Source organism: Streptopelia decaocto (genome assembly GCF_964273445.1).
Source record: "Streptopelia decaocto genome assembly, chromosome: 1".
In the NCBI taxonomy this organism is placed as follows: domain Eukaryota; kingdom Metazoa; phylum Chordata; class Aves; order Columbiformes; family Columbidae; genus Streptopelia; species Streptopelia decaocto.
In genome coordinates this window covers 83,407,031-83,465,196 of record NC_138663.1, presented here as the reverse complement: position 1 = coordinate 83,465,196, position 58,166 = coordinate 83,407,031, and the positions used below count along the sequence as shown (strand labels likewise).

At 45.5% G+C, this 58,166-nt stretch overlaps 2 protein-coding genes across 2 annotated transcripts; both read right to left on the bottom strand.

Moving 5' to 3' along the window:
* Positions 1–5,817: 5,817 nt before the first annotated feature.
* On the bottom strand, positions 5,818–12,142 carry LOC309435385 (homeobox protein NANOG-like; the record flags this gene model as incomplete). The annotated part of the gene is made up of 4 exons (XM_082043566.1): positions 5,818–6,180; positions 6,637–6,726; positions 7,972–8,246; positions 11,962–12,142. The coding sequence occupies 4 exons, from the start codon at positions 12,140–12,142 to the stop codon at positions 5,818–5,820; spliced, it is 909 nt and encodes a 302-aa protein (XP_081899692.1).
* Positions 12,143–34,703: 22,561 nt separating this feature from the next.
* On the bottom strand, positions 34,704–46,652 carry LOC309435384 (solute carrier family 2, facilitated glucose transporter member 3). The gene is made up of 10 exons (XM_082043565.1): positions 46,514–46,652; positions 43,317–43,412; positions 41,818–41,978; positions 41,282–41,522; positions 40,962–41,124; positions 40,187–40,374; positions 38,918–39,022; positions 38,398–38,499; positions 37,954–38,157; positions 34,704–37,439 (listed from the first exon to the last, which is right to left on the bottom strand). Exons 1-10 carry the CDS (start codon positions 46,526–46,528, stop codon positions 37,224–37,226), a joined length of 1,491 nt encoding a protein of 496 aa, XP_081899691.1. The 5' UTR covers positions 46,529–46,652; the 3' UTR covers positions 34,704–37,223.
* Between the last annotated feature and the right edge of the window lie 11,514 nt (positions 46,653–58,166).

The following is a 58,166-nucleotide window of genomic DNA, read 5'->3' as shown; positions in this document are numbered from 1 at the left end:
TGTCCCAATCTGTAAACTGCAGCAGCGGGTAGCCCTGAGCACCATTGTCGCAAGTGTGAGGAGTGGCTGTGTGTAGCCATTTTCAGAGAGGTGAGAACAGTCTGCTTATCTGTACATGATGGTCCCCTAGCACTTCATAAACACAGCACTGCTACAGTGCAGCTTTCTCTGGGGTAGAGGCAGGTAGTTAGGTAAAAGATTTTGTTATTGTAAACATCAGTTTAATGTCACTTATCCTGGAAACTGGATGTTAGGGATGGGGAATCCTGTTGGGTCCCAGCAGAGTTGTCATCCAAGGGACTAGAGCAGGATGGCTCTCCACTCTCTTGTCTAATCTCAGTTTTAAGAGTACAAGCTAGTAGGATTTTTGTCTCTTGCTGAATCATCCTTTTCCAGTGTGAAGAATCTGGAAGTCAGCTCCAATCTGTGTAAAACTGACATTTTTATTTTTTGGGAGGCTTTTTGGGGTGTTTTTTACAAGATATGAAACTGCAGAGTTCAATTGGCCACTGCCCAGGAATACAAAATGGCAGGAGTTGGCCAGAGTAAATGAGATGGTAAAAGCATATATATTCATGTGGTAGAGTGTGGGGTTTTTGTTTGTTTGTTTGTTTTTGTGGTTAGCACACATTTTTACTGCAGCCCTGTCTTCAAATATCTGCCCAAGGGTTGTATGTCATAGTTAAACTTTCACTGCAAAGGAGACATTTGTTGTTGTTTCAGAATAATTTTTCTTGAAGTCTGTTTTCTTGCAGTCATCTCAAGAATGTTCAATGTTAATGTGCATGTTCTCTTTTTATACTTTTTTTCTGCTTAATGTTTTTAAAAACTTGTTTGAATTGAAAATAAATTGGTTTATTTTAATGTTGCAGCAGTGTCACCAGCTTGCATTGGAACAGCCTGCTACAAGAATAGTTATTTTGCACAGGTTATACCAGCAGTACTGAGGAAAGGAGGAAAAGAGGTAACCCTACTGTGTTTCTTCCAGAAGTAGGTTCAAGTAACTGTTTAAAAGGAGTAGGTCACAGAAGTCCATCAGCCTTGTTTTCAACATGCAGTTGTGTTGCCTAGTGCAGGTGAGGGGCGCTTCAGGGGCCGGCAACTGGACTGTGCATCAGCAGCCACTGTTTTAGAGATCCAATGAACCTCTTTCTGCTCAGTGAGCTTTGGTTCATCAGAGCCTTGCTTCCCTTATGTATTGTTCAATTTGAACACCTGTGCAACTTGCATGCAGCCAAGGGCTGCAAGGGTCCATGGAGACCAGCACTAGTGAAATAAGGCAGCTGTCTGTGCTCAACAACTGATCCTATTGCTGTGTTGGCAGAGCCAAGCTCCTGTTAATAGCCACAGTTTAAACCAGCAAAAATGATCTGTTTGGCTTCAATTTCAGGTTCCTTAAACTACAGTATACCACCAAAGCTTTTCATCTTTCTGAAAGTGATAGTTCAATAGATACTCTGAGCACAACTAGCTAAACTGACAGATGACTGCCCAGGCTCAAACTGCCACAGGTCCTTTGCTGACCAGAACCTGCTTGAGTGGGTGCCAAAGCATGTCTGCTTTCCTTTGCAATACTGTAATGCTCTGCTTCCTAGGGTGAGGTAGAATATGTGCTGGAAGGAGGAGGAGTAGATGTTTGAGCCTGTAGAGGAGAAAGAAAGCTTGAGTTGTCCATGTGTGTGTTGCCAACCTTCAACAGTAGAAAAATGTAAACCTGGCCTGGAAGAGGGGGGAATACCACATTCACAGAGTTTCTTGTATTGCAAAATGGAAATCCATTCTCATCCTGACTTGTCTCATGTCCCAACATCAGTTTGGATGAATTCTAGGTAATGATCTAGTAGTAGTGTTAGTTTCAACAATTCATGTGAAAAAAAAAACATGGCTGAACCATATATCAATACTGAAAACTTGCCCTCTGGCTTTAAAATTAGCAGCTTCTAGGTGGTGTTGTTTTTTTTTGTTTGTTTGTTTGGTCTGGTTTTGTTTTTAAGATGAAAACTTGAGCTCTAAATAAATACACAAAGTGTGCAGGTCTTTGCAGAATGATTGCAGAGCATGCTTGCTACAGATTACACATGTTGCTCGGATGTGTTTCTCTTCTATGTTTCTGACACAAGGAGGTAGCCAGAGCTTTGTTGGTAGATGTCCTCCTGCAGAAACAGATCGTTGTGAAAATAGCCCTGGGACTGAGGTGGCTTGCTCTGCATGCTGCAGTTTGTGTTTTTTGTGCATTTCCTGTGGGACCATTCTGCAAAAATTGAGTGTTTCTTCATGGGTGTGCTATTCCCCGAGTTGCATGGAGGTTTGACAAGCATATGTAGTTGTAGAGCTGGAGGGAACATGCAGAGTGGCTATTGTTGGAATTTCAGTGCGTGGGCCAGAAAGGACTGCTAGTATATCATGTAGGGTTTCTAGAAGCTGTGAAATTAAGTAGGACTCTGCTTTTCCACAGAACTGGAGATACCCTTTGTTACCTTGATATGCCTGAGCCAGTTCACCATATGAAACAACTGCACAGGTGATTGCAGCACTACTACCAAAAAGGTGGAGTTGCAACTAATCCCATCAAACTCATACTTCCTGAAGTTCTACCAGAACTACCGGTTCCTTGGAGGAAGTAAGTGAATGTCAGCAAAAGCCCCTTCTGTTGAGATATATTACATCTGTTAGGACTGCTGCTTCTGGTGACTTTGCTGTGTAACGGTGATTTCTGCACACTGCAAACATGATTCACCTTGCCAGCAAACCTTTTTAGGATCTAGCTGTATGTTCATATGGAGCTCTTCATATGTATTATAGCTTGTGGGAATACACTGCACTTTTACAGTGTCAACACTCCAGTTTGTCTACACTGCAGATGTAGCTCCAGTGGTACAGACAATTCCACCCAATCGCAGGACAGGGTTTATTCTCTAGTTTACTGTGTTCCAGCTTTTCCTGTACCATAGGCAAAATACCAAGCAAGCAGACTGATGCAAGCAACCTCATTCCTTGCTCTCTGTGCCAATGTGACCAGCAGTGATGTTTTGTAAGCTATGCATTTCTTCTGAGTGGCCCATGAACAAGGGCTCACAGCCCTGGTCATCTCTCCAGTGCAGATAAAAGTAATGGTATTTAACAGGCTCTTCCCTACAGACATGTGTAAAGATTTTGTTTAGTTATCTGACTATGCTGCATGACTCAAATGCTGAGCTAACAGGGTTTGGAAATTTTCAGTAAAGCATTGCCACATATCTTTTGCTTGGCTCATCATCAGTGGCCAGCAGCATCTTGGCTGATATTGAGCAGTCAAGAGGCATGAAGGACTCAAAGTCATGGTCTTAGGGAAGAAAAAAAAAAAAAAAGTGTTTTCCTGTGAGGGACATTATCTTCATGTTGTCCAAAGTTTTTGAAGAGCACCTTCAGGTCATATCTGACTTTCTTTCATAATCAGGCTATAATTAATTTCTCACATTTAATTGAAATAATGTGCTCACAGACAGGGTGTGTCTCAAGCAGCTGGGCTGTGCCTGAATCATTAAATCTTTTATCAGTTACAACTGCTGCCTTGGCTGAGGCCCAAGATGCATCCAAGTGATTGCTCGATAGGAGGGAAAGACCAGAAGAGAAAGCAAGTCCTCGGTAGTCCTCTCTGGCTGGCAGTGGCTGGGGGGCTGCCTGTAACAGGAGCTACATTCCTGCTGTTGTTACAGAGCACTGGGACTTCAGCTCCTGATACAGCAGACATCAATGAACTCCCTTCCTGGAAGCTGCTTAGTTGCCTGTTTGAATTGCTGCAGGCTTTAGTTTCCAGAACCACTTGTGGCAACAAACTGGCTTTGAATGATGGCTTCTGAAAAAAATTATGGGTCTCTTGAGGAAACTGCAAGATTTGGCAGTGTTTGTTAGCATGGCTTTGCTGAATATCAATACTAGGGAGATCACAACTGTTGCTCTTATAACCAGCATCCTTCTGCAAGCCAGTCCCAGAGGCTTCACACCAAGATTCTGCCTGTCCTAATGCATCCCCGAAGGAAAAGGGCACAACTGGTGACTCCTTTTCCAGGGAATTATTAATGAGGATCAGTCACAACCTCAACTTTTTCACCTGCAGCAGCCTTTGGTGGGGTGGTATGGAAAGGTTCCAGGTGATATTCAGGTTAGTAGCAGCATTGTTGGTTCCAAAGGAGCTGAAAAAACTCCTCCTGCTCACGTGAAAGCCCTGATAATTGCTGCTATTGTACTCCACCTTGAGATATTTCCCAGCACCTTTCAGTTAAGCTAACTCAATCGATCCCCACCCCTCTGGTGGTGCAGTGGTTGCAAGAACATGTCTTTCCCAAGCTCAGGCACTTGCATAGGATGTCTGTTCAGGCTGCACATTAAAATGGATCTCAAAACCTGTATAATTTAGAAATTTGCCAGGCCTTATTTTTCCCCAAATCATTCTGATCATACAGTTTACAACACAGCTCTATAAACAGTGTAGCTGAACAATAAAAATGTCAAAGAGTGGCTGCATGAGGGAGTGGGGGTGGGAACAAACAGCTGTGAGGCACAGGGACATAAACCATTTTTGCAAATAGAAGACTGTGCCTCTTAATGTGCCAGCTGAAGACATAAATTGCCTCAATTTTTTGCTCGTTTTTTTTAACCATGACAGCTACATCATTGCATTAAGATAGAGTCATTGTCATTATCATAAAGCGACAGAAAACCTGTGACTCTGGGAGCTCTGTTATTAGATATACTTTGATACACACATCTGTTTTTAGACACATAGAACCTTACATTGTATTCAGTTTAGAAATTATGGTACCTCCATATTTTAACAACTCCTAGTATTAAATATTGCCGAGTAGGGCAAATTCTTAAGGTGGGTGGTAGTTACCTTGTCCTTTGACTCTAGATATCTGACATTGCCAAGAGTAATGAAGCTGATCCATTAATAACACAGGAAAATCTATGTTCATCATTTCAGAGTCAAATCAGTAACAGCAATGGCGTACAATTGCTATGGCTATTTATGGTCCGCCTGGATTTCATACTGCAATACTCTATTACAGTGGAAAAAAAAGATACCGAAAAATACATAATCCACCTTAAAAAATATTTTATTTGCCAGATTGAATGCACTGTTTGGTTTTCTTAAGGGGAGGCAGAGAAAGATACAGAGCAGAACAAGGGGCTTGCTTATCATTTTGATGTTTACAAGATCATCTTACCAGCCTTTCTGCAAACTACTTGTCACATATGCCTTCACTAGACACTTCATCAATTCTATACCTTGTGGCTGACCTACAGAACTGATGATCTAACCATCAGATGGATGCCTGGCATGTGACAGTAACTTCTCCATCTTCAGTGAAAAGTATGTGACCTGCACCTTTCCATACAGCCTATGGCTTTGTGTGTTATGTATATACAGCTGTACAGTGATTTGTATAAATGGGATTCCCAAAGGAATCTGTGCCTCCTCTGAGACAAAATAATTCAGAAGATCCAGGGGATAATCTAGATAGCCAGATCTTGGGTCTTACTATAAGGGAACTTGAGTGTCTGTGCCAATAAAGAAAGGGATGTGTGTGTGCATGTGTAAGGGCATATGAATGATGTTCAGCTTCCTCTCAGGCTCTGCACGCCCCTGTATGTTCATATATGGGCAAACAGGTATATCTGCACGTCTGTGTGTCTGTGCTTGCAGGCACGTATGGGGATGTCAAAACAAGTTGTAGCTACATGATGCCCCCAAGCTGCAGGGCACATGAATAACAAAGGGAGAGATGAGAATAAGATTTGATTCCTAGGTGCTTAAGTACCCGGCATCCACAGTGCTTAGGAATGATAGAGATGGTGGCCAGCAGGGGCTGGGAAAGGAGCCCCCATGGTGGTCGAGTGGTGAAAGTCACAGGTGTCACCTGTCTTTGTGCTGGAATATTCCACATTTCCAGGACAGCTGTGGTAAAAGTCTACTTTGTGCTGGGCAATGAAGCCCACTGTCTGCTGGCTGCTGCAGGTGCCCCCACCTTTGCCAAAGACTCCTCCATCCTCGCCGGTCACAATTGTGTAAGTGTTCTGCCCTGCTCCGTAGTGCTGGTGAGATGGAGGCATGGTTTGGATGTTGCTGGCTGTGGTGATTGGGTAGACCTCATGGAATTTGGGGTGCCCATCCAGGTAAGTACCTGGCTGGAAGCCACTCTGAAAGGTAAAGACAGTGAGTCAGACACATAGCTTCTCCACTGGTACCCACAGGCGTGACACATACTAGGGCTCTGTCCCTTCACACTTTGTGTTTTCTCTTGATCAGCAGCAATAGCTTGGGAGGGCAAGAAGAACTATCCCCATAGCTCAGGGGTGGATACACAGTCATATATATATATATGTGTGTGTGTGTGTACATATATATATATATATATATATGCATATAATGTGAGGAAACCAGCTTTTCTCTGGAAGCGTTTCAGTGGCATAGCAAGCCCAGTGGTAGGCTACCTACAGAACACGGAGAGTTGTGTGAAGTCTCTGCCTCTGTGCTGAACAAAGGCAGGGTATGCTGATACTTGTACACTTAAGTTGCCCCTGTGGAGGAAAGACATCACAGGACTGAACTGCCCAGATAGAAGGACCACGCTGACTCATGTTCTATGTTCTTACTTCTGTGAGCCACTGAGCCCGTTCAGTCCACAGACTTTGCTTCTGGCACCTTTTCAGCTTCATCCTCCTGTTCTGGAACCAAGTCTTCACCTGGGTGGGGAAGGGAGAGCAGAGAAAACATCAGCAAAGGAGAGGGAGGAGCAAATGTTATCAGATTCACAAGAATGACCAGATGACATAGATATATAAGCAGCAGCAGATAAAGCTCTCTAAGAGCTCCTTGGGGTTGTTGCCAAGGGGAGGTGTCTGTCTAGTAGCCTCAGCAGGTGGCTAGTTCATCTGCATGGTGGGGGGAGGGAGCCGCATTATGTCCACAGAACAGTTATACCTGTGAAAAATTGACTCATTTCAATCACGAAGACGAATGACTGGTGCAAATGAGACCCACACAGGTCTCTACAAACCCTCTGCACTACAGGCAAATTTCTAAGACACTGTTGCTGCACACTTGAAAGTAGAGAAGGGAGAGGTTTGCTCCTTGTAACCAGCAGTTCCCAAATTCAAAACTCCTTGCTGGGCTGAATTCCAGAGCCTTTTCCCCCCAGGCCTGTGTCTGCTGTCCCACCAGCTTGTCCCTGACAGAACCAGTTCAGTGCATGCATGCACGTGTGCACCTAAAATGCATATACAACATTTTTAGTCCCAGGGCATCCCAGGGCATCCAGACCATCATATCCAGCTCTGATATCCAAATTCCAGGCAGATTTTGGAATGGTAACTGCAAGCACTTGAGCCCCGTTCCCCAGCCCCCTCTGCTTTAGGAAGGCATCATTTGAACCAGCACCAGTTCACTACACACTACCTGGAGGTCAGCAGCACCACTGAAAGGCTGCAATGTATGAACGTAGAAGTACCCACATGGAGTGGAGAGCAGGTGTCAAACAGACAAGCCATGCTGAGTGTGCATCAGTATTAGATATTGGACAAGGTCAGCACTGGGAAATACTAGCAATAACTTTCAGCATGTTGCAGCCCCGGCAATCGGAGAACTGATGCATGCCAGCGTTTCTGTGAAGCTCCCCAGTGCATGGAAAAAATCTGTGAAGTGCTGTCAAGCCCAGGATAAAAGCTGTTTGTAGCAAACTATGTGTTCATCACTGTGTTTGCAATTCTATTACAAGTGTACCCTTAACTGGAGAGGCCCCAAGGAGGTACCACTGCCACTCCTGTCCCCCAGAAGTGCTTCTGACCTCTGGGCATGAATAGTCAGGACAGCAACTGTTAGCTGGCACCTTTGCTTCTACTTTCTGCTGGAGACTCATCTTTCCATCCTGCCTTAGGTGACCATTCAGCTGCTGTGACAGATATACCATGGGTCAAAATCTCTATCTCTACCTGCTTGTAGGTGAGTCCCAGGGCAGCAGCAAGCTCCCGGATCTGCTGAGGGCTGAGGTACTTCTGGCTCTGGAACCGCTGATGCAGGGTTTGCAGCTGCTCCTTGGAGAAAGCTGTGCGGTTCTTGGCCTTCCTCACCCCCTCCATTCCATCTTCTCTGCCCTTCTGAGACTTAGCTGTAAGCTGTGGGGATGAGGTTGCCGAATGTGGACTCGTGGCTGAATCTGGTGTGAACTGGCTGAAATTCCCAGAACTGGACGAAGCTGGGGCTACTTCTAGAAATAAAAAGACAATGAGAGAAGGTATACAAGACATAATGCACAGCTGTGTGGATATGAGCATGCTCCCTGCCTGCTATAGAGCTCCTTGCCAAACAGGCAGGGAGTTTCTTGATGCAAAGGCCTGTGTCACCCTCCTTCCTTCATGGATCTGTGAGCACAGACAAGCCCACTGACAGCGAGCAGCTTCCCAGCTCAGCCTTCTGGGATGCCCATGGTTCCTTTTCACCAGATAGAAAAGTCAAAGCAGGGAGGGGAGAATGGTTACACATTGGCTCACAGCGTTACTATCCTCCTCCAAAATGCCCCGGTGATATTTCAGCTTCAGTATGGTGTAAAGAGGCCTGGTCATGACTGCAAGCATAGTTTTGAATTGGTGACTAGGATCCTCAGAACTGCCTGCCTGCCAATCTCAAGGCACTTGATAGACAGTGGCAAAGTGACTACCAACCAGAGTGTATGGTGGGGCAGAGCAGTCTGCTTACAATGATGGGGCAGCAGATGGAGAGCATCAGCCAGGCCTTGGATATATGCTCACTCCTGTTTGCCCATGGCTCTCACCACAGGCCATCTGTCTTGCTTTCAGCTGGGATAGAGTTAATTTTCTTCCTGGTACCTGGTATAGTACTTGTGGTTTGGATTTAGTATGAGAAGAATATTGATAATACACTGATGTTTTGGTTGTTGCTAAGCAATGTTTATACCAAGTCAAGGTCTTTTCAATTATGAAGCTGGAGATGCACAAGAAGATGGGAGCGGGCACAACCAGGACCAAACTGACTGAAGGGATATTCTATACCGTATGATGTCACACTCAGTATATAAACTAGGGGAAAGTTAGCTGGGGGACTGCTGCTCAGGAACTGGCTGGGTGTCAGTTAATGAGTGGTGAGCATTGTGCACCACTTGTTTTGTATCTATATATCTACATCTATGAATTTACTGTTACTATTAGTATTATTATCCCTGTCTGAACTATTAAACTGTCTTTATCTTAACCCATGAGGTTTACCTTTTTTCCAATTCTCTCCCTGCTCCTACTGAGGTAGCAGGGGAGTGAACTAATGGCTGCGTATGGTGTTTATCTGCCTGCCATGTTAAATGACAACACCATCCCACTGCTGGAAACACATATATAGATGAAGGGACCTATTTGGCTGAGAGGGGCTTCTGGCAAGACACAAACAAAGGAGATAAATTTGACACAGAAGTGGGGAGTGAGAGAGGAAAGGTAGATTCGTGGGATAGTTGAGAAGATACAATAATTCTGTACCAGGGAAACAGAGGACAAAATTAAAGTGTGCAGATGAAAGTGTCCAAGACCCTTGTCACTTGTCCTGGTACATGTCTTAAGGGGTTTCTGTTGAGGACAAAGTTGAGATAAAGATCTAAAGGAAAAACTTCCTAAGCAATCTGGGCTACTAGTCCAGACAAAAGGGGCCAAGATGCAAAGTCATTCAGGCTGCCTGAATAGGAAAATGCTAACAAGAGAAGTTACCCCAGCACCTCTCTGTCAGTTGCCTTTTTTCTGGGATCTGTGAGAGGCTGAGACCTTCTCAGGCCAGCCCTGACTGGAAGGGCTGTGATGCCAGTCTCCCTTCTTCCCCATAACTGCAACGATAAATCTGTCAATCCCTCCTCCCTCCAGCTACTCTTCCGCAAACCCTTCTGCATGGTCTATCTCCTCTCCTCCTACTGACATTTCAGGAGAGGGGAGGTGCGGTGAATAGGGCAGTGCCATTTTCTGACTGCTGAGCCCAGTCAACAGCTCCGAATCTCCTTCCTAGTCACCCTCAGAGCTGTGACTCCGAAGCTCACTGAGACACCCTCCTCAACCTCCCAAATGTATATTACACACAAAGTACTGACGCCTTCCTGAGGAATGGTGTCCCCATCCATCCTACCAAACCCTTCCTTCTGTCCTAAACTGAGATGCTTAATAAGCAAACACTCCAAAGCCTTGAGGTGTTGCTGGGCCTCAGAAAGGTGGCCATGTCTGCGGTATCTTTTCCGTGTTACCCTCCTGTCCTTGACACTTCCTGACAGAGGCATACCTGTCTTTGTGGTGCCTGTCACTCTAGGGTTGCCTGCTCTTTTAGGCCTGTTCTTGGCTATTTCATATTCCCTAGACTATTATAATTACCCAGAGCATGGGCTGTGTGAAGAGGCAGGTGTGTAGTGGGGCAGGTTTCTGGTGCTGGCAAGCAGGACCATGAGAATTACAAATGGGATTCTGCCTACGAGGAGGAATGAGTTGTCAACAGAAGAGGTGCAAAGTCCTGAGGTGTTATGTGCAGGGGCGTGCAGAGCCTGAGAGGAAGCTGGACATCTGTGACCTGAAAGCATAGCAAGATAAAATTTTGTGGGGGATCACAGGATGCTCGGCTCCTGCAGGCTGCGCAGTAAAAACCTTATAGGTAGGAAATTAGCATGTTGAGAATGTGGGCTTGGAAAACAGGAAAGTCTTCTGTTAGAGAGGAACCACAACAAGACACCACACAGCTAAAAGTCCCACATATTCCTGCTCATCCTGTCATCCCAAAGCCGCATGTAATTTACCACCTGCAGGTCAAGCTCAAGACACAGGGATTCTCCCTCCCATGAAAAGAGAGTGAAGGAAAGAGGAAGCAAGAAATACAAACAGCAGTGCAGCAGACATAAACGTGAAAACCCAAGACAGACCAAATCCCACAAACGTTTGTCATCTGTAGGCCTTTGCTTCCATGACTGGGCTCTCTCTGTAAAGAGAGGCAGCAGAAGAGTGTTTGAAGATGGGTTTTAAGTCTATATACCAGGCTCACTGGAGGCACGAATGAGTCAATCTGCCTGCTGTCTTTGTGGAGCAGGCAGCGTGCAGAGAACCTAAGCCTTTCTCCAGACTACATGTCAAGTAGCCACATGCTAAATAGCCACCAGACACTTTGGCTGAGTTTCTGACAGCTTGAAACTGGCACTCCAAAAGCTTGCTCTCCTCCCACCCATTAACCTTACAAGAGCATTAACTACCCTGCTGGCCATACAATGGGGCTGGGCAAAACCTGCTTTCATCAGCTATTCTATTGCCACTTACTGGAGTGGGAGAGGAATGGCAGGAACAGAAAATGCCACTGCGGTGGGACCTGGGACTTTCTCGCAAACAGGTAAAGGCAAGGCAAAAAGAACATGGAAATGAGAGGGAAATAGTGAGAGGAAAATGTCAAATTAAAAGAAGCAGCGAGTAACAAAGCTGGATTTAAAGGGAACAGATTTACCACCACAGTGTGCATGCCTTGGCTCAAGTTTAATGAACACACAAAGGGCATGAAGACTTTGTAAGGGGTAAGGGATGCTATGAGTAGAATTACCTTCAGGATTTATTTCTCTCTATAACACAAAGACAGCATTTGACTAAAAGGAGGCCCAGACATTCCTGCCGAGAACAATGAACTTCCATGAGACCATGTTGTCACATTGCCCTTTAGCCTGGAGCACAGACGTGCCAGTGCCTGGACTATGCAGGCTCTGTTCAGGTTTAGGAAACTGAAGAAAAGTAGCATGGAAAGGCGGTGTGACTGCCCAAGGTCACCCATCCTTCTTTACCACCATGTCACACTTTGTCCAGCTCACACATCAGCAAAACAGTCAGGGAGAGAGAAAAATTTGCTCGAGGTGGCTGGCCTGGAACCACGGATATCCTGGGGATCAGCTCTAGAACTTAGCTGAAAGACCTTACCTGCTGTTTGCCTCTTCCTTCCTGCCTCTGGAGACTGACTGACACTGGTGGCTCCAGCTGGCCCAGTCGAAGTGGGGGCATGTCCTGCCTCTGCAGCCGAGTTCCAGTAAAACTCCAGGTACCCCATAACAGGCCCACCAGGGTAAGCCTGGTAGGGGGGCAGAGCCAAGTGTGCACACATGTGGAACAGATGAAGAGCGGGTTCCACCACCTTCTATTAGATGTCACCTTGACTTGAGGGGTTAAGGTAGCTCTTAAGTGTAGACAGGCAGTTACCTTTATAGCTGGTTATACCCTGCCCGGGACTGCAATATTCACCATCCTCTGCTCCTCGAAGCTCTTTGTCATGTTAAAGAGCCTGATTGGTGGGGTGGGGACAAGAGCAGGGTGGAGTGGGGGAGAGAAAGCCACACATGGCATCCAGGCTAAAACATGTCCCCTCTGAATTCTTCCCATTCTACAGGTTCCTCAGTCATACCTGATCAGGGCTCTGATCAAGAGCTCCAGGAAACCTCCTCCCACTTGCTTCTTTAGGCCTAGCTCAAATTGCCGTCACAAAATAATCCTGTGAGCACAGATGTCCTGTAGAAGACAGCTGTTCACTGCACTGGGAGAAAAATCCCAAACAATCTCCACCACATGGGAGTGGACGGGAGGGAGATTGGATGCTGAGCTGCTCAGTACCAGTACCGTGCTGGGCAAACCCAAGCCCTGGCTCCAGGTTACAGGGAGGGTTCTGAGACCTTTGCTTCTTGGCTTGTGTCTCATTGGAACCCCCAGAAGACCCACACACACATGCACACACACACCCTCCTGACCTAGCAGCACTTCCCACACTCTTAGTGCAGAGGTCAGAGATGGATTAAGGGTGAAAAACAAGCAAGGATCAGACGTGGGGTTAGAATCTACATTTTTCTTTAAACTGAAAGGAGTTTCTTTCACGCTGGCACTTGAGGGAGCTAGCTGAAAATGTGTCTGTCTCATCTTCCACATGTCTCTGTCAGAGCAAACTCAGAAACACTGGACAAAGCCACATCCAACACCAGATCTCATTTTGCAGAGCAGACACAGAAATCTCAACTGGCTGGTCTACAGAGGTGCAATCAACACAGGCATTTTCACTGTGGAGGTTGGAAAAGATTTAGTGTGGGTGAGATCCACACCCAACAGATTTGCTCCCTCATGGTCTTTCAAAGGCACATCCTTTCATTTATGTAGTCTTGGCTGTGGCCTTTGCCAGGCTGTTGCAGGCTGGTTGGAATAAAGAAAATGAGGAATTTACTTTAAGCTGATATTTGCTGACATACGGCCACCCCAAGTGGGGCAGGCACCCGCAGAGCTGTTCACTAAATAACTATAGGTGAGTGAGCCACATAACTCAGCTATGAGGCTGCAGGGTGGTCTGCTTTATGGGCTTGCTCCAATCCCTTTCCCTTCAGAGGTTTTGCTCTGCCTGTGTTTAGGAAGATTTTATTACTTTCATCTCAAAAAACATTGCGAGTTTCTAGGTAATGTCTATATTTCTCAATGGACAGGCCCATTTTTAATGGACAGGTCCCAGAGTTAATTCAAATATTTCTTGTTGGAATCAGCCCTGCCTTGGCACAAGGGCATATTTATCCCTCATGTCAGAAGCTTAGAGCTGAGGGTGTAGATCTACAGAAATGTAAAATGATTAAACCTAGACTGTCCCTGCAACCCTCTGTGCCTCTTTGCTCCACAGATGTTTGTTGCTGCCTTCTTCCCAAGCCTGCGCTAGCACCCAGTACCTGCCCAACAGGCCAAAGAGTGGAACCTGCTTGCTGTGAGAGTATTCTGGTATCAGCAGAGAGAAGAAACAGACAGCTGGAGGTGAGCAAGACCATAGAAAATGGGATTTAGGTCAGTTTGAAAGGATGTGGAACACCAGTTCTACCAGCACTTCTGCTGCTGCTGTGTGTGTCTCATGGCAGATTACTAGTCCCAGCTTCCCTGTCTATAGAGTGAGGGCAAATTGGGAGCCTTCTGAGATTCTTGCATGGGAAACAAAAAGGAACTGTATGACTGGCCTGTGGGTTAACCTGAAAATCAAAGGCAACTGCTCCTGAGACATCATGGGCAAACCATTCAACTCACTTGCCACATCACAGCATGATTCTTCTGCCTTCGGATCATCCACTTTTCCATGAGGTGCAGACTGGAGGGAACTAAGGGCCTAGCTAAGGACTCCTTAACTTGGCATCATTGTATTATGTTTGCTGTTTGCATTAAACACTTTTCTGTGCCTACAAACTGCAGGGACTGACCTCTATGCACAAGAAATGCAGCTTTAAATATGAAATTAACTTGGAAAACTAAAAGCAAAAAAGGGTTTTTGAGTACATCTACCCTGATAGAAGCCCAAGAACATCCTGAATATGGCAATTACTCTGCAACAGTGTCTACATGGTGGGTTTGGCTCATGCCTCACATCATTTCAGAGTTGCAGTGCCACAAGAGTTCACATCGTTGTCCCTCATATCTGCCCTTAGGCCCTAGATGATTAAGTAAAGGAGAGACACTAATGACATGAGCTGCAGAGAGTTTGGGACACTGCTGGGCAGCGCCAGTGCCAACAAAGAGAATGTCTTACACTCCTTTTTAATGTCTGGCCTGTTACTTTATGTTGGTGTTCAAATTTTCATGGCCTTAGGTGCAGTCAGAAAAAAAAAACAAGTTAGCAGACCTGAAGGACATCAACTTATCTTCTAAAACTGTTTAATCTGAAGATCTGGCAGAAAATCTGGCATGGGTGCTGGCATGGGTGGCAGTGGGTATTTGTGTACTTGTTGGGAGTTTCACTGGCTGAGCACTTTGCACTTGATCTCCATGATTTCAGCTGCTTCTGAAGATATCTGGGATCTTTCCTGAAAAGTGCCCAGAGGCCATAATAAACTAGCATAGCCAACTGCACTACAAAATCTCAGAGGGCAGAAGCCAGGGAGGAAGGGTGGTGTCACCCCTGGGAGCAGACCACCCGCCTGACTGGACCAGTGAGTGGGGCAGCACAGAGGGAGTCACCTCCCCAGGGGTGGGAGGGGGACCAAGAGACAGAGGAGCTGAAGGAACATCAAGGCCTCACTCCCCTCGTTTCAGAGCAGCACCACCTCTCAGGGAGCACCTTACCACCCTTGTGCAGCACAACCTGTGGTGCAGGCAACAGCTCCCTAAAACCAGCATTGCAGGCAGGCAGCTGACAGATGTAGCTTGGCATCGAACAGAGACGGACCCTGGCTGGTTTGGTAACGTTATTCCAAGTTGGGCCCAAATACTCCCTATTATCTCACAATGATCTCCATGAAAGCCTTCCCAGGCTGATGCTCTTCATTCAGAGGGCTTTCTTGTATCTTAAACAACCTTTATCTGCTCTTCTGCACCATGAAGCTGAAAGCACATGCCAATAAAAAAGGGCATGTTAGGCATGTTAGTAACATGATCTCTCATCAACAGCTAAGTCCTTTTCTTTCTCTGAGATGGCACCGAACTCTGGAATAGTCACAGCAATGAAACAGTTGCCTGTAAATGCCTAGGTTTCCTCCATAAAGGCAGTGAGTTAGGAAGACTTGTAGTTAGAGAGACCAGGAGGAAAGAGGAAAAGTCCTCATTCTCTGTTCTCATGCCCTCCGTGATGTGGTTGTAGCTTATGCTGACTTGCACAAGGTACCCACAAAGCAGTGAACACAGGTGCTACTGACAGGGTGACTCTAGTGACATGGAAGGCAGGAGAGGCTGAAAAAACAACCTTGAAAACTGGGATTATGGACATCATTCAGAATATGCTTAAGCAGAGCAGAAGATTAAGAACATACTCATGGAAGTGGTTTCTGTATTAGGTCCTCCTTTCACTGGCACAATCCATACAGTAGTGACAACCTGATTTTCGTGCCTAACAATGTTTGGTCACTGCCCAAATGTCTTCTCCACCTTTCACAGGTGACCTCGGCAAAATTATCCTTCCGGGAAACAGCTTTTCTTTTTTTTTTTTTTCTTTTTTTAATTCTGCTTTTTACCAGGATTTTAGGTAATAAATTATCTTTTGGATCTCTTCATTTGTCAGTTGCTGCTCTTTTACACTAAAAGAGGAATCGGACAGGGTCAAATGGGAAAGCTCGGATCTGTATAAAGACACTGGACAGGCCTGACTCTGAGGTGTCTGTGTTCAGGCGAAATGTCCCATGACAGCTAACATGCTAACAAGTCTTGATGTGTACAGCATGGACGTAACAGCACAAAAACTGGAAGTTGAAGCTGACAGCATCCTGAATAGACTTAGATGCTCAGTCACAGCTTGAGACCTTGTGGCTCACCTCTTCTTGGTGTAGGTCTGCCCAACAGACTCTTCAGTGAAGATACAGCCAATGCCATCAACAGGAGCTGTGGCAGTTTGGGCTGCAACAGTTTAGAAGTCCTTGTGGCTACCGCTATAGCAGGAAAACACCAACTTTCTTGGAGGCTTAGCCTCAACAGACCCCGTTCAGAGGGGGTGTGGGGATTACCTCTCCCAAGAGGGACCTGCACCAGCTGAGCACCTGGCAACTCTGGAGGCTTTCTGGGTCAAACAGTCTTTTTTCTGTGACTAGTAAAAATGGCAAATAATAATTTTTTCTGGCCAAGGTGACTTTTTAAAAAGGTATGCCTTTCAGTCCCATTTCCACAAAACAGTAAGTTAAGACTCCTAAGAGCTGGAAGATATGAGGGGAGCTATGGTTACACCTATGTTAAAAAGACTGGGGCTAGGAAGTCTGCAAACTTTAAATAACATTCATCAGTATTTCCTAGCTGTCTTCCATTTTTCCTTCTGTAAATGTAATTTAGGAGTCAGCTTCCCGTGTGAAGTGGTTTTGGTTCATCAAGGAAGGGAACAGTCTGCAGAGGCAACTTCTTCTAAATTATTCAGAGTAACAAAAACACAACTTAGTTTGCTGTGCAAAATATTTTTGCAGAAGGTAAAAGTGAAAATCCGTGCCACGCCCGCACATATATATATATACATGCATATGTTTAAATCCTTCCCCTCTGTCTTCTTCTCTCTCACACTCTTTTTTTTTTTTTTTTTTTTTTAATCTGCTCAGTGACAAAAATGGAAGTGCAAAGAAATGAATGAGCTTAAATTCCAACAAAGCAGTTTAAGGCAAGCTGTTGATCATTATCATGAGATGGACTTTTTTGCTCATATATCCTTCCTGAAGTCCTTCACACAGTGAGGCCCTCTAAGAGAAATGCAATTTGACCCTGATGCTAAAAGGAAGGTGAAATTTGAAAGAAAAGAACTCTGCTAGCATTGCCAGCACTCTCACAGTCTCCTGGGTCTCACCTTTAGGATTTTACTTCCCTGGTCTGCTAAAAAAATGTGATCAGTGTAGGCAGAAAATAAGATCCCGAACAGTGTCACCAGGTCTACCACTTTTAGCCCCATTCCAGCATCTCTTGAAATGTAGTGGATAATTCTTCCGCTCTCACCCATCCTTCAAAAAGCTTTTTTTCAGTCCACCTTCTGTCTCTTTATTTCATATTTAAAAGGCATCTGTGGTTACTGAACAAAGTAATTTCTCTGGCTATGTGGCTACGAATTTATGGACAGTGTGCAAGTACAGCAAATGCTTAGCAAGCCCGCTGCTGCTGTGTGTTTTCCACTTCCCAAAGTGCCTGTCCATATGGCTCAAGATGGGCTTTCCATGTTCCTTTCATGGTTTTCACTCATCCTGCTTCATGACCAGTGCATGGTCAGTGCAAAAGCATCCTAAAGAAATCGTGAAAGGGTCCTCAATATTTTGTGAGCATGTGGCATGCAAGTAGAGGATGAACTGGCAGGGCAATCTGCCCACAGAACAAGGCAGGAGGAAAAGGAAACTGTTGGGACACCTCTGCAGGGCTATGAGATACAAAGAGAGTAGATGATGGGTTTTGGCAGATGGAAGAAATTTAGAGGTTTCTCAGATGCATTAAATGCAGACAAAGGCTGTCTTAAGTGGCTTACAGGCTCTGGAACATCAAATCTTACAGACTCTTTGACATATCTAAGACTGGGAGAAGAATGCAGTATGCTCCTTTTCCAGTCACCAGCTCTGGTATCTGGGATTCCACCAGCCCAAATGTGCCAGGAATTAAGTCTCCCCAGACAAACAGCGATAACAGCAGAGCTCTGATCAAGGGACTGATATCAAAGAAGCAAATCTCTCAGCCCCAGTGATGAATCATCAGAGCAGTTTATTCCAATCTCTTCTCCTCCTTTCAAGTATCAGGTTCAATTGCAGCAACAGAAACACAAAAGGCTTCGTCATTCTAGGTGCTGCAAAGACAGGGAAAACACAAGCAGGAGGAATGGAATTCACAGGTGATACAAGTCTGGGAGGGTGTTGCAAATACCACAGAGAACAAAGAAGTAATGCAAAAGGCACCTATCTATCTTGCTTGGGCAGGGGGGGAAGAAGGAAAGATGTGGGCTAGTCATGCACCTGGGGAGAATGAATCCCAAAGGCAAGTAATCAAAGGCAGATGTCTAGAAAGCACAGCATGGGGAAAAAAAAAAAAAAAAAAAAAAAAAAGGAGGAGAGGGCAGGCAAAAGAGTTGGACATTTGCCAGCTGAGGTATACCAAGTTCAAGCAACAGCAATACTATTTTTCTGGCATGCAAGCATGTGACAAAGATCTATATAATCTCATTTTCATGGATGGGGAAACTGAGGCACCACATGGGCTCAGTAAAGGGCCTGTTATTGTGTGGCACAAACCACACTTTGGCTAGGCAGAAACACCAGGTTGTCAATGTAGAAAAGTTTTGGTTAAGAGCTAAGGGGCAGTACTGTGCACAGTTACAGTGAGATTTTGAAAAGAAGGTTACATTCTGGTTTGTGTGCTCTGCAAAATAAGTGGGATGAGGAGAAGAGGGAGGCCCGAGGGAGGAGCAGCAAGCACAGGAATGTTATAAAATGCAGGTTCTCTCTGCTAAATGAGTATCAAACTAGAATGGCAGCATCTCATCTTCTCTGCTTCTCAGCAATCTGTGGATCTAATCTCTACTTACATGTAGGGGGAGATCTGTCTTGTCTGAAGGCATTCCCACTGCCAGCTCCACTCATGGTGCCCTTCCCACAAAGCAGGTGAAGACAGGTGGAAAGGGCTGAACTGACAGACACAATGCCAGAGTTGTGGCTTTCATGAAAGTAAGTAAGGTTGTGTGTCACTTCAGCTGTTCACAATCACCTCACCCGTGTACCAGCCCACTCTGTAACAGAGACAAGCCAGAGAGCCAAGAGTGGTTTGCTTCTCTGCCTCATCGCCATCAGTTACAGTTCTGTTGGGTGATCCTCAAGCAGGCTTTACTGTGGCATCAGTCACATCATTGCTGGATCTTAATAAATAATGTTGTTAATGGGTCTGGTTCCCCCATGAACTAACACCGCTCTGCAGGGCAAACAGAAGTGAGGCCATCAACTCTGTAGAAAAAAAAACGTTGCTCTCTGAAGCCTGTAGCCACAGAAGTGCTGCTGAGCTATAATATGTTTTGGGCTGTGGTTGGGGGGACAGGAGAAGGGGGAAGTGGGAGGGAAGGAGTTGCATGTTTTGTGGACTGGTGGCATGACATTCATGTTTCAGAGCAGTCCTGTGTTCTGCCATGTCAAAATTTACTTCTATGAGCTATCAGTTGCTCCAAAAAATTGTTACTGTAATTACATTGCAGATGAATCTAAGCTTTTCAGGGAGAATTGGGGGGTGGGATTGGCTGGCAACCATCTTTATGGACTATTTGCTAAGGGTGAGGAACATGGGAAACACACATTCTGTTAGTGTGTTGCCACATAACCAGGCAGAGTAACAGAGTCGGCACTCTCCAGTGAGGCTGCATTTGCTATCTTGTGTTTCCCTTCAGGTTCTGTGCTCTAGCAGGAACTCTAAAGTGTCAGAAAATACTTGACAATCAAACTTTTTTTCACATAGACCAAAAGACATGCCATATTCAAATATAAAGCCTCTTGTCGTCAACAACTGTGACCACTTTAGAATGAAGCAATTCATTGCATACTAAAGCAACATTGTTGGTCAAGAAACGAGTTTCTGGCATAGCACTATTTGTAGTTACTTTTACTTTCTCTGAGAGACTGCAAATAATAAGAAGTAGAAATTAACACCTCGCAAATACATTTAACTTTTCATTTAGCTATAGCTTTATTCAGCATGACTGTAGATAAGGGTAGGGTAGCAGTGAACAATGATTGAAGCTTAAAGAACATTTTGAAAATAAGTACCATGGCCTCACATCTGTCCCAAAATGGCTTGTTTTATTTTCAGGGAATACTATTTAATTTAATTGTATCAAGACACCTCAGGAGCAAGGAAGCAATTCATGTCCCAAAGGTAATCAACCAGTTTTGGGAAAGTAATGTTAACTCCTTGGGAATATAATAGAGAGAGTGGGTGGCTGGTGACCTATGGAAGTCTCAGCATGAAAAAAAACAAAAAGGCAGAAGAGAGTTTTTTAAAGGTTGTTATATTCATTTGAGAAGAGACACCTTTTGCTCACAGCAGAAGAGATGTGTAGAAAAGTCAGCTGGGCTCACCACAGAAAGCAGAGCACTCCGGTTTCTCCCAGCCTCAGGCTCAGGGGCTTCACCAGCATAGTGACCAAGGAGCTGCAGGCTGCAGAGCCACCCGGGTGGCACAGCCATGGAATGAGCTGCAGAGTCAGCACAGCACAAACCTCTGTCTCCAGTGGCAGCCCTGCCAGGGTCCCTGCCAGGCATTTCCCACTCCACCACAGCAGAAGCCATCATAAGGTGACCTTATACTAGTTCAGGACTTGAATATGTGAGGATGGCAGTAGGAGCATCCGCTGGCCCATGCTCCCTACAAGACAAAGCTTTGGCTTGGTTTTGAGCTCAGCAGGTTGTCATGCAGAGTTTGGGATGGACATAATGAAAGTTTTGTCACTGCCCAGGAAACATGTGCCTCAACACCCCACACCCTCCCCCAAAGCTTTGTCCAGGGGCTATACATCTTGAAGAAAACCTGAGGCAGGGGAAGGACAGCAGCATGAAGACTTAAAGAATGTCTCTTTAAGAGGAGATAAGGAAGAGCAAAGAAGCAGCGAAGAAGTGGGGAAGAACAGGAGAAAGGGACTGAAATGTCAGGGGAAATGCAGAGATAATCCCAAAAGTGTGAAGGAGTGTAACATCACGTCACCTTCAGCTCTTTATACAGGCAGGGCCTGTAACACATTACATCAGGCAGAAGGAGCTAAAGGAGAAATGGGGCCATCAGAAAGCCATGTGAAAATGTTATATGGTAGATGGAAGGACCAGGTAAGGTTCAGGAGCACAAGAAAGGCCTTGAGGTATGAGAGACACCCCAGAGATGGCCAGGTCATGCAAGTCCATCTCCATCTATGCTTTCAGTCTATCCTTCTCTGCCCTTCCTAAGAGTGAGACAAGATGTCATCCTGGTGAAAGCGGTCAGTGATCAACCCAAAGGTGTATTGATTCCTAGTTCTGGGCATGCACAATTAGGTTCCGAGATAGAAATACCAGAGAGCCTGTGAGGAGCAAAAAGAGTAATTATGAGTTGGAGGGATGAGAGGAATTCAGCAAAATTCTAGCTACTTTCAGGGTTCTGGGACATCATGGAAGGGAGAGCAAGGACCCTGTTGATGCAGAGGAGCATGCATTATGTTCAGCGTATAGTGACTGCATTGGTACTTGTGGGGTTGGAGAAAAGAACTTGCTTCACTGAAAGGAAGAAGAGCATCCACCACCCTCACTGCACTTTTTTGCCTCTTTTGTTTGTGGTAGCTGGGCCTCTGATGGAGACAAATCACATAAGGCAGTGTTAGCAAGGAGCATATGGGCTTTTCAACTCCAGTAATAGAGGCTTCCACATGGAACGACAGAACCCCAGGACTCTAGCTACTGCTGGAAGACAGCTTGGCACTGTATTGTGCTCTTCTTGTGAATCAACACATACATCAGAGGTGAACTGCAAGCTTGGCAATGATTTTGTGTCCCACTTGCCACAGAGACCCTCCCCAGGGTGGGGTGTGGGGGGTAGGTCATAACTGGAGCTGGGTGAAAGCCTGGATCCTCTCTGCTGCAAAGTTGAGCATGTATGCATAGCTTTTTTTGCCTTACTTTCACCTGCAGGAGAAAGGAGGATGCAGATCTACAAGCTGTGATCAGGGCTCTCAGAAGGCCTTCCAAGAGCTGGCTTGTTGTGTGGACTCTTTGCACCTTTTCATTACACTACTGGGGAGAATCAAGCATGTTGTATGTGTGCAACCAGAGTGCTCACACCCACAGATCACACATCAGCCATGTGGTCATCATGGCTGTGTTCCAAAACCTTTCCAGGACCACTCAGTTCTCAGAGCCTGGGAGCAGGGGACACGTCACCTTTGGCTCCCAGATCTTTCCAGTCACCCAGCACCTCCTGCAGCCCTTTGCACTGGCACCAGGAACAGTACAACCCCGTTCCTTTGTGCCCCTGGTTCAACACCTTGCCCTTCCATGTCAGGCAACGTCAGGGGATGATGAACCACAAGCTGTGCTACATCTCCGCAGTCTTCTTGGTGTTGGGGCACTGCACAAGCACCGGAGTCTGTGCCTCTGGTGCAGAGTTCACTCCTTTAAGGCTTCCTGTGAGCTTCAGATTTTCTTGGGTTCTGTTAATAATGTTAATAATTTGGCCTGACCCTTCCTTCAACTGGAGAAAATGTTCTCTCTGTTCAGTTTAGTTAACTAAAGGTTGTCACAGTCAAGGAAAAAAACTGTGCACTACACCTCTGCTAAAGCTTAATTTCTAGCCAGATCTAACATCTGTACTTTGGCTGGCCTGTCCTCACACACAAAGCCAGTCAGGAGATGGATTTGCCATACCCAAGGAAAAATCTCTTTATTTCTACTTTTTCAAAACCATTATTTATTTTTAACTTCAGTTACACTTGGAAAAAGAAATCAGACTTGCTCAGACAGCAAAATTGCCCTAGGTGATGTGTTTGGAAAGACTGAAGCCTTCCACTAATACAATGTTTTAAACTTTTTGTTGTTGTGACCAAAACATTACAACATATACCTATGAGCTACACATAATCAGTGTGAACTTTATTCTGGCATCAGAATGAGAAAAAGTCAGAAGGAGGAAACAGTTAAAGAGTAAAGGTGGTGCGATGCTGCACCATCACTCCCAAAAAGCTTTGTTTCTCATGAAATAAGGAAACTGGAAAATATTTCTTCCAAGGTTTCAGCACTGACAGTTTTTCTGAGATGGATGAGCCCCTGCAGAATTCTGTGCAGTGGTGGTATCTGTCCAAACTGGGCTTTACTGGCATTTATCTTGTCTGGTTCTGTTTCTCAGGACCTTGTCTTGCATTACCTAACACAGCTGGGAATAAACCTTTATGGCAAAGCTGCTTCTGACATGCTACTCTGCCAGATTTAGTCTAGCTGAGCCAGCTGTATTTGGCATGCCCATCAGTTCTTCCTGGTTGTGGCACTTAGAAGGTCCTGAGCATTTATCAGTTTGCCCTGAGTCCTTTACACAGGCAGCTCTGAATGGCAACTGACAATAAATTCCAGAAGCTCATGCCCTCTGAAAAGTGTGTTTTGATCATGTTTCTCTTAGTGTTCATGTGAAAAAAATCTCATCCTGCAGACAATCAGGCATCCTAATTTCTAGTCTGCAGAATGTGAGTAACTTCTTTGCAGAGGTTGATGACTTATATCCTGTGGGGCAGTTGTAATCTGGCTTACATGGGTGATAAGATACAGTCTTGAAGGTATTGCTTTCATAACTGAGTGAAAATATAGCTATGTTGTGCTTAGTGGAAACTCTTAAAGACCACCCTTCATCTCGCACCATACCAAAGTCTTATTGGTGGTAGTTGTTAAAAATTGAGAGTGCCGAATCAAGTACAATTTCTGTGGGAATAAGACACAACAACATGGCTGAAAAACTGCTATGATGTAGTTAGAGATAGGACCAGGATAGGTCCTTTAGGAAGCTCCCAGTTAAAAAGACCTCCAGCCAAGAAATATGTCATGCCTGTGTGCAGAAACTCGGTGGGAAAGTGGAAAGACCCAGAGAACTTTTGTCCTTCTTCACACAGAATCACAGAATGTTAGGGATTGGAAGGGTCCTCGAAAGATCATCTAGTCCAATCCCCCTGCCAGAGCTGACAGTACACTTTATTCCCTCATCCAAATCATTGATTAATATATTGAAAAATACAGGCCCCAGTACCGACCCTTGAGGCACTCCACTAGATACAGGCCTCCAACTGGACTCTGCCCCACTGACCACAACTCTCTGGCTTCTTTCCTTCAGCCAGTTCGCAGTCCACCTCACTACCCGATCATCCAGACCACACTTCCTCAGTTTAGCTGTGAGGATGCTGTCGGAGACTGTGTCAAATGCCTTACTCAAGTCAAGGTAGACCACGTCCACCACTCTGCCATCATCCGTCCAAATTGTTATGTCCTCATGAAAGTCAATGAGGTTGGTCAAGCACGACTCTCTCTCCAGCAGTGACCATCAACCCAAGTGTGGCTCTCCACTCCTATTTGATGATGCCAAGATTTTATTTAGATGGACGTTAACTTTGCTTACCAAATCCACTGGAGCCATCACTTTGTTCCTGAAAATACCCAGGTGCAAGGAGAGGAAGTGGTTTGCTCAAAATCACTCAGCCAGTCAGCGGGAGTACAACATGTGAGCTCCTAGGCTCCAAGCCCCCACTCTGACCAGGAGATGGCACTGCCAGTTTTGCTGTCTGAAGCTGATAAGACCTAAGTGAGGTACCTTGTTCTGTTTGCTAAACTTTCACCCTGATTGTCCCTTCTTCCATTGAGATTGCTCAGGTCAAAAGCCCAGAGAAGAAAACACACACTGGCACATTTTGCTGCACCCAAAATATCCAGCCACCACTCCTCTCCCTATGTATGTCAGCCCCCTCTCTGTCCCTCTTTTCCCCTGCCTCACATCTCAGACGTGCCAGAAGAAGTGTGTAGATCCTCCAAACAAGGGCTGTGTCATGTAGTATTGCTGCTGTCCACCCTTCTCACCAACTGCTATCAAGCTTTGCTTTATCCATGGGAGCCCAGAGCTCCAGAAGTCCTGTTTCTAGCTGCTGAAACAGGTAAGCCTTCAGTATACCACTTACTCCAAAGCTGTCTGCTTTTTTTTTGTTCATTCCCACCACCTCAGTATGCTTGACAGCCATCTCTCTGAACCCACAGAGCACTGTTGGGTGGGCATGAAAGAGCTGTTTTGGATGAAGCATGGTGACAAAAAGACAAAGACTGCTGGATGACAGAAAGTGCTGAGCTGCATATTCTCAGAGGATATAGGCTAGAGTTTATTTATCTCCTCTGCCTCACAGCTGCCTGCTGCGAATCCACCTTGTAGTCATGATGCCATGACTAAAAAGTAGGGTGTCTTACTGAGACACCTAGTAGCTAACTAACGCTACCTGGTAGCTACTCCACCTTGCTTCGTTCAGCTCTCCTCACAGCCATGCCACTTTCAAGGATTCTCCCATATGAGGTCTTTTCAAATACTTTTACCTTCACAGATCTTACCACTCTTCACTGCATACTTCTTCCCTCTTATTATCACACCCAGATTCCTCCTGTTTCCTGATTTAACTGCTAGACACACTGCCAGAAAGTGACATGCGCTGGGCAGAGACTCCTCCTGGCTAGTTCACTACAGTGACCAACTCCTGCCTGCTCTAGGACTCCCTTCTGGAGTCACTCGCTGTCTCTGCCAGGCCTTCTGCTGCACTATCACTGTTTCAGTCTGTTCCATCTTTCCTTGGATTCCTCTTGTTCTGTTCCCTGAACATCACCTTCAGTTTCAGTTCAGCCTTGGCCCTGATCCACCAGCTCCACACTGCCCCTCTGAGCCTGATTCTTTTGAATGCTCTGGGACAGTGTGAAGTGCTCACTGGGCTTTGGGCATGCATTGTCCTTTGTCATGGACAGCCTCCACATTCACCTAACATCAGGAAAAGTAGGCAACTGTTTGTGTCCCAGAAATCCGTAGGTTCAGTCGTGCCATCAGTCACTCTTCCACAGATTTGCAGCATCAGAAAGTTGTAAAAAGACAGTGACACAGCATCAGCAACTATTTTTCCTGGCCTAACATCTTGGTGAGTACAGGGACATGAGGCATGAAACACAGCATATTCAAGCCATTTTGTTGTGCACAAAGTCTGGGAATTTTGGATTAAAGCTATCCTGGCTAAGGAAGGAGTTTCACAATGAATTCAAATGCAACAAGCGTGTATGCAAGAGGTGGGGGAAAAAAAAAAAAAAAAAGATAAGCTATGGAGGAGGAGGACAGAAGAATTGCTTGGATACTGAAGGACAAAATCAGAAAGGCCTTTCAGAGCTCAGCTAGAGCAAAAACTTGCTTGGGACAGGATGTGTGACAAGAGGGATTCTGTAATTATCTTAGTAGCCAGTCCAGGGAAAGTACAGGTCTGCTGAGGAATGGAGGACAAACTGAGGGTAGATGTCTCAGCCTTAGAGGAGGATGAGATACTCAAAGCCTTCCTTGCAACAGCCTGTAGAAGCAAAGCCTGCTCCCAAATCTCCAAACATACCATAATGGTTTGGAAAGTTGAGGAACAGCCAGCGGTGGAGCAGCAACAGGCTTGGTACTACTTAGAGAGGCTGGATATATCACAATGCATGTAATTGGATAGGTTACACTTAAAAGGTGTTGGGATACATCTGAAGTTGCTTGAAGAATTGCCTGATATGATTATCAGACTGCAGTCTTTCATCTGTCAATCCTGACACCTGGGAAAAAAGGTAACATTGTGCTCAGCTGTACAGAAAGCAAGCAGGATAACTCAGGGAGCTCCAGAACAGCCATCCTTACCTCAGTACTATGTTACTACTGCCAGATATGCAAAGGACAAGGGGGTAATCAAGAAAGGTTGATACCAAGGGCAAACTGACTGCCTTTTAAAATTTAAGGACTGGCTATATGGATATGGGGAGAGTGATTGATATAATATACTTTGATGTGAGTTACACTGTAGGTACTGTCCCACACAGTGTACTCCTTTGGAAGGAGGGGGAGGTATCGCAGCAAACTCAGCCTACTGGGGAATGGGAAGAGGTAAAATATCCCAGTGAAGGTGAATGACACCACCGGTAGACTAGCTATTCTTAATTCCATGCTGGTGTCCTGGCAATGTGACATTGCCCAAAGAGTGCCCTGAGCAACCCATCACACTCTTGAACACCCTGACACAGGGTAGAATACATCAGAAAAACTAAGCATAGAACCTACACCAGCTCACTGTCCATTAAAATATTCTGTAGCACTGAAGGTGGAACTGGAGGCAGAGGAAAAGCTAGACAGACTATACAAAGCCACAACCAACTGATCAAATTCTAACAGATTTCCTCCAAACTTGTAATGAGCAATATCTGGAAGTGCAAGAAGCATCCCACATCAATTGCCACCACATACTTCTGATGCTCTGCTAATGTACATGCACTAAATGTTTGTTTTTCTTGAGCATGTAATTTGTAGAGATACATTTGTCCATGAAACATTTGGCAGCTCCATGAGGCCAGAGGATATGGAGAATATGGAGAATTCATAACAAGGGGGACAGAGTGAGGAAAAAAGTCTTCACACTAGCTTTAGCTCATGCGTAATTGTCATGAGCTATTCCTTAAGAAAAATCCAACAGTACATCTATCTAGGCACAAGATTTTGGGCCCACTAGCCTGCTCTGGTGCAGTGATGACCATGGTGGGACAGCTAGCAGGATGCTTCAGAAGGCAGCAGGAACTAAAATAGCAGGACATACAGGTTGACTAGCATTTTTCTGTGTACTGGGGTATAGAATAGGCTGGAGCAATACTAGAAGAGGTGGGTCAGTCACTGTGAGGTAGAAGGGCAAAGTGCAGCATGCCAATATCTGCAGGCTAGTATGGATCTTGAATTGATAGAGATGAGACCTGATAGTAACTATTAGTCCATTTTCTGAGCCACATGACAGGGTGCTTCAGAGAATAAAGCAAAGAAGACCTATGTTCATATTTCTCTCCCAGTCCACTGAGAATGAGGTGCTGGCATTAAAGGCACAAACAGGAAATATGGAGAGGAGGGAGCTTATGGGTCCCAGTTCCAGGGTGATCAAGGCAGAATGGAAAACCCTAGGTACAGAACTATTTTGGAGGATCAGTTGGTTTTAAAAGGCAAATAAGGAGAAGGAGATAGAGCAGGGTGATGAGAAAGTCTTCTCCAGTGTCGAGACCTCCCCACAATTCACTCATAAAACCCAACAGCTGTCCCTCTCAGGCTTCTCTTCCAGAAACAGCAGTTTTTCTTTACGATCAGCACAGACCTAGCTGCTAAGAACTCATCCTCTCCCCGTGAGACTGCTCCCTCTCTGCCCATCAGGCTACTGGCCACACCACAGCCACCTACAGCATTGAACTCTGACAGTGTAGTGTTGGTACTGAGGCAAGAAGGGATGGTAATGGGCCACATGCAGCTGGTCTTTGTGTCTTTCAATGCAACTGATTCTTCTGTTGTCTCATGTACCTCCCGCAGGGTCCCAGTCCGATTTCAGGCTCAGGAAGTTTTAGAAATGATCCCAAGACTGAGATAAGACACAAACGAGGTCAGATGCCACCAAACAATCTATTTTATTTTTACACCTGAAGACAGAGTGATAGCATAATTGGGAAAAATTAGGAAGAACATTAAGCAAGTATTTGAGAAGATAAGCAAGAGCTAGACACGGCCTGGATCCAAACACCATCTTAATCGGTCTCGCTGGGACTGACAGCTCTTCAGGTCCCAGGTCCCAGGTCCCAGGTCCCAGTAGTTGCTGGCAGCTCACAGGTTTCAGGGCTTGTCAGTCTCAGGGTTCAGGTCACAAAAAGGTCTTTCTTTGTGGGTCTTTTATTGCAGTTGGCGGTGGGCGTTGCCTGGACAAACTGTCATCCTGGTTCCAAATGTTGGTGGCTGATATCACTTAATCTTCACTTGAGCTTACCCAGGCTTTAAGCATTTTTTTAAATTTTAGCAGGTCACAGTGATCACATATTTTCTGAGTTTACATAAGCTTTCTCCACAAACAGTGAGCATAATGGGCAAGCATCATAGATATTTTCCTGTCTTGTTCCCTAAAACAAGCAAGCTATGAGACAATTCACAAAACTAAGAACCACCATCTCTCACACCTCCTTCAAGAGGACCTTTCAGTCTCCAGAGTTCCGTAAGAAAAGAGATAAACATTCTGAGGGTTTCATACCTGTCAAGGTAAACATGTGAACCAAGGGGGCAGACAGGGGGAAATAATTTCAGATTATGTTATTTCAAAAACTGGGAGAGATAGAAAGTCTGGTTTAATCACAGGAACATCTTCTATCCCAACTAGCTTGCCTTGCACAGTTAATGCCCTATCTTGAGCAAATGGTCAAGCACACTGTATGTGTGCAACTGAAGTATTCACACCCACAAACCACATATCAAATATTTGTTTATCTCAGAAAAAAGACCTGGCATCTAACATGAGTCTAAACTGTGTTTCACAGTATTGATGGGAAGCTCCTTCAAACATGGTTTTCATGGCTGTGCTCCAAAACCTTCCCAGGTCCACTCAGTTCTCAGAGCCTGGGAGCAGGGGACACGTCACCTTTGGCTCCCAGATCTTTCCAGTCACCCAGCACCTCCTGCAGCCCTTTGCACTGGCACCAGGAACAGTACAACCCCGTTCCTTTGTGCCCCTGGTTCAACACCTTGCCCTTCCGTGTCAGGCAACGTCAGGGGATGATGAACCACAAGCTGTGCTACATCTCCGCAGTCTTCTTGGTGTTGGGGCACTGCACAAGCACCGGTGTCTGTGCCTCTGATGCCAAGTGAGTGCATTTGGGTGTGACCATTCCTACGTTGCTTTTGGCCTCCAGTCCAGCAACAATTTCCTGGGAACTGATGTGTCTCCTGCTTACATTCTTCCCCTAGTTCAGAGTTCAGCGTCTGATTCTGGCTCCCAAGAGCCCTCAGCATTTCCAGGCATGAGTCTCACCTTTCTCTCTTTCCTGACCCTTTCAGCAGAGTTCACTCCTTTAAGGCTTCCCATGAGCTTTAGATTTCCTTGGTCTCTGCTTTTAAAGTGTTACTAATTCAGCCTGACCTTTCCCATCAGTTCTTCCTGGCTGTGGCACTTATAGGAATTGTTAGTGCCCTCTTTCAAGCAAGTAGAACCCCAGCTTTGTGGACCAAGAGATGAGGTCCCACTGCTAGCAAGGCTGTAGGTCTGAAACAGCTTTTTGTTTCAGCTGCAAAGGTTCTCTTGGGCATTGATGGTGGAGAGGACACCTGTATTTCCCTTTCCCTCAAGAAATGATGACCTGTTGCCTGTGAGCCATAAGCTACTGGAGTCCTATGTGGCTTCATGTTATTTTGCATGCAGCTCAAGGGCCCATACTTTGTTGCTGTGGTTGTTGCCTTTCTACTCTGCATTCTCTTCTTTCTCTTCCTCATTCTCTCACCTGCTTCTGTCAAAGTTCATACTCCTCTTTCTCAGGCCCTGTTCCACCTCCTCATACTTATGCCTCACCTTCCTTCCAGAATCAGAGGGCTTTTTAGCTTGCATCTTGTTCCTCTTTTCCTTGAAGATCAGCAACACACCATTCTCTTTTTAATGATTGCTTCAGTACTTCCTCATAATCTTCACTGTTTCTCTTCTGTATTCAACCTCCTACAGGCTCTTCCAAACATTACAAACTTCCCCAGCCACACTGCTGCATCCCTCCACACCTTCACCTCTGCTCTCAGCTTTCATTCTCTCCTGGTTTTGCATCCCTATGCCTTCCTCAGTGGAAAATTATTCTGGTGACTCTGTCCTAAGTCTTGTGGACACTTTATGTCATAGACTTGCATCATAGACTAGACTCAAAGAAGAATTATGAGGTTAAGACATGTCACTGAGAGGTTTGGTCCTTATCAGAGAGAGCACTTTGAAAGAAATAAGTAAAGCAGAGAGAAAAAAGATAGTCCAGACCCCAAAGCATTTAAAGTATGAATACAAGCTAGAAAAAACATAATATGCAGCCTGGGTGACAACAGCAGTTGGTGACAGGAATATAAAGAAAGCAATAAGCAGCTGAGTACTTGATGACAAATCTGTTCATGATGGAGAAGATAACAGGATGAAACAGAGACCAGAGCAGAGGTGAAAGAGTGGGCGATATTTGACCAGGTTGATCATTGCATGAATGACCGGTTACTTGTTCAGTACTTTATTTGCAATGGTCCCACACTGGATGTCACAGTGGCTGGTGCACCAATGTGACTGTCTTACACAAATCCATGTGACTAATTGCTAAACAAAAAAAAAACAGTTGTGCAACACAAGCAGAAAATAGACTTAGCAGGTCAGTCATGTGTCTGTCAGACATGCTGAAGCTGTGCCTCATCGAGAAGAAAAAGAAAATTCTTGTAAACATTGTGTATTTTAGTGGGGTATAGCGTAGAAACAAGGTTTACCACAGCAAGTAAATTCTTTTAAAAGTTGCAAAGCCTGCCTCCACTAGATACAGCATACTTTTAAGCAGCACCAATTAAATTGTCTTAGCAACATATATGTTTTAGGAAACAAACTCATTTTCTTTCCTTAGTCTAAGCAAACCTAATTTCCCTGAGTGCTGTCTCTTCCCACCAGCATACTACGAAGACAACTGTCTCTTGTGTGTTATCTCACATTGTAAAGACAGTACCAGGCTAAAGCCTAGGCATGACAGACCAGAGCCATGCACCCCAGGGTTTCCAGTAAGCATCTCACGTGTCTTCAAAGAGTCCTTCTCAAAGTGAAGAAAACCTTGGATCTGTGTCCATGGTCTGGTCTGAAGAAAGCCTGAAAAAAAACAAAAAAAAAAATCTATACACAAAAATTCCCACACACAACAGAGATGTACATTTTCTGTGCAACTCAATGTGATCGACCTACTGGCAGGACCTTCTCATTATGTGTATAGCAGAAAAAAAGGGGGCAGTGAGTCACCTTCTGTTGCTGCTCCATTGTGGCCCCACCACTATGTCATCAGCCGAGTGTCCACACCTTCTTTCCTCTCGGATGAAAGCTGTGATTACGCAGTCACCCACCAAACTAGCAAATGGCCTTTCTTTGAGGTCTTTGAGTTCTACTTAGTAGCTTTGCTAAGTCCTACCTTTGCAGGTACGACTGCAACACTGCTTGGACTCACTCAGGTACCTTCCCAAAAGAGAAGCCTCTCCATGGTCTCCACAGCTACTGAGAAGTCTGAATTTAAACAGAGCACAAAATCAGACATAAAGATTTGTGCACAGGGTACACAGCAGAGAAATTTACCTCCAATGTATATTTTTTCTCATAGAAAAAATGTGGTACAGAAATATGTTCTGGTACACAAATATGTTCATCAGAAATAACACATATAAAAAAGCAACAAATGTGGGCAGGGATGCTGTAACACTCCTTATCATGCTCCAGCATGTAAAATGGTACTGAAACCTTTGACATGGTTAATATCACTCAGGGCACCTGGGAATCTTCTCTTGTCCACTCGGCAATGTTTTTTTTTTTTTTCCCAGAAGGGTTTTCCAGTGATCTAGTTACTCATATACTAGGGCCTTCTGGTTCCACAGACATGTCGAGACTTTCCATGCCATTTGGGATTTTTCTTGTGGTAACACCTCTGCCAATGCCTACTCAGATGGGGAACAGACTGGAATAGAGATGGAATACAGAGCGGTCCTGACCTGGTATGAACTCCATCTCTGCCAATAGTATGATATCTGAGATGGTGCTAACAAACTCACAGGTTTTGTAGTGTAGGCTGTTGGTCAAAGACACGGGAAGTGGCAAAAGGAGGGGGGCTACTCCAAGACTTATTCTCTGATTAAATTTTCACTTATTTCATTACTCGCACTCTCCCTTGCTGCCTTCCTCCCTTCCATTTCAGGGCCAATTAGGGATGGCATGCAGAGACTTGGGAGCATCCTGCTTCCCATCAGCGGTGATACTTCACCAGCTCTGAGTATACTCAAGGTGTAATGTAGGAGTACTAGCAGGAGAAAAGCCCACTGCAGCCAAATCTTAATGTCACACACTGCTCTGGGGGCTAGCTTGATTTTCAGGCCTGTGGAATGTTTTGAAAGCCTCCGCAGAGCTGCTTGCATGGCAAGCCAGAACAAAGTTCCATGGGTAGCCTCGAAGACACACCTGCACAAGCCATCTCTGCCACTCATCACCCCTCTCAGATTGAATGACATTTTACGGGGCGATTGTGGTGGCTGTAAGAACTGCCTACATGCTCACTTGAACATAAGCAGTTTCAAAGAAAGATAACTCATCTTCAAACACTCAAACCATTTTACCAAAAATAGCTTTTCCTTTTGAAGCTTCCTTATAATTTTCAGGAATAAAATAACATCATCTAAAATGCTGATTCCATGACCAAAAGTTTATGACAAAAGCTACACGAATCATTAATTTAGGGCTCAGTGAATAATGTGCTTTGGCCCTGAATAATTGTGCTCTCCAGTTCCCATTTTGACAAGAAAATTGAAATGTTAAGGTCTGACATAGATATTCTCATGAGTATGGATAGCCAGGTTTTGGGTTTTTTTTCAGCTCAGTCACACAGTTGAAAAACAATCATACACAGCTTAGCCCAGAGCAGTTCCCAGCTCTCAGGTTGGCTGCGTACCAAACTTTGCAAAACATGGATGCCATCTAGGAACATGCAGCCATCAGTGATATGAGGGTCCAGAAAACCTGTACTAGTTCCAGCATTTACTGAGCTTTTTCAGAGTTTACATTATATCCTGTTGCCTGGTTGCTTTGTGTAACTCTGGAGTTGTACGAGCCTGATTCTTCCTCTAGGGTACCTTGGGTTGGTTTTGGTTGGTTGGTGTTTTGTTTTGGTTTTTGTTTGTTTTGGTGGGTGTTTTTTTTCCCTTCCTCTCATTCCCATCATCCTCATCCTTTCTTCTTAGTTTCTGCCTGTGAAACAGATACAGATTCCTTGGCCTTGTAAGATGGCTGTATGATAGGGAAGCAAGTGCATTAGAACAAGAGCTTGTTGCTTCATGGCAATAGGTGGGTGCAAGAAAGCCACGGGTGAGAGCACCCCACAGACCTCCAGCAGGTTGGAAATGCCACAGCCCTTGTGATAAGGGAGGAGCTCCTGGGGACCAGCCTCTCTCCAGGCACAGGGCTTTCCTCTTTACCACCCAGCTCCTTTCAGACACCCAGTATGAGCGTACACAAGCAAGATTTCCAAGGAGGAGATGAAGATCACTTGCAAGACAGCAGGAGCAAAACAATTTACAGAGGAAAGGATCCCTCTTCACCTTCATGGCAGAAATTGAGGACCGCACTCAGAAGAGGGCAGGGGCAGAAGTCTCAGATGTTTTAGCTCTGGGCAGGATTCTTAACCACCAGCCAGTTCCCTCTCCTCTGAGAAATACCAGGAAAGGATTTGGATGCAGACAAAAAGATTTGGGCAAACAAGAGCCAGAGAAGAACACCTTTTAGTTTAAAAACTCCTAAGGAATAGTAGTAAGGGAATTAAGGCAATATGCATGGAGGCTGTGAGAAATTACCATTTCCACTACAACAAACTAGTTGCGGACATTCTAGGAGGTAGCCTCAGGCTCTGATAAAGGAGAAAGAAACAAAATACCTGCAGGGTAAAGGCGAAATCCAAATCAGATACTTAGCTCTATAATTTTTATTTTAAAAACAGGAAATAACCACATTAATAAGCATATAAAACCCATCAAAAATGTTCACAATGCTGTTACAGAAGAAAACAAAGATATATCATGTGAGAAAGACCTACACATTTCGGTCCAAGCCAACACACATCTCTGATGCAAAGTATGGAACGCTCTTATGCACAGCTGCAGGGGTAATTTGCTAACATAGAGATGCCCACGTAGAAACATCATGTCTGGAAGTGCTGGAGATTCAAAGGACACAATCTGTATAACTGAGCCAAATATGAAAGTAGGGGGAAAAAAAAGTAATATAATACTTCTGAGAATATCTGGCATGGAAACCTGATAGAAAGCTAGGGAAACGTGGATGTAATAGGATTGCATTGTGCAAAGCTGGAATATTTCAAGTGAAGTCACAGGAAGTACTTAACAGCAAGTTTTACTTCTCTTTGCAACTGTTTCTCATTAGGGAAGGTAGAAATGTCATCATTCTAGTTACTGATAATGCACTAGTTACTGATAAAACTGACCTGCTCTGAAGCAGTATATTGTCAAGAAAGCTTGGGCTATCCATGCAATGACAAGTTTGGTCTCATTGCTATGTTTCTGAACCTTTATTCCTTTTACCCATCTTGGAATGTGTGGTCCTGCCTCTCTTCTAAGATATCCAGTGATAAACTCCAGCATGAATTTGCAGTTAGATCTGAGTTTGATCAAGTCCAAAACCAAAGATCTTGGAGCAGGAGTTTAAATCGGACCTACTTTTGTGCTACCTTTAGATGGTTTGTGCAGATCTAGATAGACAAGGGCCTGGAGTGTCTCTTGACAGAGTATTGCAGTCAGTGAAGCAAAGCTCCCAACCCTTGATCGCAAGTTATACCATATGTGCTATATTTTGCCTTCTTCAACTAAACTGTGCTAGCTTGGCAGCAAGGGTAGATGTATGCATACTCGATTGCCTAACCGTACGATGAGCTGGGAGACCAGTATTTACTGATGTACAATTACTGTCTGCCATGTCCCTTTTAACAGAGGCAGTATTACAGACCTGTACACATCTACGCAGCATGCTGCACACTGGTGAGCATCACAACATCATGCAAATCTTCCAGAGAGGATGCATGGTGCAAAAACATTTGGCCTACAACCAACCAGTGGACTGAGCACTACAGACCTTTCACACTAAGCTAGCCAGTTCCAGTAGCTCTGGTCCCTAGTCCTGCATTGCAACCTTTATGACCTTACACATGCTATAACTGACCAGGCCTTTGTCCAGAAGGGTCAGGCTACATGCCTCTGTCCAATATTTATACGAGCAATTGCTAAGAAAAACATATCTTTGGAAAATAATTTTTATCCTCGCACATCTTTAAGTAGTAATCTGAAAATTTCAGACTTTCTGACCTACTAGAATACAGCAGAGCAGGGAAGAGAAGGCAGGAAAAGTTACCTTCTGGTTTGCAATCACAACCCTCAATCATCCCATACAATGCTTAACCATGACTGAAAATATAAACAACCATTCACTGCAGTACCATGCTTTCCAAACAATACTTGGCAATGATATTTAAAATTGCCTCCCAAAACATCCCCAATAACAGATATTTTGGTGGGCAATCAAACATACCTCTTCTCACAAGTACATGACTACTTGCTTTTCTTTTTCCCAAGGGCACAAAAAACTTAAAGGTGATGTGCAAGACTGGTTCTGTTGTACATAATATCCAAAATACCCAACCTCCTGTTTAGTACATTTCTCCTTCACAGTCTTATTGCACCTCAAGTCCACAGCATCTTTTGTTAGAATAGCTATTTCTCTTAAACATCTTCAATTTCATTATCTGTACATTTTTGTACACCATTAAAAAAATAAATATTTACAAAGTGACATACAAATAAATAAAAAGTAAAAGAATGCTTTCAGTCTGTCTATACAAAAAAATAAAATAGCAGGGAAAAATATGCATGTAACTTGGTCCCCTTTTTCCTGAGGCTGAAAAAAGTGCACACTGGATAGGACAAAGCAAGGAGATGGCTTTTTGGTAGGCTTGTTAAATTCCAGTGTAACACTGCACATACACATAGAGTAGACTAAAAAGGGCTGGGGACTTGTTTGGTGGGCCACTTCAACTCACTACAAAAATAGTAATTAGATTCAAATATGTAACGCTCACTGCGTGCATAAGTATGTTAACCCCAAATAGCAATTACAGGTGAGAAAAGCAAAAATATTGCCAGCTTTTTGTTTGTTGTCTTGATGTTTGTAACAGAGAAGATGAGATTATTTTTGCAAGTGCCAGGTGCCTTCCAGTACCTGAACATGGGATCACCCATATCAGATTTGCTTAAGGTTGGTAAGCCTGGCAGAATATGGAGTATGTGGGTGCAAAGAAAAAATAGCAGCAATTGAGGGGAGGGGAAAAAAAGTCCCAGTTCTTTCTCATAGTTTTCTTTACTCTTTTCTTTTAATGACTCTTTAAGCATGTAAGAGTCAAAGAAGGGGTGTGTAATGAATCTTAGGCATCTTCTTTGTCAGTTTGTATGCTGTTCAGCTCCACCATGGGGTTCTTCTCTACAGGTGATGTGGGGCTGGCTTCTGCTCGTCCTTCAAAGCCCCTGGCGATGTCTTCAAAAGTCCTGCCCTTGGTCTCTGGCACTTTGAAGAATGTGAAGACAAAGAAGATGACCAGAAAAACAAGGAAGATGAGGAAGACATAAGAGCCACATAGTTTCTGTAAGAAGGACAAAAAAAAAAAAAGTTTTAATTTGAAAAGCTCATAAACCTAAATGCAAGGGCATTTGCTATTGACAAGTCAAAATCCTAAAACCTTTCTCCAACATCTTTACTGACTTTTTTTCAACACAGCATTTTTTGTGGGCATTTTGTGGGCTTCTGAAACACTTATCTTCATGGGTGTGACCAAAATTGAGGCTTTTAAAGGGAAAGCCTTGATGTGCTAATTAAGATGGCTCTTTCAGCTACTTGTAAGCTACAGACAGTTAAGACAGAAGGTGAGCCACAACACTCTTAACCTTCAGTAACAAGCAGAACACAGAATCAGGGACTTCTGGAAGACTGACCAGCCCTCTGCTCAAAGCAGGGACAACTTCAAGGAGAGATGAGGTGGTTAAGGGTCATACAGTCAGGTTTTGAGGTCTCCAAGGATGAAGATTCAACCACCACTCTCTGGACACCTGTTCCAATGCTGCAGAACTCTCACAGTGCTTTGTAGACTGGGTCTTTACCTCTGCATAGGGGAAGAGCATTCCCACCAAGAAATTAGAGGTCCAGTTGGAACAACCAGCCACTGCCATGGCTGCAGGCCGTGGTCCCTGGCTGAAGAGTTCTGCCACGATGAACCAGGGGATAGGGCCAGGGCCAATCTCAAAAAGAGCCACAAAGCCAAAAGTGGCAATAATGCTGATGTATCTGATCCACCCCACAGTGTCCTGCAAGAGAACAAAACATGATCAGCTGCAAATTGAGAGGGAAATATGGCACAACATAATAGCATCTCCAGTGTCACAACTTTCTCAGCTGCACTGTGGCACAGTTTCCAGTTGTGCTTTCCACTGCACACTCAGCTCTAGCCCAAGCTGTACCCATACAAGGCAGAATTCCAGGGTAAGGCAGATGTATAGTCTAATAGGTCCCATGCTGGGGTCAGCCTGGACAAGAACACTAATTACCTTCAGAGCTAAAGCGATGGTCATAAAAACAGCACACACAGCCATGCCACCCAAACCGGCTAAATGGAGGGTCCTGCGCCCTGCACGCTCCACCAGGAACAGCTAGAAACATGGCAGAAAAAAAAAAAAAAAAATCTGTTACTTTGGCAGCAAGAGCAGAAGAGGCTGTCTTGCTCAGGGTTGCCTCGTACCTCTTTCATCTGCTTGTAGCCCTCAGTGACAGTGGTGAGCTCAAGGCAGGTCACCAGGCTAATTCACCCTTGGCACACTTTTCCTCTCTGTTTTTTGCTACTGCCTTCTCTCAGCATTCTCTTCCCCCATGCACTTCCTTTTCACTGTCCCTTTCTTCTAAACTTACATCTCTTTCTCCCCTTCTCCTCTTCCATAATGCTTTTAATGCATTCTCTGCTGTTATAGTTCATTGCCCAGCCCAATGCTTTGCCATACCCTGTCAGTCACACCTCCCAAAGAAGCCCAGGCAGACAAGTTACCTCTCACCATAAGGCCCTGTTCCACTTACCGACACAACAGTGAAGACAGTGTTTACCACGCCAGCTCCAATGGTGGCATACACAGGCTGTGTGATCCCTGCTCTTTCAAAAATCCCTGTTGAATAATAGAATACCTGGGAAGAGAAGCCAAAGTTGGACACTGTCATCATTCCAGTGTTTGAGACCATGCCTCTTGTTCCCTCTCTAATTGTTTGCAGGCCCAACAAAAAGCACTTACAGTGAAATATATTATCTTCACCAATGACATAGATAATGGGATCAAGTGCACCCTCAGCAAGTTTCCGGATGACACCAAGCTGAGTGGTGCAGTTGGTACACCTGAGGGATTGGATGCCATTCAGAGGGACCCAGACAAGCTCAAGATATGGGTCCATGTGAAACGGGTCCTACAGTTCAACAAGGCCAAGTGCAAGGTCCTGCACCAGGGTCAGGGCAATACCCAGTATCACTACAGGCTGGGGTATGAAGGGATTAAGAGCAGTCCTGCAGAGGACTTGAGGGTACTAGTGGATGCAAAATTGGACATGAGCTGGTAATGTGTTTTTGCAGCCCAGAAGGCAAATTGTATCTTGGGCTGCATCAAAAGAAGCATGGCCAGCAGGTCAAGGGAGATAATTCTGCCCCTCTATTCCACTCTGGTGAGACCTCACCTGGAGTATGCAGTTCTGGATGGGGCTCTGAGCAACCTCATCTAGTTGAAGATTGAAGGTGGGCTGGAATAGATGACCTTTGAAGGTCCCTCCCAACTCAAACTACTCTATGATTCTATAGTGCTGTGCTACAACTTTAAACACTCAGAAGTTGTGCTGAAGTGATCAGCAACATATAGGACACCTCTCAGAGACTTCTGAAGGCCTTCTGTTATGTCACCTGAGAATGCAGTCACCAGTTTGTGGGAGTTTTTTTTGGCTTTTTTTTTGTTTTGTTTTTGGTTTGGGGTTTTTTTTTGTGTGTGTGTGGTTTTTTGTGGTTTTGTTTGTTTGTTTTTGTTTTTTGTTTTGTTGTTGTTGTTTGTGTTTTTTTAAATACAACAGCATGCTTCCAGTCAAGGTTCATTCACTTGATGCAAGGCTGCCAGGATATGTGTGGGAAAAGTGAAAGCAAATATAATCTCCACCTTCCATCTTGGCAATCTCTGCAGTTATCACAAAACAGTGACCTCCAGTCAAGGCAGAAAAAGCAGTTTTTGGAAGCACAGTTGTCTCAACGTAAGTGACAAGTGCAAGTGTAGCCAGATATAAGGGAGGGCCAGCAGATGGGACAAGAAAATAACTCACAGCATTGATGCCCGAGAGTTGTTGGGACAGCTGCAGCATGATGGCGATGATAATGGCTTGACGGTAGCTTGGAGAACGGAAGAGCTCTGGCACAGTTACTTGCTTCTCCTGGGACATTTTAGCACTCTCTTCTTTCATCTCCAGGATGTCTTGAGACACATCCTGCGTACCACGGAGCTTCTGGAGAACTGGAGGAAGAAATCCAAAAATGCTGGGTATACACACAACCCCCACTCTGCCCTGCTGCTTCAGAGAGGGCACACTGGTCCAACAGTCAGTCTTTGGACCTGCCGCATGGGAGAGATAGAGCTTCTTTCTACATACAGCCTTCCATCTTTTCAACCCAGAGGTCAGGGTGCTGTGGTCATCATGGAAACTAGGCCCCAATCAAACTTATATTTGACCCCTTAATTTTGTTCACAGACTTCCCAGAGCTGACTCTAGCCATCTACAGTAGCAGATGGAAAACAGCCCTCAAGCTCCACGTTAAATGTCAGCTGATTTTCTGCCTTTCAGGAGGAGCTGATAGAGCTGCAGTAGCTGGCTGACATCCCATCATGTCAGGTGCCACTCCAGTGTGCTCACTGGTGTGACGCTAGGTTTCGCAGACTTCCTGGCTCTGGTGAAACTTAAAGGATGGGAAGGTAGGCCTGCTGCCCTCTGGGTGTCACACCCTGATCCACCACAGGCTCCAGTCATTCCTGGCCTTCCACTCAAATTCAGTGCAGGCTGGGAGCAGGAATACAGCCCTACCCCTTCAGAGATTAGTTCTTACCTGCTTGTGCTTTGTCCTCCTCCATCTTATTGATCAATAGGAAACGGGGGCTCTCAGGGCAAAAAAACAGAGCCACGCACTGCAGTACTGCTGGAAAGATGGTGAACCCCAAAAGCAGTGGCCAAAGTATTTCAGTTCCCATGATTGCCTCCAGACCAAAGATCTACACCAAGAATTAGAAAGAAATAGTGATGTAAACACTCCAGTTTCTCACCCCCACATTAGTGAATGACAGGACAATGTGCCACACCTGATGGCCCTCCCCACCCTCCCCACAGCCCCTTTCCCCTAAGGGCAGGATCAGGTTTTGTCAAGCCTACCTGGGCCACCAGGATGCCCACAACAATGCCCAGCTGGTTGAGGGTGCCAAAAGCTCCACGGACGCTGGTGGGAGAGACCTCACTGATGTACATGGGCACAAAGCCAGTGCAGAGACCACAGAATAGGCCAATAACAAAACGGCCAATAATCAGCATCTCCACTGACTTTGCCATCTTAGAGAAGGCCATGAGAGTGCCACCAGCAAAGGCCAAGACATTCACCAGCAGCATGGAGTTCCTCCTGCCAGGGTAAAGATGTCAAGACTGAGCTTAAATTGCCAGTACAGTGGGAAAATCACTGGGAAAGAGGTAAACCCACCCACGACCTCCCTGTCTCAAGGGTGAGAGGAGAACAGAGTAATTCCTGTTCAGCTCCTGCCTTGGCCTGCAACTCTTCTGCTTTCCTTTTGCAGCCCAAGGGCTTCATCCTCAGCCTCTTTCTTCTCCCTTCATCTCACCTCTGCCCTCTTCCTCTCAACACTCCATTGCAGAATAGAAAATTTCCCTAATGGCCTGAATCCCTCTTCCCATCTTACCTGCCAAATCTGTTGACGAACAGGCTGACTGAGAAGGAGCCAATCATACCACCTACTGAGAAGATGGCCACAGAAAGGGACCACAGAGAGGTAAGGAGCTCTGAGGAGACAGCCTTCCCACTCCGTTCTGACAAGGTTTTGTTGAAGAACCTCTGGATGATCTGCAAGAGACAACAGATTTACAATCCACTGGAAGGCATTTTGCACTAGCAAGAGGGGAGTTTACTACTTCCTTCTGTTCTCATGGAGGCAAGAAGCAAGAACAGGACCTAAAATTTCAGTAGGTGACAAGTTGTAGAAGGGAAACATCAGAGTGCAGAAAGAGGAACTTTCACTGAGAAGTTTGGAGACAGGTAGCAGTAAAATGAGGGAGAGCTTGCTTTGCTGAATGTGGTTGGGGTGGGCCACTGATGATTAAGGAAAACAAGTTTATCTTCTCAATATTTCTGGATGATGTGAGTGACTAGTGGTTCTTGGGGAGGAAGTCGGGGAGGAGGTGGTGAGAGACAGTTGGGAGTGAGAGGGAGCAAGAAAATGTGTCCAGAGAATGGAAAGGAACTTTCTGGCAATACAAGAACTCTGACAGCAGGGACTGGCTTTCTGTGATGGAAATAGTTTGAGAGACACAGAAAGTTTCACTGAGCTAAGCCTGAAAGACTGCAGCATTATGTAAAATAGTCCTTCGTTGTCCTGTGGTCATGTGATAGGGCTGCGCTGCTGATTTCCAAGCCATCCTCTTTGATAACGAGGGAAATTCTGCAAGGTTTGACAGCGACACAACCTCAGAGCATCTGCCCCCAGCAGATGGCAGCAGGACATTAGCTAGGGAGGACCCTTCCCCCACCAACATGTGATGTGACATCTTTTCCCGGAGACAGGGTGGATGTGGTATTGGTGACTCAGTTCTCGAGAAAGAAAGGAACCATCATATAGTTAAGAGAAAAACACACTTCTAGTTTTCTTAATCTCTTCTTTCTTAGCCTATAGTCAGTCATTAGGCAATTTGGTCAGAGTGCCCCAGTCACAACCCTTTTACAGGCACTGAATCTACACTTAAAATAAAGACTGAATAAACAAAGAAGCCTGAGGTGGTCCCTGAGATAAACTAAACTAGAGCAACAGTAATGCCTACCAACCCTTCAAATATTTTCTTCACGCTGCTCTCTACATTCTGCCATGGCTGGTTTCTTTTGATTCAAAACTGAAGTGGCTCACATTCTTTCATGCACCAAATATGGACCTCCCAGGAAATGGCAGATGGACCCCTCCTGCCCCATCCACACTCCTAGTTAAGAAAATTAAACCTCTCTAGTTGCACTCTCTCACCAAAGCTTTTTCCCTTCCTGTTTATTCTGTAGTTGAAAGGGGGTTTAAATATCTTCTTGACTTCATAAACTACAACAAAACTAGTAGCTCTTTGGAAGACAGCTCTTCTTTTTATACCTTTTTCTCATCAGCAACTCACTCATACCATCTCCCTAACTTATTCTCTCTCTCACCTTCTCAGGAGCATTGATGACACCAGTGTTGTACCCAAACTGGAGAGATCCAATGGCAGCAATGGAAACAGCATAGATAAGGGGTGCTGTAACTTGCTGCAGAAAGAGAGAGAAAATAATTATTTGGTTAATTCGGCTACTTTCTACACAACTTAGCAGCTGTAGGTCATAGGTACCACATGCAAGATTCAGCAAGAGTGGCTACCAGTAACAGAGACCCTGGAAAGAGATGCAACTGTAAGAAGTTGTGACTAGAAACCAGGACTTCCCCTTTATTGTCTCCTGACCTTCAACTATTCTCAGCTCACTAGTAATGAATACACTGGCTGCATTAGTGGCAGTTATTTTGGGTTGATCTGCTTTACAGAAAAGCTTTTGCTGGCATGTAATGCAACAAGGGTCTAATTCTTCCCCATGCCAAATGACAAGTTCCCATAAATTGAATCTCAGTTCTGCCCAAGAGCTATTCTGGCAGTCACTCACACCGTTAAAACATGCACTCTTCAGCAACAGGCCTGCTTTTCCCAGACTAGAGCTCCCCAACCCTGCCCCAGGGCACCTGGCACAGCAGCCTCCTCACAGAGGCGGCAGCAGTGCTGCCAACCTTCGCGTTTTTCTTGATGCTGTGGCAATACTTGGTATTTTAAATGAAGCACAGCCCCTGGAATTTGAATGTGTGCGAATCTCTATTGAATTAAAATAAACTACTGAACCCTCAGAGTAAGCTTGAAGGTTCAACCTAAAGTCGCACAGCCTGAGAAATTTAAGTGTCAGTCAAAAGCATCTGGCATTTTCTACATTTTTAAAACTTGTGGCATTTAAGCCAGCTGCGTTAGGGAGGTATGGAGGAGCAGGTGACTCAGGAGTTGGCACTTGAGATGGCCAGTGTTTGGGTTGGCACAATCTGGAAATATGTTTCTGTCTCAGGAGGGACTGGAAGCTTTTCCAAAAATATTAACAGTTCCTTTTCCAAGGCTTTCCAATTATTGTTCTAAGGCTAGCACAGGAGATAAAAGTATTCCATGGGGCCTACTGTCACATCTCTTCCAGTATCTCACTTTCCGACTCAGCTCCAGGAACAAGGACTCCCAAGGCTGCCTTAAACAGCCAATAACCACTTGCCAGTGCTCACACCACCTTTACCAATCTTTCAAGTCAAGAATGTAGATGCATCTGTCCTGCACAACCCTCAAAACAGCAACCAGTTAGGCCTCAGTAAACAGAAAATGGGGAAATTACTCTCAAGCATGGTTTCCCCCACCTATATCATATAAATGTCTCAGGCTGAGCGCTCTTCCTGCTGAGGTTAGTGGTGGAGACAGAGACAAAAGGGGACAAGGTCCTTTTCTTGCAGGAGGCAGATGATTCCTGAAGTAGTGTCCACACCTGAATACTCCCTAGGGCAGGGGTGTCAAACTCATTTTCACCAAGGGCCACCATCAGCCTCACAGTTGCCTTCAAAGGGTCAAATGTAATTTTAGGACTGCATAAATGTGACTACTTCTGAAGTCTTAAAATTACACTTGGCCATTTGAAGGCAACCATGAGGCTGGGGTAGGCCCCGGTGAAAATGAGTTTGACACCTCTGCCCTAGGCAGTCTAGGCCTTCTTCTCCCTGCCACCCTGGGACCACATCCCTCATTTTTGTCACAAGGAAACTTGGCACCAAATCACAATGACACAACTCTTTCAAAGCAGCTGGATGCCTGTGAAAGGGCATTAAGATATCTAAGGCCAGGTCCATCCCTAATCAGCAGGTATAACGAAGCTGAGGACAAAACCCAGCTCTCTGCATTTTCAACAGTGACTCAACACAAGAGCATCTTTCCCCCAGGGCTATGCTTTGTCATGGCTTAAAATAGTCACAGCTGGACTTTTTCTTCTGGGTGCAGCAGGGACCACAGGGTACCTTTGTGGGCACCTCTTACCTACATGGTACATACAGGAGGAAGGTAGAGGGTATTCATACTCTTCTTGCTGTTGCCTGCTATTATCTCCTACCCAGGTCTCATACCACCTAGACATCACATGGCCTGACCAATCCCCTCCAGTGATCCAGACCGTGATCTAATATATGCATCATTTGTTACTGCTGGAAATGCCTCACTTCCCAAAACGCAAACAGGGAGCTCAGAAATAGTACAGCTACACCCACCCTAACTAAAGGCTGAAGTCTATACACCAGCAAGGAATTCAAACCATCACCCCTCCCTCCGACCACAGACATCAGCAGTGTTCATTATCCAGGAGATGCCTCTCACCAGCCCCCCTCTCTCCTTCACTGACTGGAACCTCAGAGCAGTACAACTTGTTGAACCCAGCTAAAGCAGCCCTCTCAGCCCTCCTCTGAGCGACCTTGACCAGATACTCTCCTCTGCCTCATCTTCTCACACTAGCCGCATCTCCCATCAATATGGCGGTGAGCACGCCGGGCTTCCCTGATTCTGGCATTCCTGTGTAACTGTAATCCCCCGGCATCCCACACCGGGTTCAGCTGGATATTTGCTGTCTCTCTCTTTCCTTATGCCTACCTACTTTTCTCCCTTGATGCTTCCAAACACGCAGTCATTAGCTCACACCACTGGTGCACGCCTCACTCGTAGCTGCAGATGGAACTACGATACCGACAAAGGCTCTGCCCCCTGCTCTCCAAGGGAGAAGGGGGGAAAAGTTATGTTTTGATTTCTTATTGAAATTTAAAAGTACGTTTATTATAGGCCGTGCCAGCACCATTTAAAAAAAAATGCCTTCAAGAGTAATCCGCTTTCAGCATCACGAATCCTGGGAGGACAAATGAGTGGTGCGCTGCCAGCAAAATAAACCTCGTGATCAATACAATATGGAGAGCACCATGTGAATCATCAGGCCACGCGCACGAAAATCAATCTGACGACCTGCAGCGACCCCTCTCAAAGCGCCTGTCCTCCCACCCCGCAGACCGGGCTTCTCCCGGCTAAAGGGCCGCGGCGGCAGCCCTGCCGGAACCACCACCGCATCCATCATCACCGCGACCAACACACACCCGGCGGCACCAGACAACGAGGCGGCGATGAGTCCCGGCCACCCTCCAGTCGCGACCACATCCCCCATTCCCCGGCCCTCGGCCGAAAGGCCCGGGGACCCGAAGGGCGGCTGCCCGCCGGCGACCACCTCGCAGCGACCGGAGGAGGTAGAAGAAATCCGTGCTCCCACACTACCTTTTTGTTATCCATCCTCGGCGACTAACGGCGAGCGACCGCCGATGAGAAGCTCCCGGTGCCTGGCCAACGGCTGCCTCAGCTAACGGAATCCGCGGCTCGGCTTCTCGGCAACGCGGCCACTACGGACCCTGCCAACAACCACGCCTACGCCCCGCTGGAGCCGCACGTTTATCGCCTCTGTTATGGGCGGGGGCCGGTGGGAGGGGCCAGGGAGGAGCTCCCCGGCGTCCCGCAGTTACCAGAAAAAAAACCAAACCAAACCAAACCAACAAAAAAAAAAACCACCTACCACGAAAACAGCGACTCCCACCGCTTTCTGACTGAAAACTGAGGCCGGCGGCCTTCCGGCAGCGTGCGTGCTGAGCCGCCGGGCCGCTATGGTGCACGGCGAACAGGGCCGGGCGGCCGACGGGCAGCCCCCTGCTGCCCCTGCTGCCCCTGCTGCCCCTGCTGCCCCTGCTGCCCCTGCTGCCCCTGCTGCCCCTGCTGCCCCTGCTGCCCAGTGCCAGAGCGAGCATCTGGGAACCAGCATGGAAAAGTATTCACCACACTTTTCATGGCACGCAAATACCAGCTTATGGTAGAATCCTGGGTGGTTTGCATGACATCGCGGTTTCCAGTCTGTCGTTCAAATAGAGAGGCAAGCAACAAGCAGTGATGGGCACAGAGCCACACAAAGAGCACAGGCAGATGCTCTTCCCATTTCCCAAAGCTGTGGATGAGACCCAGATTCCAGATAATTTGGTTTGGGTTTTTTTTGTTTGGTTTGGTTGATTATTTTATTTTGTTTTTTTTTAAATGTATTTTTCCTACACAGTGAGAATCTATGGGAGCAAAGCTTGACCTGTGACCCTGCAGCTGCATTTAGACCTAGACTGGTTACCCTTTCAATCAAAACTGTGTTTCATATAAATTTGCTCTCCATCCTTCAGGTCAAACAATTGCCAGACCCTTCCAGGAGAGTCATGAAGAGCTATGCATTGAATCTCAGGCAAAAACACTGTCAAATAATAAGAGTCTTCACTGAATTCAGAAACTGACAAGCATTTTGACTCCAGGAAACAGCAAGGGTGGGGGAAGAAAGCTGACTTATGACAGTTTTTTATTGTTAGGAAAATTATCTTGGGACTAGCCATCACTTTTATCACCAGATTCTGGGGGAATGGATCAGTCACATTTTAATTTCACTTGTGCTCTTTATTTGGCACGGTCACCTGACCACACATAACTGGAAATTAGCAGGTTAAATGGGTGAGACTTTCCCCTCACTCCCTTCATGGGTATTCAGGTGATGTTGTTAAAATATTATTCCCAACAGAAAAAGGGTTGTGTAAAAGGGCAAGAGGAGCCAGTTCAGTCCTCTTCCTTAGGCTACGTGATAAAAGCTCCACACCCACAAAGGAGCAGGAGGAGCCCAAATGACATCCTGCCCCAGCCACTCAAAGGAGCCATCAGCACATCAAAGGCCCCATTTTCACACGCCCAGAGGAGCACAGGGGCACAATGGCAGGTGCGAACCCAAATTAAAGACTCAGCGGAAGGGACATCCTGCCGAGACTGCCCCTCCCGGGGCTCTCCCAGGAGAGCCATCAGCTCCATTGTCCCGGTGTGAAACCCATCACCAAGAGTCAACAGCTGGAGCACCTTTCAGACTAGGGGAGGAAGGGGGTGCTGTGTACGGGGCACCGGACACGTTACAGGATTCAGAAGAAGGGCATTATGGGACTTCACAGGACTTACTATGAGATGATTGGGGGAGGAATTCTGTGATTCTATATGGTTGGACTCGATGATTCTGAGGGTCTCTTCCAACTGAAATGATTCTATGACTCAAAGTGGTGGAAAGGGAGGGATGAGGGAAAAAAAGGGACAGTTCCATGTAAACTGTTGGCTGGCCAGCATGTGTGTCCAGCCTTGCTCTGCACTTGATTAGCACAGTTTGCCCTATCTCATTACTAAATTCTATTTCTAACTCTTTTCCTTGGTGAGATACTCTCTTTTGGGGTGGGGTGATGGGGGGGTCTGAGTGCCAGCTCTCAGGGGTCGATATGCCTATGGTGCAGTGAGTGCAGGTGTGCCAGCTGAACCAGATGTCACGAAGTGGCCTGGGAGCCTGAGAGTGTCTCTAAGCGAAGAGCTGCCTACTGGAGGGATCAGGGCATTCCCAGCTGCTACATGAGTCTGGGGGTCTCCAGTGGTGAAAACCACTACTGCCTGTGTCTCCAAGGGTGAGGCCATGGCAGGTTGCCTACTGGAGTGTGTGTGTGTGGTGTGTGTAGTGGGGTCTGCAGCCTTGGGGTCTCATATGCCCAGGTGGCAGCAACTGGGGAGACTGGGATTTGGGGGCAGACTGAATGTCTCCTGGAAGGATCCACCTTATACACATGTATATTTATGTATATTTCCCACTACTGAACCTCCAGCTTGCTCAGTCTGGGAGGAGAACAGGATGAGGCCATAGGTGCTGCTTGTGTAAATGCTCTCTGTAGATCTGTGTGGCAGCCATGTATTTATGTGGTGTATATGTGTGTTTGTGTGCATGTACCTGTTGGGAATATATGCTCAGCCTTGCCATTGTTTGCACCTGGGAGCAAGGAACTGTGGCAGCCTTGCCTCTACCAGGATGCCAGATCCAGCCCTAATTCTGTAACACTCTTTGTTTGACTAATCTTGGCTTGCATTTATTTTTCCTTTTCCTAGCTTATTTTCCATTTGTTTGCAAGCACAGCAAACTCCACCTTGAATCTGATCACCAGCTGTCTCAGACCTTGGCACTAGCCCTGGAGATTTTAATTCACTGGTTATTGTGGGAGGTTGCCTGGTTAGTGTGAGAGGTAAGCATATCCAAATTTCAGAGGCAATCTCCGGACTGCAAAAAGCATGCTTCTGAAATGGCCTCATTCCTAGTTTATTCTTGACCCACATGACTCTGTTGTAAGTGCTGAGCAATCCAAACTTAGATTAGATTAAATACATACGTGGCTACCAGTCCAACTTAGAAGTAATACGAGTTTAGCTGAAAATTAAATCTCTAACATGATACAGAACACAGTGGGTGGAACTTCCTAATCTTTACAGAGCTGATGGAGTAAACAGAAGAAAGAATGACACACAAGCTCAAAATGCATCTCTGAAAGGCAAATTTCCCTAAGGAATGTGGGGAAAATACCCCACCGTCCCATTTCACTGAATTCTGTCCCAATCTGAATTAATCTGCTGATGATCACATATTTAGATATGAAGTTTGCATCATAGCCTGTTCCTCCTAAATATCAGTTTTGTTCCTGTCCTAGGACACACACCCACCTCCTACATCATAGATAATTCTTCCGAAGATCAGCTGTTAGGGGAAATACCTTAATACCTCCTTAGCAGAGCTATCTGACACCATACCAACTAAAACTATCCACCTAGTCTTTTTGTTAATGTAATACTCAAGTATTATGCAAAGTGTATTGGCTGCACTAGGAGGCCCAATGCAGGTTGCCAGACATAAGATTTCTAAGGGCAGAAACAGCCCCAGGTAGAACTTGATGCTGGCTGCTCCACAATGAAACACCAGTATCCTAACCAGGGAGCTATAGAGGTTGGGAAGGGCTCACCTTTTGCTTAACAAGTTGTTTGTTTGGTTGTGGGTTTTTTTAAGCTTTGAGAACACTTGTATGTCTAAATGAGTGCATGACAACTAACATTTCATTTCCAGGGAACTTACATTTTCTGAGGAAAGCTGTTTTAATCAGAGAATGCGTATCTAGCATTTAACAAGAGCCTCAACTGTGGACAAGCCTGTTCTTATCTTAATTTATCCCAGAGGCTGGAGCTGGCAAGAGACCCCACAGAAGCACCTTGCTGCGGCTTTTTGAGGATATCAGTGGCACTCCAACAGGTACAATTCTCTGGCAAACACATTTCATACACACAAGGCCTTGGTTCAAGGGACAATAAGGGACAAAGTACAAGAAATCAGGTGCTAAAAAAATAAAATTAAATATCACCCTGTCCATACTTCCACAACAGAGACTGATCAACAGGGGCTGATCCACCACAGGGTCATCACTCTCCTGTCCAAGCTCCTGGCAAGCTATATTTCACCTTACACTTGCTGCTTTGACATATCTGCCCAGCTTTCATTTCAGTGGTGCTGCCCCACACCATGAAGCTCTTTACAGTCTCTCGCCCCTTCAAGTTGCGTGAATCCTTTCTCGTGTTTCTTATTATTTTGCCTGGAGAACAAATTCTTCAGCGATAAGAGGAACAGGGACAAGGAGGACAAGGCAGTGTTTGCCTTGAGAAATGATTTTGTGTTTTTCTGCTTGTTGTGCTTGTAACAAAAGAGCATTCAGAACAAAAGAGAGAGAATAAGGGCTAGCATGGGCCAGATGCTTCCCCCACAAGCCTTGAGTAACTTTCATTGTTGAGAGGAGCTGAGAAGCAGTTGGAAAAAGGAGGAAAGATAAAAGAGAAAAACAAGATGATGGGTGATGAGTAGGTTGGTCTGTAGACAACAGGAGGTTAAGAGAGTGAGAAGAGAATCAATGAAGAGACAGAAGGCAAAAACAAAAGGAAAGGAAAAGGCATAATGAGGCGAAGAAAACAAGCACTAAAACAGATTAGAAGGGCAAGGCGGAGGAATAAAAGAGAAAAGGAAGGAAAAGGCAGCAGCAAAGTACTAGAGGAAAAGAGATAAGAGGTGACTAGATAGAAAAGGTGAACACAAACAGAGAGAGGTACAGAAGAAAATTGCAGAATTACCTGACTAGGACAGCTAAACCAAAGTTGCCTTTAACCTCTGCCCTCTACCACAGTGAAATGTAGGTTGGAGCTAATGTCTCTGAAAACCTTTCTTATTAACCTAGTCGATTAATCGAATCACTGAAGTAAAAATTTTTTAATAGTTTAACAATTGCTTGTGAAGGGGAAGTAACCTTTGTAAAAAAAAAAAAAAAAATAATAGCTCTGCAGAAATGAACACACTGGAGGGAAACTCCAAGCAGTAGCAACATACTGAAAATACTGCTTCCTGTATGTATCTTGGTGCCACACAAGAGACATGACAACCCTCAGGAAGTCATCTAAGGTCTCCTAGTCCCGCTTAGAATCATAGAATCCTCTTGGTTGGAAGAGAGCCTCAGGATCTTTGAGTCCAACCATAACCTAACCTAACTCAAGTACTAAACCATGTGCCTAAGAACCTTGTCTAAATGCCTTTTAAACACCTCCAGGGATGGTGACTCCACCACTTCCCAGGGCAGCCTGTTCCAGTGCCTGACAATATACTTCCCATAACACTTCAGGCCTTGTACTCTTCTGTCGCTCTGATTAGAAAAAGACTCCTGCCCAGCATTTAGGCCACAAGCCCACTTTTTTCTGAGTAAAGTTGCCTGGACAACCAGGCTTTCTAGCAAAGAGAGTACCTATGTATCTGTGCATTTGTCTTTTTTAAAATGCTATTTATCTTGTTTTATTTTAATGCTGGTCCACATGTAAGAATAGCAATAATGAAGTACATGCTGAGAATGCTGCAAATATATAGTTTATATAAGCAACTGCCCTTCTTACGATCTCTCTCAGTTTCTGCCTCCTTTTCTCTGGGACATACAGGCAACAGGTGAACTACAGCTGAAACTGCCCCAAAGCCCATGTCCCAGTCCTGCATTGGGATGCTGCAGCAACTGGGGAAGTGGAAGCACCAGCAGAGCTGTGTTGAGGGCTCAGGGGTAAGGTAGCAGGAGGCTGCAGGGTAGGAGTGAGAGGCTTTGGCCAAAATGTCTGTGGTGAGGTTTTTTTACAGAACAGTTGCTGCATCTCGCTGTTGTCTTCTCCACTCTCAGCAAGAAACTGAATTTGAAGGACAATGTAAAGAAAACAACCTGGCTAATGAAGTTCAGTTAAAAGCACCAGCATAAGAGACTTCCCTAGCAAGGTCCTAGTCAGCAGTGTAGCAAAAGGATTCAGGAGAGTGAAGAGGCCAGCAGAGGAACAGAAGGTATGGGACTGAGGGAATTAGGGCTGCCATTCAGCTGAGACCACTAATGAGCCTTCCTTCCTTTTCCCAAGAGCTGAACAGTACATTCATAAGGAGTGGATTATTTTTTATGAGTCTTCACAAAACTAATATTTACTTTGTATTTCTCAATAAAATACTACATTCAGATGGAAAACTGTGATTTCTTAAGGAGGTGTAACTTTTTTTAATCTGAAAAACATAGAAATAATCCCTCTTTGGTACATACGGGGCACCATGCCAGTGCGACAAAAGGATGATGGGAAGTTTGATGAATGCAGCTAGACAATGTTCTCTATCTGCTTAACCAGCCGCAATGTTTCAGTCAGACAGATACCAATCAGAAAGCATAGGCTTCCTCACAGCAGCATTTTATGCCTAGCCTGGTCAATCCTGTACCAGTGCAATGGGTGCTAGGGCATGCTGCCTGCTTGGCACATAGAGCCAGTCTGGGCCTGCACACCATGGCATGGGGTGGAGGCATTTCAACAGAGTGAGCTACCTTATCTCATGTCCCCATTTAGGCATACTTCTCACACCCCAACATTAGTAAGAGAAAAATACACACACAGCCAGGCCATACACATACAGTATGCAGAGTCAAACCCACCCACTATACATACACACTGCCCAGCAAATACACACACATATTTACACAGCAGCTCCAACACAGAAACACACTGACACATAACTGAGCACAAGCAGAACTGCGTATTCACAAACACTTCTGGAGCCATTCCTCATCCAGCTGGAGCGCCCAGGTACCCAACCCAATTCACACATTTCCCAGCAATGGCATGAAGGATTATAGCCTGAGGCGGGGGGTGGGGGTGGGGTGTGGAGCAGAGGCTGCGAAAATGGCTCACTAAGATCACATGTGATTATGGCAGCAGGATTCACAGGAAAGAAACAAAGCCCCTGGCTGACCCTTCTCTGATCTCCTCCCTGTTGTAACCTAAATTAGCTGCCGTTGAATTGAAAACACTCAGGAGGCAGGATTTGAGCCTCCTCCTCTCCCTGTTCGGGTTTGTTCCACCTCCTCGGCTGACAATGGCTAAGTCAATGTGGCACACAGGTGTTTATCACTCCTGACCCGGCAGGAGGGGGTCTGAGCTGCCCTGTGGCAGTGCTCCCCTCTCCCCCCACCTACAGCACCCCACACTTCACGGTCAGTAGCCAGGAGCAGCACGACCAGCCCGTGTAGGACAGGGAAGAGGGCAATGTGAAGAGTGCTCCAAAACACCACACACCACTCCTGTGCTGAGATCCAGCCCAAGCAGATGAGAAAAGACGACATTAAAACCTGTCTCTAGGAAGAGCTGCTTTACGCAGCCTGTCATGCTCTGCATTGCCAGCAGGGTCAGTCACATCACGGCATGCAGCCTCATCACCCCATCCCAGTAGTTCTGTCCTGTTCCCCCTTAGAAACTGGGTGCCAGCAAGCCCGGGGGGTCATCTCCCCTAAGCCACCTCCTCATTTCATACTGCCTTTTCAGTGGAAAACGATGCACTTCCTGATACATGCTCTCTGTCTCTTCCCCAGCCTCCTTCCTCACCCTCCAGCAGTGCTGCCCTGCTTATGCAAACCCATTAGGCTCTTGCATTGCTCCCTCTGTGTGCTCCACACACCCTTCATTCTCCCCTAGTATCATTCCTACACCCTTTCACGGCTCACTTCCACTCCTACACACATGGGTTTCTGCCTGTCCTTTTGAAAACTAGAGGAGTTAAATTCAGCTAGCCTAGCTGTGCAAGGATGCTGTGTATGCAAATGCTCAGGTGTACTTCTTTGGGCAGGTGTAGGATTCTTTGGGGCCCATACTTACATATAAAACATTCATATCTGAGTAACTTTATGTTCTGATACATAAACAGATATGTAACATGTGGTATTGCGGTGCCTGTACAAATACTAGCATGTCTGAGATTACCAGTGCATGAATTAATAATATTAAAATGTCTACATGTGTATTACTTTATGTCCATATATATACATATGCTTTTATTTCTGAGCATACATTTAAATATCTAAAGATATTTGCACACATTTTACTTCATACATACAAAGTATGTACATATACATGTGTTCATGTGAATGAACATATGAACATTCATATGAACATGCGTTCATATGAATGAGCAATATATAACTGTATTTTTGTGTTTGCATATCTGTGCTTGCTTGCATTCATGTATCTACTATATTTGTTTATATGTATGCACTTTTGTGTACCCGTTCCCTATTTGAAAGCCTATATTTTTATTGTTTATTTCTGCTGGGCACAGTTTGTCCAAAACCAAACATTAACTTTCACATTCACAAAAGCATTGACATTAACAAAAATAAAAGCAAAATAAAATCCTAAATGGAAACTTCTGTAGGTAATGAAGAAGGTTTTTTTCTTACTATTTTGTTGTGCAAAAAAATATCCCTCTTTGCAGAGATAAGGTCTCAAAACCTGGAAAAAGGGAGAGCTTGAACAATAGAGATAACGGTTTTGCTGAAAACATTAAGAAACTTAACATTCTGAAACAAATCCTCAAAATAAATCTCTATTTTTCCAACAAGATGTGAAGGGTAACACTTTTAATATTTTACATAACCATTCGCAATGGGTTATGCCACAACTGCTGTTTTGTACAGCCACTCTTTGCTTTATACTTGAGTGTAAGGAGAGGTTCTTGGTACTCCCCAACAACAACTCCCAGAAAAAGGCTGCCATGGGAATCGCACAGGAGCCGTGGCTCCTCTGACCCAGGCCTCTCCCAGATAAAGCTTTGCAAACTGGAGAGGTCACAGTCTGCTCAGCTCCCTCCTTCCAATCCACATGACTCCAGTGACAGTCTTCCCCCCAAAATACTTTGCTCTGAAACAGCTCTCCTTGTGGCCCTGTTTCAGCATCTGGCCTGTTTGTTACTGAGAGAGGTCAGGGACTCCAAGAATAGGCTTATAGGCAGAGGTGGCTTAAATATCCTGAGTATGGACAAGCTTCAGATCTGAGTTCCCCAGAGGTAACGCACATTGTGGGAGGGATGCGAGGAAACAGGCTCAGCACTGCTCTGTGGCTTTTGGTCTACTACAGCAACAGCTTCATACAGAACCTATGCCACTTGTTCCAACAGGGCCTTCACTCTTGGATTCATTCCTTCAGGGGATTTGGGAAGATTGTACACACATGTATCACACAGAAAACACTGTCAAAGTTGGCTCTGACCCTGCTGTGGTCTGTCTGAGCAAACAGGCAGTGGACAGTTGGGACAAGCTGTCCATCACATAGCTCCAGGTAGGGCTGAGGTGGTGTTCACAGGGGAAGCCATCACACATCTTTCCAGGAGGGAAAGTGCTTGGCCTCAGGTCAGTGCTTCTGCACAGATTTGTTCCAGTTTAATTGACCAGGTGGGAACAGGGTGCACTTTGTTTGAGAGAGATTATACTCCTGAATTAGCTCTCCTGCCAAGGTCTGTTATCGCTCTGCAAACAATGTGAGTATGGGGAAACGGACCTGGGAAAGCAGAAACTGGATGCACGAGGAAGAGTGTAGATTCCTCTGTTGATGATACAGATAAGTAGAGCTGGCCATTCCCTAGCTCAGAAATTAAACTAAAGAAATGGGATGGCACATCTAGGATCACAAGAAGCCATAGTGCAGGGAATACATGCTGGTCAGTCCATTAACCCTGGCCACTGACAGAGCTACAAGAATGCTAATCAAGGGAGATACAGAAGGGAAACCATGCACTGTCTTTAATTGGCTATTCAGTCTTTAAACCTGGTCTCTTCAGTGTGTGGTCTTCTAGCCACTAAGCAGCATTTTTAAACATCAATAGTTCTGCTTCTACAAAACTCTGCCCTAGGCATGGCCAGGCACCATGTTTGTGCCCACTGGCTGAGTGTGTTTGTTTCAGCATGTCACATAACCCCCTAGCTACCTCTTGGCACTTCCTGTATTCATGCCTTCTCCCTGTCAGGCCATGTCTCTTCTGTTTCCCTTCTTTCACTTTCTTCAGGACTCTTTCCATCCCTTTGTGGTTCCTCCGTTTGTCCTTTTCGCTATTGCTGTGTCTGTTTCTGAGCAATGTACATATTTCTGTACATTCCTCCCTTGACATGTGTTGCCTCATCGCCCTGCTACCTATCAATGGCTCCTCCTTTCCCCAGCCATGCTTCCCATCATCACTCCTTCTCTCATACTTTTTAACTGCCTCTACCTCCCCACAGCCCTCCCAGACTCTGCAGCTGTACTTCCCTCATTTCTGTCCCAAAGTCCTTTGGGAAAGGATGGTATTGTCACTGCAGGGCTCAAAGCATGAGTGGGGGTGGGGAGCTGCCACCAGCAGCCATCAGCCGTCAGCCTTTTGCAGATAAGAGGTGGCCAGAGGGAGCTGGGCTGCATCCTCGTGCAGTCTCTCACATCCTCAGCGCACAGAGCGGGTGCAGCAGCCCTGCTAACAGCTGTGCCAGTGCCAGGAAAGAGGGAGGCCAGGTATGGCAGGCTTTTTGGCAGATAGAGCCAGTACCACATGTGGAAGCCTCAGAAACATGAGGATTGAAAGTGACTGCTACTTTTTTAGACAGCTGAAGCATATTCAGTGTCATTGTCCTTGTGCTCAGCCACACTGCAGAGGCCCCTCAGTCCTGCACACTGCTTATGTGTTCCTCTAGGCTGCATTGATGCTCCTTGTCTTTACCTTCCTACAGTATACCACAGAGTCCCTCTCAGTAATCCTCACTTCTGACCCACCTAGGCATGCGTGCACACACACACACACACACACACACATACATATGTGCATATCTCGGCCTGCAATCCCTAAGCAGTTGAATTTCTAAAGAAGCAAATACCTCACAGCATTTACTCTAAGAGACATCCTCCCTGGGACCCTGGGAAACTGGATCTCCTTGGCGGTGGAGGGAGTGAAGGGACAGAGATAACACAATGAGATTTTTCAGAAGCAAGACCAGCAAGCAGACATCTCCTATCGAGACATCCACACACCCTCTACTCAGAAAAACAGTAGGAAAATTTAGAGGGTAGAAATAAAAGAAATGCCCAAACCAAAGAGGAACTGGTTGAGTGAGACTGAGCACAGGAATTTGGGTGTGATGTCAGGAACTGTGCCTTTGAGTCAGATGTCCCCAGCTGAAGGACTGCTTGGATATTCCTACTATGATTCTATGCTTCTGGTACAGCCAGTTGGAACCAGACACAGAACAGAGCAGTATCTTGCCAGATCCTCAGTCTTCAGGGGATCACAGAACAATATATCAAGTGCTTCAAAATATGTCACTAATTGCACCTCCACCCCCAACCTCCAGTCCATGACGTGCATATATGCATATACATCACCTCTGCAGCACTGTAGGATCTGGACACCTCATAGTCTTCATTTTTCACAGTGTCCCACCAAAAGGAGGAAAGAGCCTTTTTCAAATGCAGAACTGAGACAGAGACTAAAAGTAGATCCCATAAGCACTTTCTCAGTCCCTTAAATGAAAACCAAAAGCCTACAAGGAGAGGTGACTATTGCTACTATGAATCCAAAAAGCCAGCACCAAGGGGAGCTGTAATACAAAGAGGCAAAAGGGAAGGCAAAGGCAAACAGTAAAGCCCAGTACTCTCCAGGCTATGTTGTACTTGCACTGCT

Bases quoted from the DNA above. Each gene is read 5' to 3' on its own strand.
- LOC309435384 (XM_082043565.1), bottom strand. The intron at 40,375-40,961 runs GTAAGAACTAAT...TTCTTCCTCCAG, and splicing joins GGAGGACAAAGCACAAGCAG to TTCTCCAGAAGCTCCGTGGT. The intron at 38,500-38,917 runs GTAAGTGGAACA...CCATGTTTCTAG, and splicing joins CTGTCTTCACTGTTGTGTCG to CTGTTCCTGGTGGAGCGTGC.